The sequence below is a fragment of the Symphalangus syndactylus genome, chromosome 13 (assembly GCF_028878055.3).
Source record: "Symphalangus syndactylus isolate Jambi chromosome 13, NHGRI_mSymSyn1-v2.1_pri, whole genome shotgun sequence".
In the NCBI taxonomy this organism is placed as follows: domain Eukaryota; kingdom Metazoa; phylum Chordata; class Mammalia; order Primates; family Hylobatidae; genus Symphalangus; species Symphalangus syndactylus.
This window is the reverse complement of record NC_072435.2, coordinates 123,170,855-123,242,943: the sequence shown is the minus strand read 5'-3', so window position 1 is coordinate 123,242,943 and position 72,089 is coordinate 123,170,855. Positions and strand designations below refer to the sequence as shown.

Genomic DNA, 72,089 nt, shown 5'->3' with positions numbered 1-72,089 from the left:
ATGCAAGTGGCTTCTATCCAAATGACTTCTTAATTGATAGTCATTTGCAATGAATGAGCTGTTCTGCCACTAACACGAATGGACTGTGTCTCCTGCCTGTGATGGTGACAATTGCTGGGGCATGGTACTAAGATGAGCAAAGCCTTCCTAATAGAGGTCATTACCCTCCTCACCGAGAGGCAAAAAGACTACACAGGAAAGAGCTGGAACTCCAGCGGTACCAGCACTCTGGTCATTTACCTCCCGACTGGCTGAGTGATGATCAGCAAATGCTTTCGGAACTCCGGGAAGAGCCACATAAGGACCTGAACAAAATCTCTCTCCCTACCTGGGTCCCGGAGGTTAAGACGGACAAGGTGATCTACAAGGTCACCATCCAAATCAGACACAGTCTGTGAACTTTTATCCCATGAATTTCGGCTATTTGAGGGAGGGGTAAATGTAACGGAAAGGCAGGCAGGTGGGTAAACGACAGACGCCAGCCTGGTTGGGGTGGAGGGAGGTGTGCTACGGAGAAGAGGACAGTGGTCGAAGTGTGGATTCTGGCCAGCGCCACTCCTTTATTCTCGCAATGGTGTCATCTCTGCTTGGCGGACAGGAAAGTAGAGGCTCAGAGAGGCTCAGGGATTTGGCCAAGGTCAGACTGCCACTACCTTGATGTCTGACATTGGCAAGTTCTCCAAACTCTCTGCCTCAGTGTCCTTGCTTACGAAATGGAGACACAATAGCACCTATGCGGGAGACTTTTGCGAAGCCTCCATGAGAAAATACACGTGTAAGCGATTATCGTGGATAATCTCCATTACGATGGAGAGAGGGTCTGGGGTTTCTGTTTATTGTTACCAGTGGGTAATGTAAATCCACTTTTGCTAAATCTTTTAATTTTTTAAAATGTTAAACCATAATGCTTGACTTCAAGTAAAATTCCTAAAATCAAACCTTGAAAATTAATTCAAAAATAAACAAATATTTAGTGGGCCAAAAGATGTTGTGTCGAGCCCACAGGTTCACAGATTGCAATCACATAGGAATGTCATGTGGAATGAGGCAAGCTCGTAATTTTACAGCTCCAGTGTTAACCACATTGCTGCCACTTCTCCTCTATTGCTGACCAGGCGTTTACTAAGCTCAGGACTCTCTGATCAGCACCATCTTCTTCTCTCAGAAGTATCACAAACTTGGCAGATGAGGAAATAGAGGCTCAGAGAGGTTCAGGGATTTGGCCAACGTCACACAGCCAGTAAGTGGCGAAGCAGGGATTTGAACCTAGACCTAGCAGTGTCTGTATGAACTCTGCTCCAGAGCCTCTGCTCCTGCTCTTTCTCTGGACTATCCACTTTTTCAACCTGCCTGCCTGGGGGCAGATGATGGCCAAACTAAAACTGGACCAGATGTCTTCACTCAGTACTGAACAGCCTGGTGAGGTATGGACAGACATCACCCCAGGCAGGAGGGTAAGCTTCCCACCTTGGACCCTGCTGTCTTGAATGTGGGGAAACAGCCATTGATGAACTGGACTAAGCCCCAGGTAGCTCATTTTGTCAATGTTTCTGTTTAGGCATCATTAAGTAAAAGTTGTTGTTTGTCCTACAGACGAGGCTGTTTCGGCTTGCGTACGTCCTTGTCGATGTTTAGAAGTCCCATTCAATTTAAATGTTGCAAGGTGGCTCAAAATATTCTCAATGACTCTAAAGATATGATTTTTCATCTTCATCAGCCTTCCTGCTGCAAATTCTCAGGTAGGCATTGCCCGTATCAGAGTTTCCTCATCCTATCAGGTGATATTCAGTGTTCTAAAAAGTCAGGGACTTATTACAAGGTCTCCCCTTCTCTCATAATTGGAGTCAAGGTCATGGGCTGGATCAGGCAGGATGAAAGTGGTGGTTGGTCTATTTGTGACTTGAGCAGCCACAGAGCTGAGTCTTCTTGTCAATGATGACGCCCTTTCCTGGGGGCCATTTCAATGGCAGAATGTCTACCCTAGGATGTCTGGAATGCTCCCAGCCAGCAATAAAGCATTTGGGCTTATTAACGATGCAACATGAGGCAGTGACGATAATGATGACCTCAGTTCCAGGGAGACTTAGCTTCACATTATGTCTCAGCCTTGGTGTCGTCTTGGAAAAAGAAATTTTTATTGGGTTTGTTGGTTTGCTTTTGCTTTGAGGGACTTATTCTGTTATAATGTTGCTCCTTACTGAGATATATATATTTTTCCATTTCAAAGCATTTTCTGAATAGGTAATACATGTACATAATAAGACAAAGAATATTAAAGGGCCTGTGTATAGAGAAACAGACCATCTTATGCTGGTAATGCTTCATTTCTTAGGCATATGTTAATTACATGAATGCTCATTTGTTGTTATTTTTTCAACACTTATTTGGATTGTGTATATTCTTATGTGTATATATATATAAAAGATATATATATATACATAAATATGTATGTATATATATAAGTATACATAAGTGTGTGTGTGTATATATATATATACATAAAATCTATATATATATATATATGCATTTCTTTTTTTGCAGATTCTTACTGCCAATCTTGAATCTTAGGGCTCTAGTTTCCATCTTCCCTTTCTTTTTTATCTTTCCAGGAACAGTCTGTTCATATACAAATATACATACACTCACACACAGAGACATGTAAAACACACGTGTAGGTAAACGTAGCCTCTTTTACACAAACAGCAGCATATGAAACAAAGTGGTCTGCACCTTGATTTCCACTTTGAGCAAAATATATTGGTGGATGTTCCCTATCAATAGAGAGAATACTCTATCTCATTTTTAGTAACCATTGTACTGGTATATGATTACTTATTCCATATTTTACCCAAGATGTCTCATGAAGGTGGAAATTTTGCTTGTTTCCAAATTTGCTACAAAGAATAATGCTGTGACGTATATTCTTGGACACGCAAATCTTTGCCCTTGCAGGCTAAACTATCTGTGGGATAAAAGCCTAGGAGTGGAAATACACTCCTAGTGTCTATAGCACACTTCCTTTCAGCTCACTCCTGGGCGGGCTAGTTCAGCTCTCTTGCTGAATGTCTCGGTAACCAATTGAGCAGATCCTCACTGTCTCCACCCACACCTGACAGAATCTATTAGGTTGGTGCAAATATAGTAACTTAGCAGATTAAGGTAGCCTGGTTCACACATCAGCAAAAACATCCCCTTTTTCGCTTTCCATAAAACTCTCACCACTTCCAAGAATACCAAGAAAACACCTTAAAACTGTTCTAATGGGAAGACATTAACAAGTGTTGTCAAGGGTGTGGAAAAACAGAAACTCTTATCATTGCTGTGGGGAGCTTAACAGGTGGTAGCCTCTTTGCAAAATAGTTTATCTGTTTCTGAAAACATTACACGGGAATTTACCAAATGACCCAGCAGTTCCACTCATAGGTATCTACCCAAGACAAATAAAAACCAGTGCACACATTTGCACAGGAATGCTCATTGTTTCATTTTTCATCAAAGCCAAAAAGTGAAAACAATTAAATGTTCACCAACTAATGAATAGATTTAAAAACCTGTTGTGTATCCCCACAATGGAATGTTATTTGGCCATGTAAAGGAATGAAGCGCTGACACATGCTACATACAACACAGATGACGACATGGGTGAAACTTGAAAACATGATGTGAAAGAAGACACAAGAGAACACACGTGATTCCACCGATACGACACATTTATAAAAGGGAATTCTAGAGAGAGAAAATAGGTTAGTGATTGGCAGGTGCTGGGAATGAGAGCAGAAACTAATTCCAAATGAGTATGAGGGACTATTATTGAGGGACAAAAATGTTGTAAAATTGGATTAAGATGATGATTTCATACCTTGGAAAGTTTGCTAAAAATTCTTGCGTTGCACACTCATTTATGCCAGACAGTCTGGAGGCTACACAGATGAAAAAGATACGATGATCTCTTCCCTCCCACTGCTTTGGATCCAATAAGGACCTGAATAGCAATGATTCTTCCACAGTTCTTTATTATTTATGGACTTGGGCTGATATGTTAAAGAATAAAGATTTCACAATGAAGAAAATGGAGCTTTCAGGCTGGTCTTGCAATCTTGGTAAGTCTCCCGCACTATTTGCACACACCCACATGACAGGAGCTGGGTAGGGTTGAGTCGTGGTGCCCTTGTTAGTTGGAAAGCAGCCTTCCAGTTCTCCAGGCTCCCTTCCCTCTCCCCTCTCCTCCCCAGCCTCTGCACACATCTACTTTAGAAACCTAGGTCCCTGGAGACATTTTCAGGACCTTTGACCTGTGTGTCCTTGGCTCTGTGCCAGGCATCATGGGAGTTGTGTGACCTTAGAACCCCATGGCTGGCATTGGGAGGCAAATGACACCACAGGTGACCATGGGTAAAGACGCAGATGGGCGTTCTTTCCACTCAAGCTTTCCATTTTGAAATTCAAATTTCTATTTTTCTTCCAGGCGATGTCTTCTCTTCATTTATAACAGTTTCATTTTAGCTTTATCGCACTTCTGTCTTTATCAGTTTGGTGTCATCTTGCAATGAAGAAGCATGCAGATACGGCCTCAGTGTGGGGGACTATGTTCAAAACACCCTGTGCCTTCACCCCTTGGTACGTCAGAGGGACAGCACAGTCAGGGCAAAGCTGACCTCTGACAAACAGATAACAAAGGCAGCCTTACATGGCCAGATGCAGCCCCTCTCCCTGCAGAAGTGAACCTGCTTCACAAAGCTGCCTCTTAAACGGGAGTTCTCAACAGCCCACAGGGGACACCCAAATGGGAACTCTGATCGGATGTGAAAATCACGAGGTGGCTGCATAGCTCTCTCAGAAATTAGACTATGTTCTGTCCCATTAGGTTTTCTACTGCCTGGGCAGCTCATTGTGCTGAGTAACTGCCTCCATCTGCAAGCTCCCGTCCCCTGGAGAGAGATCAGGACCTTATCATCATCAGCTATGAATGAGCTGCCTCATCGGCCAAAGGTAAATATTTTCCAGAGGTAGTGACAATTCTGGGGAGATCAGGAAAGTTTACCAAGTCAGTCCCAAGGTCCACAGAGGCCCCTTTCATGGTCTCTTCCAATTTTTCTTGCTCCTTTTCTGCTGTCAGTTAAAAACTCTGGTTTTCTTCATGTAATTTTGAATAGGTTATTTTTTCCCAAGGGTCTCAGTGTCTTAAGCTTGCTATTTAATTGTGGAGTAAAACCTATGGTAGATTGTATTTACCAAAAAAAGCTGTGAAGACACATTTTATATTATCTTAATGTGACATTAACACTCTTCCCATCCCAAAGTGAGGTCTACATTTCATTTCTCTTGAACTTGGCAGATCTGGGACCATAGTACAAATTATTCTATGTAACGTGTGAGGTGAGATCACAAGAGGAAATACAGCTTCCACTGGGTCCCATTTGGGACCCTCACTCTTATGGTATGGCCGCCATTCTGTGAGGGACCCCACACTACATGAGGAAGCCACAGGTGGGCATCTGGCCAGTGGTACTGGCTGGCAACCAACTGCCAGACATGCGAGCAAACAACCTTTCAGATGACTTCAGCCCTGGCTATGAGGTCATTCCCACCTCCCAAAACTGTCCCATGTTCTTAGCTGCGGCCTCACGTCTTATAAAGCAGAAAAACTTCCATGCCCATCATTCACCTCAAATCAAAGTTGCATGAACTAAATAAATGCTTGTCCTTGTTTTAAGCTACTAAGCTTTGTGATGGTTTATTATGCAGCCATAGATATCCAGAACGAAATCCCTCATTCCCTGTTAAAGCTTAAGTCCTTAGGAAAGTAGGAAAAGTCTGTGACTGGGCAGAACACACTTCCTGAAGCACTGTTGAGCTCACAGATGCTGAGCTCTGGACACTGTTCGTTGGCCAGATCCAGCCAGAATCCCAGAGACTGGGACACAGGTCTCAGTCAACACTTGCTGAGCGAATGACTGACTTCCTTAGAGTTGCACAGCAGCTTGCAGTTTAGAAGGCAGAGTAGGACTTCTCTGTTAAATGCTGCAAACCGATCACAGGGTAAAGTCCCTTCTTCTCCTCCATGATTACATTTAAATGATGGAAAATAATAAGAAAGGTAAAAACCAACCATCAGCAGATCAACACCACCAATGCATTTGGGAAGAAGAAAAGCAGAAGCAGATGAATCTGTGACAAGGTGAGTGATATGGTTTGGCTGTTTCCCCACCCAAATATCATCTTGAATTGTAGTTCCCATAATCCCCACGTGTTGTGGGAGGAACCAGGTGGAGATAATTAAATCACGGGGTTGGTTCCCCCCATGCTGTTCTAGTGATAGTGAGTGAGTTCTCACGAGATCTGATGGTTTTATAATGGGCTTCCTCCTTCAGTTGATACTCATCCTCTCTCCTGCTACCCTGTAAAGGGGTTCCTACTGCCATGATTGTACATTTTCTGAGGCCTCCCCAGCCCTGAGGAACTGAGTCAATTAAATCTCGTTCCTTTATAAATTACCTAGTCTGAGGCATTTCTTCATAGCAGCATGAGAATAAACTAATACCATGAGCTTTGTATAAGATAAATATAGACATAAGACTAAATGACTGCAAAAGCTGGGATTCCACCACAGCAGGCAAATATTCCAAATCTTAAACAATTAATGCAGCTAATGAAGACATAGGGTAAAAGAAGTGGGAAGACTGCCAACTCCTTCATCTTCTAAAAAAGAGAGCCTATCCATATTGTAACTAAAATTAAATCATGGAATTTTAAACAATAATAGCATCCATAACAATTATAACAATGGCTCTAGAAATTGAATTATTTTTGGCATAAACACTTTTTGTAACCTCAACATATTATTTTTCTTTTTTTTTTAAAGTTCTTCATAGTATTCTGTTTTATTTATGCTGTCTTTCATTTTTTTTTTTTTTTGAGACGTTGTCTTGCTCTGTCACCCAGGCTGGAGTGCAGTGGCTCAATCTCGGCTCACTGCAAGCTCCGCCTCCCGGGTTCACGCCATTTTCCTGCCTCAGCCTCCCGAGTAGCTGGGACTACAGGTGCCCGCCACCACGCCCGGCTAATTTTTTTTTGTATTTTTAGTAGAGACAGGGTTTCACCGTGTTAGCCAGGATGGTCTGGATCTCCTGACCTCATGATCCGCCCGCCTTGGCCTCCCAAAGTGCCAGGATTACAGGCGTGAGCCACTGCGCCCAGCCCTAACATAATATTTTTCAAAACCAATATCTATTGTAGTCAGCTAGACTTTGTTTGAAGTTGAGTAATGTCACTTCAGATTCTTGGTCTCCTGTTAAGCGTTAAGTAAAAATAAATTTAGCGCATTTTCATCAAAAAGTGCATTCAGGTACAAGTTCCATTTTTATAATATACTATTCTCATTCATTTGATGGTTTGTTCATACACATCATGCCTAGAATGACGCCTGGAATGATGAAGGTCGTCTGATCTTTAAAATAAAAAAATTTAAGTCTTATGATTTGAGATTTTTTTTTGTTCTCATGCTTCTACACAGCTTGAAATTTTTATAATCAGCATTATTTTTAATAAAAACTGAAGTTATTACCAAAACACATAGGGCCTTATATCTCCAAGCAGTTGGCAATGGTGTCGGCTGATGGAGGCTAATGCACCTTTAAGGCTGCAAGCCTCCATGTGACCATCACATGCTAGTGGACAGGGAGGCTCCGGCAAGGAGTCTGAATTTATTCACACGCTGCTGGTGGGCTGGGGAGGTGGGGAAAGTGGAGGGGAGTAGAGAGTGTAATCCAGCAGGAAATCCATAAGCTGGGAGGGTCAGATGAGCCGCAGACTGCTGGGGAGCAGAGCAGACATCACTGCAAGGTTGACGACAGTAAGTGTCCATCAGCTAACAAGTGAATACATAAAATGTGCATCCCACAGTGGAAGAGGATTTATCCATGAACAGGAAGGAAGCACCGATACATGCCGCAATATGGATGAACTCTGAAAACATTAGGCTGAGTCAGACATAAGACATTATGCAAGAAGTCAGACAAACAAGCCACAGATGGTTTGATTCCATTGATGTGAAATGTCTGGAACTGGCAAATTTACAGAGACAGAAAATAGATCAGTGGTTTCCTGGGCCTAGCAATAGTGGAGGAGGGAGGGTTGGGGGGAAATAGGTACAAGGTTTCGCAATGATGAAAATGTCGTAAAATTGGTAGCAGTGATGATTGTACAACTCTGTAAATGTAACAAAAATCACTGAATCACACATTTAAAATAGGTGAATTGTATGGCACGCCATTAATAAGTGTATATATACACATATTTATATAACAAATATGACTATTTGCCAGAGATTTGCAGTAGAGAGAAAGAGCTTAACATAATTTTAAATATCTCCTTGAGAGTAGGTTTTAATAAAAGCCACTAACGAATGCTAGAATCAGGAATACACTGTGCCAGGTATGAACCCCGAATATCTGAGACAGGTCTCAGTTAATTTAGAAAGTTTATTTTGCCAAAGTTGAAGGCACACCCATGATACAGGCTCAGGAGGTCCCCACAACACGTGCCCAAAGTGGTCAGAGCACAGTTTGGTTTTGTACATTTTAGGGAGACATGAGACATCAATCAACATATGTAAGATGAACATTCGCTCATTCTGGAAAAGGCAGGACAACTCAAAGCGAGGAGGAGGCTTCCGGGTCTTAGGCAGGTAAGAGACAAACGGTTGCATTCTTTTGAGTTTCCGATGAGCCTCTCCGAAGAAGGCAATTAGATATCCATTTATTTCAGTAAGCAGAGGGGTGACTCTGAATAGAATGGGAGGCACGTTTGCCCTCTGCAGTTCCCAGCTTGACTTTTCCCTTTAGCTTACTGATTTTGGGGCCTCAAGATTTATTTTCCTTTCACAAAGGAAGTGTGTAGCAACTTGTTCCTCCACCTCTTGGAGGCAGGCTGATGCAGACACAGCAGCTATACTCAGCCTGGGCCATGCGCTTAGAGCTGGTGTCTGCTCTGATTGGTCGGTGCTTGAGACATTCTTCTCTTAATCATTTTGAATATCAATTTTCTTAAATGTCTCCTTCTCTCTGTCTCTTTTAAAACATATAGGCCTAAAATGTAGGGAATCATTCATTTCCATTCTCTTACTGTGCACCCAGTATTTTGTGAATTAAATATGTTTACTCTTCCAAAATACCCTGGTGAAGGTGTTTGGGGTAGGATTTATTTTACCCATTATAGATAAAGAGCCTAAGGTCACATAATCCTAAGAAAATTGTCTAGGTTTTACTGCCAGTCAAAAGAGAGCTGGAAGTTGAACTCAGGCAGTCTGAACACATTATATTATTACACTTCTAAGGAAATTGAAGAATAGCAAGATGAATGCGTAGCTACATTTATCACCTGTGTCAGCAGCAGAGAAGCCAATAAAGTATGCTCTGGCATTTCCAAGCAGGTGTCCCAGAATTGGAGGGGTGGGGGGGTGGGGGTAGAAATTTGGAAGCAATCCTTTGTCGTGTCTCTCACAGACAACTTGGTATTCATGACTTCGTGTTGTGATAAATAACCAGTTCACCCAACAACAGTGATGGTGCTTATTTTTTCAGAGGACTTTATTGTCTGAGAACACAGCAAGCTGGGGATGTTACCACCTGCAAGGGCTGTAAAACAGGAGCCAAGCGCCCTCCCATCATCCCTCTCCCCCTCATTCAACACTCATCACTCAACAAAACAGAATGATTCCAGTTTACAAGTCTGCTGCGGAGGTGGCTGCAATAGCTGCTTTTGAAGTGTATCATAAATATTAATGGTGTTGACACATCTCTAAAAATTTGTTATGACCCATTCTTGCCACAGAAACACCCAGAATTCTATTCATGGCTGGTAAACAACAGTTTCATTCTTGAACTTTGACGAGATGCAGGTCAATTGAATGAAATACCTTTATCTTTTATTTCTCCCTCTTATTTTACGTTTAGTAGTGAAAGTCAGCTGTCTGGGATCAATCCTTTTGTACTTCTATATTTCTGAATGTGTGCTAGAAGATGGCATAACATATAAACCCTGTTATCTGGCAATCGTAGTAATAGGTTAACTGAAGATGCTTGTTAGTGTCATTGGTTATAATAACACTCAGTTGTGGGTGGCTGCCTTGCATCAGGCACCTTGGAAGGGTGGCCACTCTCTCAGCAGCAAGTGCATACAGCCTCATTTACAAAGTGTCTGGCTTTAATCTTATCCAAGAAAGATGGTGATTTCTGGTCATTTTGCACAGTGTATTCACTGGGCATGCATTCTCCTAGAAATTTGCAATTGCTTCTTTCAGGTGGGGACATGATGATCAACTAGTTAGAACAATTCGTACATAACTGTGAGGACAGCTGTTTGCAAAATACCTTGCTTCTTCTACTTTATGCAAAAGCATGCAGCATCTACTTGCCTCAAGTTCATTCTGAAAACTAATGGCTTTCAAGCAGACTGCCCTGGTGTGCAGAGCTTCAAACAATACTGACAATGTTGCTTTGGGAGGAAGACTATAAAATCTTACGTAGTAAGAGATAATTAAAGATAACTTTTGAAGATATGGAAACCGATTTCCTGTTCTAATAAATAAAAACTAATCACACTACGTAACATGAAACTGTACTGTTCTTAATCACGATGAAGATTTATTAACCCATGGGAGTCAAGGTTCTATATTTCAGAGGTCACTGGAAATTTGAAAGGTGTAGGAAATTTGGCTAATCTCATCATACAATTCAGATCCAAGAAAGGAAGACCAGGACACATCTGCTATCCACTCAATGCCTGCACTCAAGGCAGACATTGCTAATCAATCACACACACTTTCCGTCAGAAGCCAAATTTGTCTTCTGAATTTTGTTTTAACTTTTCGTTTAGGTTCAGAGATAGGTGTGCAGGTTTGTTAGGCAAATTGTATGTCATGGGGGTTTGGTGTACAGATTATTCTGCCACCTACATAAAAAGCATAGTACCCAATAGGTAGTTTTTCTATCTTCACCCTCCTCCTGCCCTCCACCCTCACGTAGGTCCTACTGTCCATATTGTTCCCGTCTCTGTGCCCATGTGTTCTCATTATTTAGCTCCCAGTTATAAGTGAGAGCATGCAGTATTTGGTTTTCTGTTCCTGCCTTAGTTCACTTAGGATAATGGCATCCAGCTCCATCCATGTTCCTGTAAAGAACACAATATCATTCTTTTTTATGCCTGCATAGTATCTCATAGTGTATATTTACCACACATTTTCTTTATCCAGTCTACCGTTGATGGCATTTAGGTTGATTGCATGTCTCTGCTACTGTGACTAGTGCTGCAATGAACGTACCCATGCATGTGTCTTTATGGTAGAAGAATTTATATTCCTTTGGGTATATACTCAATAATGAAATAATGGATATTCTGTTTAGATTCTTTGAGAAATTGCCAAACTGCTTTCCACAGTGGCTGAACTAATTTACATTACCACCAGCAGTGTATAAATGTTCTCTATTCTCTGCAACCTCACTAGCGTCTGGTAAACAACTTCAGCAAAATTTCAGGATACAAAATCAATGTACAAAAGTCAGCAGCATTCCTATACACCAGCAAGGTCCAAGCTGAGAGCCAAATCAAGAATACAATCCCATTCACAGTAGCTACAAAAAGAATACAATTCTTAGGAATGCAGCTAACCAGGGAGGTAAAAGATCTTTACAATAATAATTACAAAACACTGTTCAGAGATGACACAAACAAGTGGAAAAACATTCCACGCTCATGGATAGAAAGAATCAATATTGTTAAAATGGCTATACTGCCCAAAGCAATTTACAGATTCAATGCTATTCTCATCAAACTACCAATGATGTTCTTCACAGAAGTAGAAAAAAAAACTTTCAAAATTACTATAGAACCACAAAAGAGCCTGAATATCCAAGGCAATCCTAAGCAAAAAGAACAAAGCTGAAGGCATCATACTACCAAACTTCTAACTATACTACAAGGCTACAGTAATCAAAACAGCATGGTACATGTACAAAAACAGACACATAGACCAATGGAACAGAATAGAGATCCCAGAAATAATGCTGCACACCTGCAACCATACGGTCTTCAACAAAGTCAACAAAAACAAGCAGTGGAGAAGGGACTTCCCATTCAATAAATGGTTCTGGGATAATTGGCTAGCCATATGCAGAAGATTGAAATTGGACCCCTTCCTTATACCACAGCAGTCCCTAATCTTTTTGGCACCAGGGAACAGTTTCGTGGAAGACAGTTTTTCCATGGACCAGGAATGGTAGTTGTTTTGGGATGATTCAAGAGTATTACATTTATTGTGCACTTTATTTCTATTATTATTACATTGTAATATATAATGAAATAATTGTACAAGTCATCATAATGTAGAATCAGTGGGAGCCCTGAGCTTGTTTTCCTGCAATTAGATGGTCCCATGTCGGGGTGGTGGGAGGCAGTGACAGATTGTAAGGCATTAGACTCTCATAAGGAGTGCACAACCTAGATCCCTCAAGTGTGCAGCCCACAATAGAGTTTGTGCTCCTAAAAGAATCTAATGCTGCCATCAATCTGACAGGAAGATGAGCTCAGGCAGTAATGTGAGCAATGGGGAGTGGCTGTAAATACACATGAAGCTTTGCTCACTCACCTGCCACTCACCTCCTGCTGTGTGGCCCCATTTCGTAACAGAGACTGGTACTGGCCCATGACCTGGGGATTGGGGAGCCCTGTTACACCATATACAAAAATCAACTCAAGAGGGATTAACAACTTAAATATAAAACCTATACCTATAAAAACCCTGGAAGATAACATAGGAGTACCATTCTGGACATAGGCACTAGCAAATATTTCATAACGAAGACACCAAAAGCAATTGCAACAAAAACAAAAATTGACAAATGGAACCTAATTAAACTAAAGGGTTTCTGCACAGCAAAAGAAACTACAACAGAGTAAACAGACAACCTACAAATGGAAGAAAATATTCACAAACTATGCATTCAACAAAGGTCTAATATCCAGAATCTGTAAGAAACTTAAACAAATTAACAAGCCAAAACCAAACACCACCATTAAAAATTTATCAAAGGTGATAAATAGACACCCTTCAAAAGAAGACATACATGTGGTCAACAAACATTTCATATGTTCATTCTAATCATTAGGGAAATGCAAACAAAACCACAGTGAGATACCATCTCACATCAGTCAGAATGGCCATTACTAAAGTCAAAAAATAACAGTTTTTAAAATCACAGTGCTCTTGTGATGAGTGCAACCAATTCATCGCAAAATGATGTGTTCTGGTTTCATCCTCAAACCAGAGCAGACTTGAAAGACTGCAGGGAGGGGGATAATTGGAAATGTAAATAACCTAAAAGTTCATCAATAGAAAAAGGCTTAATACCAATGACTAAATATCTAGAGTGAAGAAATATTTAGCTTCCTCATATTTTAATATAAGGAAGAACTACTATACTGTTTTGGAAAATTCTCTAAGACTTAATTTGGGTACACAAACCAATGCATGCAGTATAATGCCCTTTATCTTACAACACACACATATTCCAAATAATTCCATATTTTTTACAACTACATATATATGTATATAAATAGATAGATAAAATATTTTGACAAAAATGCTAAAATGAAAACAGTGGTTAATTTGGGGAATGGGACTAGATTGGAGAAGTATTTGTCGAGATTTTAGTCTTACCTGTAGTTATTTCACAAGAGAATGCAATTCATATACTATTTAGCTGATTAAATCTTTTACTTTTTTAAATTATGGTAAAATACACATAACATAAATTTTACCATTGTAGCCATTTTAAAGAGTACAATTCAGTGGCATTTAGTACATTCAAAATGTTGTGCAATCATCACCATTACCTAGTTTCAGAATTTTTCCATCACCTCAAAAGAAACTCTGTACCCATGAGTAGTCACTCCTCTCTGTGGATTTGCCTAGTCTAACATTTCATGTAAGTGGAATAATACAATATATGGCCTTTTGTATCTGGCTTCTTTGCAAATTTAAACACAACAACAAGAAGAGACTGAATCATGAGCCTTTAAAATTTTCAGCAACACCTCCTACCAAATCCAGATATCACATAAGATATTCTTTATATGTGAAATCTTAAAAAGTAGAATTCCTAAAAACAGGGAATAGCATGGTGGTTATCAGAAGCTGGGTGTGGGGAAATAAGAGGTGTTTTGCCAAAAGGTACAAATTTTCAGTTATAAGATGAATCAGTTCTGGAGACCCAATGTGCAGCAAGGTGACTACAGTTAACAATAATATAGTGTATGCTTGAAATTTGCTGAGACACTGAATCTGCTGGCACCTTGGTCTTGGACTTCCCAGCCTCCAGAAAAGTGCAGGAGTGGATAAAATGTTATTGATGTAAGCTAAAATATCTTATATATATAGCAGAATATTATTTTTGCTATATTAGCCAATGAGTCCCTCTCCACTATATTTCTCTTTTATTCAATTTAAACTGGACATTGACACCCAGGACCTCAGGACTGTTGGAATCCAGCAGAAACATAGAAGGTCACTTTTCAACTCTAGAATTTCAAGTGAAATATCTTTCCAGCTGTAGAAATTAAGGGCAGAAGTAACAGCTTGAGAAAAGCATACATCCTATATTTCTGTTCTATAATGCACACTAAAATGTGTAGTTATTAATCAGATCTATGAAAACAGCAACTCATATAATTTAATATGTTGGTTCCCATCCATTTGTGCTGCTATAGCAAAATACTACGAGTTGCATGGCTAATGTATCACACACAGTTGTGGAGGTTGCGAAGTACAAGAACAAAGCACTGGCAGTTTTGGTGTCTGGTAAGGGCTTGTTTTCTGCTTCATAGATGGTGATTTGTTGCTGTAGCCTCACGTGGTAGAAGGTACAAGTAGCTCCTTCAAGCATCTTCCATAAGTGCGCTAATCCCATTCATGAGGATAAAGTAGTATGACCTAATCAGCTCTCCAAGATGTCACTTCCTAATATCACCACATCGAAGATTAGATTTCGACATATGATTTTGGAGAGAAACGAACATTCATATTACAGCAATGACTTAATTGTTTCTTGCTTGTCTCCTTTAATATAAACTTGGTGGGGTCAGGAACCATGCTTTTCTGCTATACTCAGTAATATAATTTAGATATTTACCCCTACCCAAATCTCATGTTGAATTGTAACCCCCGGTGCTGAAATTGGGGCCTAGCAGGAGGTGATTCGTTCATAGGGGTGGTTTCTAATGGCTTAGCATCATCCCCTTGGTGCTGTTCTGGCGATAGAGGTCTCAGGAGATCTGGTTGTTCAAAAGTGTATCGCACCTCCTGTTTTTTTCTCTTCCTCCTGCTCCAGCCATGTGAAGTGCTGGCTGTCCCTTCCCCTTCCACCATGATTGTAAGTTTCCTGAGGCCTCCCCAGAAGCAGAAGCCACCATGCTTCCTGTACAGCTTGAAGAACTGTGAACCAATTAAATCTCTTTTCTTTATAAATTACCCAGTCTCAGGTATTTCTTTAGAGCAATGCCTGAACTGACTAATACACTCAGTATACTATATTCAATATACTCGGTAATTAACTGTGTTCAACATAAACTAGGAGGGCTAAATGTAATCTTTAGAGTAAATTAAGGAATGGACAGATGAACAAATGGCTTTATCATTTCACAAGAAAGATGGAGAAACAGGCCTAAAAGAATGAATCCAACTTACAGAAGACCATACCCCTTTCTCAAACACGCAGACTCCTCCCTGCATCCATTCAGACATTCTCTTACAGAGTGTCTTAGTCTGTTTTAGTTGTTAACCCAAACCAAAATACTGGGTGACCTAAACACCAGGAATTTATTTATCACAGTTCTGAAGGTTAGAAATCCAAAATCAAGGTGACCACCAGTTCAGTTACTGGTGAGGGCTCTATTCTTGAATTGCAGACAGTTAGCTACTCACTGTGTCCTTACATGGAAAGAGAGAAAGAGCAAGAGAGGAAGACAATGAGAAAAAGAGAGAGAGAGACAGAGAGAGAGAGACTGAGTCTCTTCTCATAAGGACACTAATCCATCAGATCATCAGATCAGAGCCCCCAGCCTTTTGAACTCATTTAAATTTAATTACCTCCTGATAGGCCCTATCTCCAAACACAGTCCCATTGGGGGTTAGGAATTCAATGTATGAATTTGATGAGTGGGTGCTATTCAGCCCACAGCATTAAGAAAAGAGAAGTCATGACTGCAGTTTCCATAAAAAGCAGAATCACCAGCCAAATCACTTCCATCCTTCCTCTTCTCTCTCTGATTGCTTCAGCCAACATTTCAGGACAAGGAGGCCTCAAGACTGTCTCATCAATCACTGCTCCCCATGCTGGTGCAATAAATGTTACCTAATGGCTGAGGACATAGGAAAGTCCCTACAGGCTTAACCTGCACCCATAGTTCCTTGCCCACCAGTTCCCATTCCTATGCTGGACGCTGGAAGGAGAAAGGAGACAAAAACACAAAGTGAAATGTCAATTTCACAAATTCTCAATAAACAGAATTAGTGCATCAGGATATGGACAGAGAGCAGCCACATCGATGTGTAAAGCCAAACAAGCCTGCGCCAGGTTCTTGTCTCTCCATCTCCAGCCCTGGCTGGCATCACAAGATAGGAGGCAGGTCTGGGGAGAGGAATTCACACATATGCTGCCAGACATTGGATGTGTAATTCACTCTCTAAAAGGCAGGAAGCAACATTTAGAGGAGGCTGCACGGTACAGACAAATACAAATTTCAACAGAAGCCTTTGTCGGGGATGGCGGGAGACAGATGAAGGACGGAGCTGTCATCGCTGCGTCTTAACTGGAAGATCACAGTTCTGGTAAATGTGCCAAAGAAAACTGTTCAGTGCCCCCATTTCTGTAAGGGGTGTGGGGAGGGGAAGCAGGATGCTTTCATAAAATATGAATACCCAAATTCTCACAACTATAACCATTTTCAATCAAAAGGATTCTTGCTCTTCCTTGATTATATTTCCCCCTTCTCTTGTAACTTTCCTGCCATTCCAGGTTTTTAACTTGGATCGATTGTCATTTCGACAGCTGTCTTTAGAGTTCTCTTTTTATCTTGACCATGTGTCATAGAAAAAATATATATATTTTTCTTTCTATTCTGACTCCTTTAAAGTGGTCTGTGAAGTTTTGTGTTGTTTCATCCACTGTGGGCTCAGAAAAAAAAAAAAAAATCAAAAACTAAAACATCCACTCTTGGGCTCTGATGCAACCTACAGAGACAGGCTGGGTGGCTGAATCACCAAAACAAGTTGTTGATCCATCAAGTCAGCAGATAGGACACTTTACTAATGGCACTGAACTCAATTAGCTTCATTTGTGCCCAAAGCCCAATTGTAGAGCCCCCCTCTACTCCACTGAAGGTCTCTAAGGGCCATTGGCCCTGAGAGAGAAGGCTGTTGGCTACACTGTTCTTTTCCTCTGGAGAAGTAATCTGAGATTCCTGGTTTGGAATGGCATACTGACCTTACCATTACCACAGTATATAACAAACTAACTAACAAAACCTCTATTAGGATGAGAAAAGTCCCAGCAAGATTTTGGTTTGTTGTGTTTGGTATGTTGTGGCGACATATTTACAGGTGAACCTTACTTTTTACCAGCCCTACTAGCTTGAAGTTTATGATTATTTAAATGGACTTGGAAACTTTTAGCTAGATTTGTATTTGAATCCCACCTCTGCCGGGGAGTAGTTCTTTGACCTCTTCACACCTCAGTTATCCCATGTGTAAAGTGATTTTGAAGATTTAATTAGATAAGAGGTTCTCAAATTTCACTGTACATTGGAATTACTTGACATGACATAAAAGTTGCTGATAACTGGTTCTACTTTACCTGGTCTTGGCAACAGCCTAGATTTTGGTAGTTTATAATCTCCCCAGGTGGTTCTAATGTAAAGCTAAGCTTGAATGCCAGTTGATTATATAATACATGTACAGTACTGTTTTTCAGCCTTACATTAGAATCACCTAAAGAGCTTGTTAAACTGAATTGCCAGACCCACCCTCAGAGTTTCTGTTCTACAGGTCTGAATGCGCTTGTATCTAAAACTGTGCCCAGGTGATGGAGATGCTGCTGATCCAGCCATCACACTTTGAAAAGTGTGAAATATGATAAAAATAACTCCTCCAGAAAATATAAAAGGAAGAAACAACTTTCAATTCATGTTATGAAGCATGTAGTACCTTGATACCAACACTAGGTAAAGATAGTGAAAACAAAAATGAAACTAGACCAATATTAATCACCAATATACACGCAAAATATTTATTAAAAGACATGACAAAAACCACAATTACTTTTGTACCAACCTAATAATTAAATAATTGCAGATATATTTCAGTAATCTATATGTGATTATACACCTAGAGCAGGTGGGGTTTATTCCAGGCATGCAAGGCTGGTTCAATATTTGAAAATCAATCAGTGTGATCCAGTGATAAAGGGAGCCAGGTTTCTGCTAGCTTGAGAAGGGAGCTACAAATAAGAAAATAGAATGACTCCTGCCATGCTGGAGTGGAATTAGAGCTATCAATTTGAATTCATGATTTTATCATAGAGGGGTGATGATATAGAAATGGATCAAGTTGTATGTGTGCATACACATGCACTTGTACATATATGCATGTGTGTATGTACATAAATACCTCTATTTTGCACATATTCTCCCTGAGGAAGAATAACATTCAATATTCCAAACCCAGGAGACAGCATCTGATTGGCTGAGGATGGGTCACATCTTCACTCCCTAGCCAGTGGAGCATGAGAAACACTGACTTGCAACCCAACCAACATTGTCTATGATCAGAAGTAAGTGTCCAAAAGGAAAATGGTAAACTGCTTCCAAAGGAAGGGGATATGGATGCGGGGTTGGCTGAACCCAACAATATCCTGTTCACGAGGCATGTCACATGAGAAGACTTAAGGTATGAGGAAATATTTTTGGAGGGATGTCTTCAGAGTAAAAAACCACACTTTTTCTTTTTAAATTTCTTTTGAGATAGAGTCTCACTCTGTCACCCAGGCTGGAGTGCAGTGGCACAATCATAGCTCACTGTAGCCTTGATCTCCTCAGCTCAAGCGATCCTCCCACCCCAGCCTCCCAAGTACCTGGGACTATAGGTGCACACCACCACACAGGCTAATGTTTTTTTGTTTGTTTGTTATTGTAGAGATGGGGTCTCACTGCACTGCCGAGGCTGGTCTGTAACTCCTGGCCTTACATGATCCTCCCATCTTAGCCTCCCAAAGTGCTGGGATTACAGGCTCGAGCCACTGCACCTGGCCTGTAAAAACCATAGAAATAGACTCCAAAATGTTGATTATACTATATTAATCTACCTTATCGGTCTTAGGAAATTAGACCAAATGTGAACTACCAGCCCACTGAGAGACATCCACCAGCCAGCAAGAAGCCAATCAGATGCTTTGCCTCAAGAATTTGAATTGAGAAGTGCAAAGACTGATGTGGAAACACTGCGTCTTTATTAATGACAGAACATTAGTAAGAGACTCCAGGAATTATTTCTTCCCAGGATTTTAGAGCTACTCTTGGCTTTTGTCTGTTGATACCTAGTTATTCAATAACTTTTGATTTCTTGAGCTAATCCAAAATTTTTAATAAAGTCCACTTTTCTATGTACTAGTATGACTAGGCTCAATTCTCCAGGATTCACTCAGTTTTACTCATAAAACTGAGTAAAAGTTTTATGAAGATTCCCCCTATCAACATAAGTAGATGAGAGTAAATTACTCTCATCTTCATTTTAAAAGAAAGAAAATTAAAAGTCCAGAGTGCCCACATCATGTTTAAATTTTCCCCCAGTGCTCAAAAATTTACCCCAAAAGGGAAAAAGTAAATTTATGTGCTGGAAAAAAACTGTGTGTGTGTGTGTGTGTGTGTGTTTCACTGATAAACCAGGTGAAGGAAAGGGTTACCTACTTCAGTTCAATAATTCTTCTGAATTCTCTGTCATGAAGCAAGAGAGTGGATTGAGTGAGAAAGCAAGAATATGTACCACAAATCAGAATAATTGCATTATTTCACTATCTCTTTGGCTCAGTTTTCTTTTTTTTAATTACGGGATTGTTTTTTGCATTTAAAAACCTTTTATAATACACTCAGCCACCTCTAAAAGACAGTAAAATATATATCATTCTAAAAAGAGGGATACGAATTCAAGTTTGATTCAAAACTCAATGAGAAATATGGAGTTGAGGCCATTACCATATAAATTATCATTTGTGTGAGGTTGAAGAGAGACTGGTTCTGAAAGGAGTGGTAGTAAATCATAATTAGAATGGCCTCCTGAGTCTGATTGTAAGTGAGCAGGCATCCTCTTCTGAAATATACTCAGCGTTCCACATGGAATAAATTCCTCTCCACCACAACTATAAATTTGGGTGAAGATTAAGTTTTATTATATTCCACACACATCATTTCCAAATCCTAAAATGATTCAGATAATTAGGTTGAATTCTCAGACTCTTCCCAATCAACTGGGGCTATGTTTGTCAGAAAATCAAGTTTTCAACATCAGTGGATCTTAGAAGGTATGTGTTTCAGCAGGTATCTAGACCTGTGTATTAGGTTGTTAATTTTTACAACTTTTTCAAACATGCTTTCTTTGTTTTTAAAAACTTTTCTTTTACATTTTTTAACTAAATAGGTTCCTATTATAGTTTCTCTTTTTACTCCATTTTTATTACCCATTCTTCAAATCTTAAATGAATTATGGTTGACTTACAAAGATATAGAATATATGACATTTTTACATTGCCAATCTATAAATCAGACCTAAGTCAGTTTATAGGTACTTCATATTCAAGATTTATGAAAGTGATATTGAAAAAAGTTTTAATTAATGACACAAATAAAACCATAATGTTCTGGAGATATTTGACTCCAACCATCTGCTTGGCACAAGGAGAAATAATTTCTTCTCACTGTCATAAAGAAACGTACAGAGAAAATTAAGATATTTTTCAATCTTTCTTCTTGGTCTGGCATCTATATAGAGACAATCAGCAACTTTGACCATGGAAGTTGTTAAAATAAAGAGAACTAATGTTTATTAATTGCTAACTATGGGTCAAACATTGTGGTGAGTGCTCTGGATACTTAACCTCCTCTGCTGCACCTTTCTTCTGTACATATGGAAGACAGGTGTGGTGGACACCTCTACAGCATCCCAACCAGGTCCCTCTCTCCACACATGGGGATTACAATTCCAGATGTGATTTGGGTGGGGATTAAAAGCCAAACCATATCAGCCTCTTTGCTTTGTATTCAAGCACATGTCTTGCTTAGGCCAGTAGAAAAACAGAGAAGTGTTGGAGTTCCCCTTTGTACCCATAAGTGTTCTAATTGCTCTCATGGGCCTCTCCCACCTCCTTGGGAATGTGCTGCTGGGCTGGCCAGCTGGTGCCAGAAGGAGTTGAGGGACACTTGAATCAGAGCCACCCCTAGCAGGAGCACAGCCTACGCCAGTGGGGACCCACAATCACAGATGATTGTGGGGTAATGCATTAACAATATAAATATATTCTTAATTTGAAATAGTCACAAAATAACCAACAGTAGTAAGTATAGTACAAGGAACTTTCCCCCCTGAACCAAGTGAGAATAAATTGTCAATCTGATGCCCAATCACCCCAAATTACTTAAGTATTTCCTACAATAAGAACAAAACCTACAAAACTTCCAGACAACCATTACAATTGGGAAATTCGCATTGATATGTTACTGATATATAAAAATCAAACTTCATTCTAATTTCACCAAAATTCTCAATAATGTCCTTTACAGCAAAGGAGCTAACTCTGCATTACAGGCTGTTGATAGAAACCTTTCAGTTGTACTCTTTCTATTAGGGTTTTTAGGCTGGTGGAATACAAACCCAGTGACACTGGTCATCATGTCTCTCAATGCATGAGGGAAGCTTGACAAGGAAGAAGCTGGCACACAGAATAGCAGAGCTCAGAGGTGGAAAAGAAGAAGCTTCCTAGCTCTGAGCCCGTGAGGTAGTAACTTCACCTCTCAGCACCTCTGTTTACTCAACTGTAAAATGGGTGCATGAAGGACTGAATGGTTGGTCATATGAAGCCCTTAGCAAAATGCCCAATTCAAAATAATGTTGTACGTGTTACTAGTTATTGATCCTTAATGTTCCTCATGTAATCTAAGTAACCCACAAAACCATGGAGCCCCCATGCACACAGAAAAGGAGAAAAGAAAATCAACCTCACAATATTCTCATATTTACTGTAAATTAAAATGATTAAACCAGACATTTCTCAAATCCAAAAGCTAAATGTGAACTTTAATTATCTAGAAGGACAGTCTCCTGTGACTTATTCTGTGTTGCTAGATGAGAAAGTTTTCTGATTAAATCAGTTTTCCATTGAAACAAAAATATCAGTCTGAGAGGGAACATTAAGCTTGTCACTTAATACTTTTGATTTACTTAACAGAAATAAATAAGTGCAAATGTGTTGGATCATATTCCTTTCGGTATCTCCATTAAAATATTTATTTCTAAGTTAAATTAATTTAGCTCATTTAATTTTTATTGCATTTTGATGAGTTCATTTATTTAAAAAAACACCTCACTTAAGCTTTATAAATCAGTATACTTCATGAGTTGAAATTTTTTTAAAAGGCTTTCAAGTTGGAATTCATGGCCAGGTCATCTTATAATTCATCAAATTGTTACTTTCTCAATGCTTGGAGTATTGACTAATATCTCTCTTGGAACCCAAATTAACAGTGTCCATGCCATGTGTTCCAACATCACCTTAAATACTGCTTCAATGTTCCACTACCTTTATTCCTTTCCATTTTCACAAATGATTTATCAGCACTTGATGGCATCAAAGATTTTAGATGTTTCTTAATTTCCCCTTATCATGGAAGAGAGAAGATTCATGATTCCACAAAACCTAGATCTCCCCTGCCTGTGTCTATTAGCATTTTTTGTTTAATCTGAGCTCTGCAGAGAACAAATGGTTGCATGAACCACTTTGCTGCACATGATTTGGGCAGGAAGCCCTGATGCCACACTACAACCATGTCACGTCTTATCACGTACTGAGCATACCAGAAGGATTCCATTTTACAGAGCTGACACTAGTCTTTGCCCATGAGATGGCAGTCTAAAAGAGAGACCCAGGCTGGGCGTGGTGGCTCACGCCTGTAATCTCAGCACTTTGGGAGGCCAAAGCAGGTGGATCACCTGAGGTCAGGAGTTTGAGACCAGCCTGGCCAACACGGTGAAACCCTGTCTCTACTAAAAGCAATAATAATAATAATAATAATAATAATACGAAAAATTAGCTGGGCATGGTGGTGGACACCTGTAATCCCAGCTATTCAGAGGCTGAAGCAGGAGAATCGTTTGAACTCAGGAAGCAGAGGTTGTAGTGAGCTGAGATCACGCCACTGCACTCCATCCTGGGCAACAAGAGTGAAACTCTGTCTCAAAAAAAAAAAAATTAAAAATTAAAATAAAAGAGAGATCCAAATTCTTTTTGAACTAATTCCACAACTGTGAACATTGAACATGCTGGAAGGAGATAAACATCCTTCCGGCATTTTTTATCCATCCCAGCCATTGACCTGCCCATATATGTCTACCTTAGCCACACAGCAGTGAATAGACTGTGAGAATACTGATTTGTTTAATTATCAAGCATTTATTGAGAACCAACAGTATGCCAAGCATGTATTTAGACACTAATAATGCAGCATTTAGGAAAACAAGACCCCTGAAATCATGGAATTTATTCTCTTTTGGAATGAGACAGACCACAACCAAATCAATGCATGTCATGTCAGGAAAAAATAAATGCAAAGAAGCCCAATCAAGCAGGATGAGGAAACAGGGGTGAAGGCAAGAGTTATTACTTTAATTAGGGTGGCCAGAGAAGACCTTATGGAAAAAGTGCCGTTTAAAGTAGAGAACTGACACTGATGGAGAGGAGGATGAAGACAGTCGCATTGACAACGACCACAGCTGTCCTTTATTGTATTCACCACTTGACATATACAGTCGAATTCTCACACAATCCTAACAAGTAGATTCTGTTATACTTCCTATTTCAAAGGGAACACAGAAGTAAAATTATTTTTTTCAAGGTCACCTAACTCGTCACTGGCTGATGATGCAGGAGACTAGAGCCATCATCCCTGTGGACAGTGGCCACTGCTGCATCCCTTTTGTGTCCTGTGACCCTGGAGAGGTGAGGCTGAATATGACCTTTTCCACTTAATAGAGAATTAAAGACCTGGACCTTCCCTGAAAGTTCTTACAAAGAGGCACAGAAGTTCTGTCATTCACAGGTGCTATTCTACTGACCACCTTTGCCTGCTCTCACCTTCTCCTGGGGCCCTGCATAAATGTAACCATGAAGGGCTTCCTGCCCTTGTCATGGTTACCTACTGAGCTGAGCCTACACAGAGAGCTAATAGTTACAAGCAGGTGGATCCAGGCTTTGTAAGGCCTGAAGAGTTTATAATTCAGGAAATCTGTTTTAAGAAAAAGAATACAAAACTATGAACACAAAATAAGGTGTACAAATAAATATTTATTTATAAATCATAAAATAATATCTTTATTAAAATATAAGAAACACCATAAGCATTGTCTATTTTTTTTATGTGCTAATACTTTAGTTATTAACTGTCTGGTCTACCTTAATAATTTTCTTACTTTTGACTGGACACTCTTTCATCTTCTTTCAGATTCAAAACATGTAAAGACATGCATGTTTTTAGAACTGTGGTTGAATTTTGGAACACTTCTAAAAAGTTTCTTTTATAGGTGTGCTGCAATATGAAAAAAATTTTCCATAGACCAGCAATGGCCAGATGAGCCAGTGAAGTGAAACCCATATGGTGGTCATGGTTTTGACAAAGCATTTGTGTGAATCATGGATCAAAACAGAAAGAGCTCATCAACTGGCACCAGGTATTGAAATGATGGCAACCAGACTCTGATGCTTCCTTATTGACTGTTTTGGAGTGGACTGAGTCAGACTGGACATTGTTATTGATTGGTACATTTCTAGACGCCAGTTAGACCCATCATTGCATAATAATTTCCTTCATAGAGTCAATGCCTTACCAGATGAATGTGTGAAATATACGTTAGCTGCATTGTTCTAGTTATCTTTATTAACATCAATCTTATCGGTATTAGACAGAAGTGTTGAAAATTTTCAACTTAATACTCTGTTGAAAATTCCATGTAAATGACAACACTTAAATTGGATATCTTTTCAAGAGAATTATTGATATCTGGGAAGGACCCTAGATACAAGAATCTTTAAGAAGGCTGGAGCAGAGATACCATCTCACACTAGTCAGAATGGTGGTTATTAAAAAGTCAAGAAATAACAGATGCTGGCAAGATTGTGGAGAAATAGGAATGCTTTTACACTGTTGGTGGAAGTGTAAATTAGTTCAACCATTGTGGAAGACAGTATGGTGATTCCTCAAGGATCTAGAACCAGAAATACCATTTGACACAGCAATCCCATTACTGGGTATATACCCAAAAGAATATAAATCATTATATTATAAAGATACATGCATGTGTGTGGTCACTGAAGCACTATTCACAATAGCGAAGACATAGAATCAACCCAAATGCCCATCAATGATGGACTGGATAAAGAAAATGTGGTACATAGACACCATGGAATACTACCTATGCAACCACAAAAAAAGAATGAGATCATGCCCTTTGCAGGGACATGAATGAAGTTGGAAACCATTATCTTCAACAAACCAACCCAGGACAGAAAACCAAGCACTGTATGTTCTCACTTATAAGTGGGATCTCAACAATGAGAACACATGGACACAGGGAGGGAAACAACACACACTGGGGCCTGTTAGTGGGTGGGGTCAGGGGAGGGACCACATTAGGAAGAATAGCTAATGCATCCTGGGCTTAATATCTAGGTGATGGGTTGACAGGTGCAGCAAACCACCATGGCACATGTTTACCTATGTAACAAACCTGCATGTCCTGCACATGTACCCCGGAACTTAAAATGAAAATTAAAATGAAAGAACGCTGGAGCAGCTGAGTTTTCTTATTCCTCTATGTGTTCATAGCCACTGGATGGTTACACTGGGAAACCAACAAGGAAGAGGGGTGTGCTAGACTGGCAATGATGGAAACAAATCCCAGAAATCTGTTGGGGAAGAGGGTCATAGAAACATTAATTAATTAGAATTGGCCTCTGAACAGCATGAGGCTGAACTGTATGGGTCCACAGATAACATGGATTTTCTTCTACCTCTGCTACCCCTGAGACAGCAAGACCAACCCCTCCTTTTCCTCAGCCTCCTTAATGTGAAGACGATGAGGATCAAGACCTTTATGATGATCCACTTCCACTTAATGAATAGCATCATAAATATATTGTCTTTTCCTTATGATTGTCTTTATAACATTTTCTTTTCTCTGGCTTACTTTATTTTCTTTTATTCTCTAGCTTACAGAATACAGTGTATAATATATAACATTAAAATATGTGTTAATTGACTGTGTTAGTGGTAAGGCTTCTAGTCAACAGTAGGCTATTAGTGGTTAAGTTTTTAGGAAGTTAAAAGTTACATGTGGATTTTTTGACTGTGCAGGGGACAGAAAGTTTGGTGCCCCTAACCCCCAAGTTGTTCAGGGGTCGACTGTATATACATTGAATTAATGACAAGATAGTATGAAAGAAAGCTAAGCCTATATAAAAAAAATCAAGTCTAAACCCTGACAACTAGTAAGTGGCACACTTCTGAAGCGGCGAATACAGAAATCACTGAAATTTACAGCTGAAGATACTTTGAGAAATCAGTCAGTTCCCACCTCAGCGAACTCTCTGCCATTCCCTCTGCCTGAAATGTATTTACTCCAAGGTTTCTGCAGCTGAACCTTTCTCATTATTTCAATTGTCATTCAAATGGTTTACCATCCTCAGAGAGGTGTTTCTCCCAAAGCCACTCCCCCAACGCGATCTGAATTATATGACTGGATTGCATTTGCATCACCAGTGTATTCCTAGTTTATACTGCTCATTTATTTATTTATCTACGTGTTTGTTGTCCTTTCCACTGGGATAGAAGCTCCTAGAAATTGTCACTGTTTTCCTAATGCCTAGAATAATGTTTCGCACATAGTAGATATTCAGTAATAGGGTGAATCCACTTATTCTGTAGATGAATAAGCTGAAGGAGAGGAATGTTATCTAACTTGTCTAAGGTTATTTGAATACCCCAGGGTCAGAACTAGGCCTCAGAATTTAGAGGCTTCGCTCCTGGTAAATTCAGCTTTCCAGATCCCAATGAAACAACTCAATATCTGAATGTATAGCGGTGGATATTATTCTGATGTTTTCGAGACATACAAATATGAGAAAAAATATAATTATGTTTGTTTTGCATGTGTAGTCAAGTCTTGTCACCTGGGGAAATCTAGCATTTAGACTTTTCTGAAGCACACACATTTCAACTCCAGAAGAAAAGCTGGAAATGTTTTTCTTACAAAGATGAAATTAGCAATTTAGAAAATGATTTGAAATGTAAAGACATTTCACAGTATTGCCAAGAATAGTTTGCAAACCTCATTAATGAGATATACTAACTTGGAAACTACCACCATCTACTCAACAGTAAAACTATTGTAATTAAGTTAGAGCGTGTCTATGTTACTTAGGAAAATAAGTAATTGCACTATGCCCTTGAGAGATATTGCTAATTTGGCTCATTGAGCTAATACTCTTGCAGTCTTATCTGAAGCTAAATTTGATAATCAGATGCCCATGCTTAGGACAACTGACTGCCTTCTATAAAAACATATTATTGCTTCAGCCACATTGCCCAGTGAGCTGAAGGCAGCACAGAAAACTAATATCTGACATATGCTCAGGTTGTCTTTAATTACAAAAGCAAAATGCCAATTTCTTGAGGCCAGGAGTTTGAGACCAGCCTGGGCAACATAGTGAGAGCCCCAGCTCTCCAAAAAATAAAAAATTAGCTGGGTTTGGTGGTGCATGCCTGTAGTCCCAGCTACTTGGGAGGGTGAGGCAGGAGAATAGCTGAAGCTCAGGAGTTTAAGGTTGTAGTGAGTGATGATTGTACCAGGGCACTCTAGCCTGGGCTACAGAGCAAGACACCATCTCTCAAAAAGAAAAGAAAGAAAGAAAAAAAAAAAAACAAAGAAAAAACAATATCAACAAACAGTGACTAAGCAACTCTTACATACCAACTCTGTGAGAAACACTGGGACTCCAAGTTCCTCACTGCAGAGCTTACTAAATATGAGTATCACAAAAACTGAAAATATCGGCTCAGAACCACAGTGATATCACAAAATATGGTATCTGAGAGCGTGAAAGAGTAATTTATTTCAATATTTAAACTAGCTATGGCACGCACAAGGGAAGTCAAATCTAGCCTTCTGCCGAGTTAGAGGTTAAAGAGGTAGGTGACCGGCCAAGGATCTAGATGATGTTTGACTTTCTAGACTGGTCAAAAAAACAACTTCCAGGCCAACTCTGGTCTTGCTTCTGCCCAAGGCTTTCTGATGTCCTGTGTCCTGGTGAAGATGATTTTTGTGAGTAGAAGGAGTTCAACCAGTTTCTGATAGATATATTTTACCATTAACATTGGAACAAATTCTCAATGAATGGGTTTTAAGAGTATTTATCTGGGAGGAAAGAAGAACGATATAAATAGCCCTGCATTCACCACCCCCCTTCTAATTAGATTTCTCCCAGCAAAGGAAAGCTTAAGGAAGGTCATGACTCAGAATCTCCTTTTCCACAAAGGAGCAGTTGAGACTTCAGTGATCCTGCCTACATGGAAGTGGACTTTCTCAGCTACTAATTTTCCTGTGAATGCACAGTTAAGGTTTCTCAAGACTAGGCAATCACAATTACGTACAGAGGAAACTGTTTTCATAAAGAAATATGAAACGTGCTCAGATAGAAGGGAATATGTATAAACAATCGAGTGTCTTTATCTTTAAAAAGTGAGAGGAATGTGATTCTGAAATGCCCATCGTACTGTAAACACGTCCCATTACCATCTATTTCTATTATGATAATATCGATGAGGGGGTGTAACAGCTCAGAATATATTGTGAGTTCTCTTTTCAGTATCATGAATTTTGGCAGATTATAAATATACATTGAAAATTCATCCACTAACAAAAACCTACTTGTTACCCAAGAGAAATGTGGCAACCATTCTAGGTCCCGAGATGATTGAAGGAGCTATCGGATGGAAGCTGTATTTAGCTCATAACAATAGCTCAGTTACTTTTCGCTATACTTGGTATTTAAAAGCTAAATTCTTACTTTACTATCTTTAAGACACGTCTAGCATGACACACCTGAGAACAAGGTTTAAAACTGCTGTCTCCACCAGGAGCATTTAGCTTTGCAGAAGAAAACTCAATCCTGCAACACCAATTCTTTTCTTAGCCCTGGCTAGTTAGTTCATTAAAATGGAACTCTGAGCCTTGTGCAAGAAGACTTAGATGGCTCCACAAAAGGAATCACCACCATCATTGGAAGCCTGATGCACAGAAGACTGGCTGCTAACAGTGAGACGTGCAAGCCCTTCTTGCAGAGAAGAAAGCATAGTTTTCTCAGTGAAAACCATATTTAGGGAGTTCTCTAGGGTCATCTAGTTTCTTCACTTCCTGGAATGGTGCTAAAGTTAATATATGCTCATAGCTGTGTCAACGTCCATTCTGAGCTCAATGAATACACAGAGATGATGCTCAGTCTCCCTCGTTTATACATGCTTCACAGGGTGATCCTTGCTGGTACTTCAGTTCTGAGGTATATCAGCTATTCAGGGAAATGGTTGACATCTTCCCATACTACATCATGTTTTTCTGTTTTACATTCTGGAGTAATCTTTTGTTACACTTCTCAGCCCTTATCATAATTCAATGTTATTTTAGTTTAGTTTAGTTTTTATTTTATGTTTTTGAGACGGAGTCTCGCTCTGTCCCCCAGGATGGAGTGCAGTGACGTGATCTTGGCTGACCGTAACCTGTCTCCTGAGTTCAAGAGATTCTCCTGCCTCAGTCTCCCGAATAGCTGGAATTACAGGCACCCACTACCCAGCTAATTTTGGTATTTTTAGCAGCGATGGGGTTTCACCATGTTGGCCAGGCTGGTCATGGACTCCTGATCTCAAGTGATCCGCCCACCTTGGCCTCTCAAAGTGCTGGGATTACAGGTGTGAGCCACTGCACCCAGCCAATGTTTTAAAATAATTTTTTACTTGTAGAAAAGCTGTGAAAAAATAGCACATGTCCCTATATTCCTCATCCAGTTCTCCATTAAAGTTAACCTCATACACAACCACGGTACAATGATCAAAACCAGAAAATTACATTGGCACATTACTATAAATTATCAACCTTAATTGATTATCACCAGTTTTTCTGACTAAAGTCCTTAGCCTGTCCCAGAACTCAATCCAGGGTCCCATACCACATCCAGTGGCTGTGTTTCCTAAATCCTCTCTAATCTGTGACAGTTCCTCATTTTGTCATCTTCCATGACTTCAGCATAACTCAAGAGAACTTTGCAGTTATTTTATAAAACATCTCTTCAGTTTGGTTTAGCTGATGTTCCACCATGATTAGATTAGAGTTCTGCGCTGTTGGCGGGAAGGTCATCAAGGTGATCCTGTATCCCGTTCAGTGCATTGGTGCATTGCGTCAGGAGGTACATGCTTTCAGTACAACTTATTAATGCTGGTGCTATTCTTGTTCCTTTGCTTAAGGGTCTAGCTTCATGTTCTCTCCACTCCAAAGTCACTATTTTTCCCTTTGCAAATTAATACATGTGTTGGGGGAGATTTGAGACTATGGCAATATATTACAGAATAAATGATTTATCTTTTAAAGAGATTCAGATTCGACCAGGTGCAGTGGCTCACTCCTATAATCCAAGCACTTTGGGAGGCCAAGGCTGGAGAATCACAAGGTCAGGAGTTCGAGACCAGCCTGGTCGATATGGTGAAACCCTGTCTCCACTAAAAATACAAAAATTAGCTGGCGTGGTGGCAGGCACCTGTAATCCCAGCTACTCAGGAGGCTGAGGCAGGAGAATTGCTTGAACCCGGGAGGCGGAGGTTGCAGTGAGCAGAGATCATGCCACTATACTCTAGCCTGGGTGACAGAGGAAGACTCCATCTAGAAAATAAATAAATAAATAAAGAGATCCAGATTCATATGTAAAATATATATAATAATTTTTTTTTTTTTTGAGTCAGGCTCTCACTTTGTTGCCCAGGCTGGAGGGCAGTGGCGCGATCTCAGCTCGCTGCAACCTCCGCCTCCCAGGATCAAGCGATTCTCATCCCTCAGCCCCCCGAATAGCTGGGAATACAGGCACACACCACCATCCCCGCTAATTTTTGTATTTTTTGGTAGAGATGGGGTTCACCATGTTGGCCCGGCTGGTCTTAAACTCCTGACCTCAGGTGATCCACCTCCCTTGGCCTCCCAAAGTGATGGGAATACAGAAGTGAGCCACTGTGCCCGACTGAATCTGGATCTTATTACAAATTTATTATATATATCTTACATATGAATCTGGATTTTATTACAATATAATGTGTGTGTGTGTGTGTGTGTGTGTGTACAACCACCCTTGGAGTTATCATTTCTGCTTCCCTTCATTTTTTTGTGCAAGTCCACACCACTTTTCTTCTCACTGAAAGATGACCTTTACAATCTCTTGTAGTGCATTTCTCCTGATGATAAATTTATTCAGGGTTTGTATGCCTGAAAAACAGCTTATGTTGTCATAATTATTGAAAGACGTTCACTGGGTAGAATTCTAAGTTGACAGTTTATTTCGTTTGTTTTTTAACCCTTTTAACCTTCAGTGCTGTAAGGATAATGTTCCCTGCCTTCTCACATGCAACGTTCCCAACGAGAAATCAGTTGCCTTCCTTGTCTTTGTTTCTCTGATTCTAATGTGTCCTTGTTCTCTGGTTACCTTAGTGATTGTTTTTATCATTGGTTTCAACAATCGGATCACTATGTGTCTTCCAGTGATTTTCTTCACATTTCTTGTGCTTGAAGCTCATCGAGCTTCTTGGATCTGTGAGTTTATGGTTCTTATTAGGTTTGGGAAAGTTTTGGCCATTATTCCTTCAATTACCCAACACTCCCTTTCATTCTAATTGCATTATTGAAGATTTTATACAACTCATTTAAGTGCTAATCATATATATCATATATATACACAATCATATAATCATATGCACATATGTGTGTATATACATACATGCAAATAGTATATATGTGTATGTTTATATATATATTTATATATAATTTTATTTTGGATCATTTCCATTGCTTTGTGTTCAGGTTTACTGATCTTTAATTCCGCAATATCTAAGCTACCATTAACCTCTACAAGTATATTTTCATCCCATTGTAATTTTCATTTTTAGACATTTGAATGGAGACTTTTAAAATATCTTCTATGGCTTTATTAGCTTTCAAATATTTGGAATACACTTATAACTATTTTAATAGTAATAAGTAATAGTAATAAGTAATAATATACTAGTAGCAGTAATAAGTAACAATATAATCATTGTCTGCTGATTCTAAAGTTCTGTGTCCATTTTGGCTTTGAGTGGATTGGCCACTTTTTCTCAGCATGTCAGGTTGTATTTTCTTGCTTCTTTGCATGTCTGGTAATTTTTCAACGAATGCCAAACATTGTGTATTTTATCTTGCTGGGTGATAATTTTTTTTTATTTCTACAAATGTTCCTGGGCATTGTTTTGCAAAAAGTTGAGTTACTTTGAAATAGTTTTATTATTTTATGTCTGGTTTTTATACTTACTAGGCAGTTGCTGGCAGTTGGTGTGATGCTCAGCCTAGAACTAATTATTCCCCAGTGCCGGGACAAGACATTTATGTATCACTATTCGGTCTCCGTGACTCCTTAGGGTTTCCATGGTATCTGGCGGGAACAGGGACTATTCTCAGCCACGTGTGAGTGTCACCTCTGTACTCACTAGTCCTTTCCGGTATAATTTCTGTATTCCCTGGTGGCTTTCTCACATCTTTGCATTGGTCCCCACTGCTGAATAATCAGGGGGTCCTGCTACATATCTCTGGAGATTTCTCCCTAATCTTCTCTCCCATACTCTGTGAACTGTAGTCCTTTTTGTCCTGGACTCCATCTGTACCTCTTCAATTCACGGCATCCACTGGCTTTCCCCTCTATAAACTGGGATCTTGAAACTCCCTATAGGCAATAATCTGGGACCATCGTAGGACTCACTTGTCCTGTTTCCCTTTCCTTAGGGATTACTATAATATATTAACTGATGTCCAGTGTCTTGGAAATTACTGTTTTTTATATATTTTGTTTCTGTGTGCTTCAGGTGAAGGGTAAATTCTGTCCATATTATTCCATTCTGGCTAGAAGGATGTCTTCTTATCATAATTGTAATTAATTACTTATGTCCTTAAGAACAATATTTGCTGCTGGAATTATAATGTCTTGAACACAAGAATAATACCTGAATTCGCTCAGCAATACACACTATAACTCAGCAGAGGGTGTGGTGCACAGAGATACTCGTTAAACAAACCGAATGAATAATCGACAAGAGAATACGTGATTGCATATCTGTTTAGGAATTTACGGTTCCTGATTAAACATAGTCATTTATCGAATCGAACCTAGCACTTCTAATTTAGGTGATGATTTAAGTCGATGAACATCTCTTGTTTTAGCCAACCTGGTATCTACTTTCTCTTCTTCTAATAAAAGTGCACTGATTTTCCTGTAGCAAATAACCTCATCTTCATTCTCTGTCCATGGGGGCGGACATTCTCCGAAATGGGGATGATACCACTGCCAGCTCCAGGTATAGACTTGAAACTCAGGACGAGCTAGTCAGCGCATCCCATTCCATAATCTCAGTGAAAAGAGAGACAAAGAACTCAACCGGGCCAGTGAAACTAAAGCTTATACTTTCATAGTTATATTTTAAAAGAAGAGCTGTTTTTGCTGAGTATACGGAACAAGTTGATGGGCATCCTGGAGCTTCTAGGGGCCTAACTTGCTGCAGCAAGGAAAAATAATAAACCCAGGTATCTGGGCATGTAGGCATCATAACAGTACTATTTCAACCTCTGGAACCATGTGGACTGCTTGTCATGTGAGCTGATAAATTTTCCTTGTGTATTAAGAAATTTTACTTGGGCTTTTTTCACTTGCCATCTGAAATAATACACCAAATGAAGCTAGAGAATATTTTGAGATGATATATAAACTGTTTCTAAACCATGCTGTACACATAATGAAGGGTAAGGTGATGTAAGAGGAGTTAGAGATCACCACGGGCAATGCATCAGTCAGCTACTGCTGAATAACAAATCACCCCAGCATGGAGGGCATCCATACTAAGCAACTGCTGTCAGGCTCACTGGCATTCACACCAGTCAGGGCAGCTTTTTAGGCTGCAGGTCTATGCATCTGTGGGGCAGCTCTATGTTATCTATCTCCTTACTCTGTAACAAGCACCTTACCTGGGATAGCAAAAGAAAAAGCCAATCAGACAATATTTCATCCCTCTATCCACCATGTTTGCAAATCCAATTAGCCAACACAAGTGATACGGCTAAACTCAAAGAAGTATTCTTCACCCATCAGATGATGAAACATAGACAGATGAACAAACCCAACATTAACAGAGTGAGAATATGTCTCCTCCCATACAGATATAATAGAAGAGAAGAAGAAATGCTTGAATATTTCAACGTAATCTAACCTGTCAGAAACCTTCTCAAAGGAAGTGAGGCTGCATTTTAGAGAAAGGGCGCCATATTCAGATGGGTGAAAAGAGGCAAATGTGAGTGGTGTGTGTGTGTGTGTGTGTGTGTTTGCATGCCCACATGTACGCATTACAGAAAAGGAGCTATGATCACAAATGCAAACTGTAAAATGAATGAACTGAGAAGTTTAACACAATCACAACAGAATGAGATGGTTTCTGCCTCTTTTATGTATGTTTTCATAAGATGTAAATAAGCACACTTCTGTCTGACCAAAATATTTTCTCTCCTACATTCAAAGCAAGATGTTTTCTATTAACATTTCTTTACTGAAAATGACTATATGGAAAAAAAAAAACTTTAAATAATTGACATAACAAGCTTGCTGCTGGCACATGTTTGCTGACACAGAGAGGACCTTTGCTTCGTGATCTGATCACCAGGGAAAGTTGGGATGATTCAGCAACCACATATTCCTGTCTGTAGTTTTGCCCACACATCTTTTACTGCTTATTTATACGGTGGCTCACAATGAACCAGTGAGGCCAGAAAGAAGAGTTGCAGGGACTTCATTGAAATGTTCTTGTTATTTTATTTCAGATGTCAGATCAAAATTACATTTCTTATCACCATCTCATAATGATTCCTGCACTTTCTGATCTTAAAGTCCGCATTCTTAGCACCCACTTGGGGGGTGCTCTGAGCTGGAGCTGAAATGTCCTTGTGACCCAAGAAAATGGACTCACTTAAGAGCTGCACTCAGCTCTCCCCAGCCATGTGCGGTAGGCAAACCCATGAGCAAGAACAGGCAGTGCTTTCTGCTGGGTCTGGCCTGCTCCTGGGATGACCAGTTAAGAGAAGCTACCCCACAGACACTAACAGGGCAGCGTGAGTGATGAGGACACTGTAACTGTGAGAGTCCCTGCCTACCATGCTGAGCGTTCATGCTTCTCCTGAGGCCTGATGTCAATTACCTCATGAAACACATAGATTTCCTACTTCAGCATTTGTTGGAGTCTTAAAAATTTACTTTATTTATGTTTCATGGACACATAATAATTGTACACCTTCATGGGGGTAAACAGGGATATTTTAATACATATGTTTTACAGTGATCAGATCAGGGTGATTCGCGTCTCCATCATCTCAAATACTTATTATTTCCTTGTCAATATCCTCCCTCTAGCTATTTAAAACTATATATTATTGTTAACTGTAGTCATCCTACGGTGGTATAGAACACTAGAAATTATTCCTCCTGTCTAGCTGTAATTTTGTATTCTTAAACAAATCTCTCCCTATCTCTCCCTTTCGCCGAAGCTTCCCAGCCTCTAGGATCTTCTGTTCTACCTTTTACTTCTATGAGATCAGCATTTTTAAGCTTCCACAAATAAGTGAGAACATGAGGCATTTAACTTTGTGTTCCTGGCTCGTTTTACCGAACACAGAGTCCTCCAGTTCCAACCATTTTGCCGTGAATGACAGGATTTCATTCTTTTTATGGCTGAATAGTATTCCATTGTGTATACACAAATTTTAAAGAGTTTGTGTATATACATTTTCAATTCCTGTATCTCCCTGGATACTTCATCCATTCATGTATTATTGGACACCTGGACTGATTCTATATCTCAGCTGTTAGAACTAGTTCTAGCAGGCTCTTCAATAACCCAAAGTTCCAGGCTCCACCCAAGCATGCTCCAGGGTCTGTTCACATCATGATGCTGAAAATTTATATCACTCTTTTCATCCACATAAAAAGTTATTATGACAAATACTTTAAAAAGATGCTTATAAATTATAATGGTAATGAACATTGGACGAGGACCTATGATATTCCAGCCAGTGTTCTCAGTGATTTTATCTGTACCAATCCTCTCGCAAGCTCTATGAGGTAGGCCCTACCATCCTCCTACCCATCTTACAGGTTCAGAAAGTAAAGCGGAGAGAGGCCAGGTGCCCGTGGGGAGGGAGTTGCCTAGGCAATGACTGGGCCGGGGCACAAGCCCAGAGACTCACAGCCACGTCTGTCTGCTCAACACAGCACTGCACTTTCAAACACAGGAAGGGACGATTGCTCCATGAGAAACGGAAGACAGCTAGAGACTCACAGCCATGTCCGTCTGCTCAACACAGCACTGCACTTCTAAACACAGGAAGGGACGATTGCTCCATAAGAAAGAGAAGATGGTCAGTCAAGATTTGAAAAATGATTCAGTCTCCAAGGAGAGAAGAGTAAACTTGGTCATATACCATTTTCAATGTGTAAAATTAGAAAACAAAACAATAACAAGAAAAATAGAAAACGGACACACAACAAAACTGCTCTGCTGGAGTTCACAAGGAGAGAGGTCATTCCGCAACCCCTTCCCCGCTGCAGATAAGTGCAATGCAAGCTTCAGAGAAAGTCCCCTCATTGTTCCCACTCACAGGCCTGGACATCTGAGCCAGCCACTTTCTCTGCACCACAGGTGACTACCTGGAGTTCAGCCATGATGAACGTGACCTGAGCTTCATCTTCCTGAAAAAAAAAAAAAAATTGTTTACTGAATTCTTCCGTCCTTATCCTTTTGCTTACTGATAGGAAAAAAAAAAAAAAAAAAGCTTAATAATCTCTATATTTTCTCATGGCTCCCATAAGACTCACAGGTGATTCTTTTTTTTTTTTTTGAGATGGAGTCTCGCTCTGTCACCCAGGCTGGAGTGCAGTGGTGCAATCTCAGCTCACTGAAAGCTCTGCTTCCTGGATTCACACCATTCTTCTGCCTCAGCCTCCTAAGTAGCTGGGACTACGACTGCAGGTGCCTGCCACCACTCCCGGCTTATTTTTATTTTTTATTTTTTGTATTTTTAGTAGACCTCGTGATCCGCCCACCTCAGCCTCCCAAAGTGCTGGGATTACAGGCATGAGCCACCGCGCCAGGCCATGGTGACTCTTTTATTTACCTGTGACAGGGCCAAACACAAACAGTCCAATGTCTCTCTCTTTCCTGAGTGACTGGCTGAGACCAGAATTGTTTCCCTGAAACTCTAAAACTAGGTAGACACCGAGGTAAACGTTGCCTCTTCAGCTAAATGACTGAGACTTGCCATGATTGGAAAATATTCTCAGCTGTTAGTCACTCTCTTTGTAGCTTATCTCCTCTTCCCTACAAAAGGCTAAGGCAAAACCAACCTGCTAAGGGCTCTGATCTTTGGACGAGGGATGCTGTCTCTAGTGCACTTCCCCACATAAAATCAATTTCCTTGCATGTTTGCTTGTTTTTTTTCTTTGACAAGTTTTTTTTTAACCATAAAGTGATCCTTCACCCTACATCTTCTTCTCCTGTTATTTATGGTTAAATCAAATAGTAACTGCTGCAAGCTGCTTTCTGTCCTCTGCTGAAGTTGGAGTGCTAATGGATTGGTCCGCTCACACTTGCCATCACGTTCCTCCCCACCCTCAACTCTAGTTTGTACTCCGGCATGTTGCGCGAGGTGTCTTAAAGTGTTTGTGGCAGGATGGAGACCCTGTGTTTGCAGAGTAATCATGCACAGATATTCTTCGTCTCCAAGCACACACACAAAAGCGTTCTCTCATTTTTTAAATGCATGGCTCTTTTGGCCTCCCTTTTGAAGTTACGTTTAAAAAATATGACTATAATAGTTAGCACTTAGAGAGCCCTTACTCTGTGCCAGGCATAATAAGAAGTCCAGGCATGGATACTTCTCTCACTGGCACACAGAGCATCATCACAGGACACTGGAAGGGACACAGACTCCTCTTACAGAGAGAGGGAGCAAACAGTCTGGAACTGTAATAAAGTCTACCACACAGCTCAAGCTGTGCTGTTGATCAATGCTGCCCAACAGTGATACTCACTCCTATTTCTATCCTGGGCCTCTTTGCTTCTGCAAGCTACCATGGATTCTTAGCCACAGACTGAACAAATGTATGTACCATCACAGGCCACCTGTAACACCACGACATTCTTTAAAAAAAAAAACAACCAGCAAGTCTGCATGACTCAATAGGTTGAAACATTCACTGCATACGTAATATGTTGCTAATAAGCTTGCTAAGCACATATTTGAGGCATTAGTGGAGAGGGCCCCCATCATTACCTGGGGAGGGAGGGAGGGAGGGAGGGAAGGAAGGAAGGAAGGAAGGAAGAAAGGAAAGGAAAGGAAGGAAGAAAGGAAAGGAAAGGAAGGAAGGAAGGAAGGAAGGAAGGAAGGAAGGAAGGAAGGAAGGAAGAAAGGAAAGGAAGGAAGGAAGGAAGGGAAGGAAGGAAGGAAAGGAAGGAAGGAAGGAGGGAAGGAAGGAAGAAAGGAAATGAAGGAAGGAAAGAAGGAAGGAAATGAAGGAAGGAAGGAAGAAAGGAAATGAAGGAAGGAAGGAAGGAAGGAAAGGAAGGAAGGAAGAAAGGAAATGAAGGAAGGAAGGAAGGAAGGAAGGAAAGGAAGGAAGGAGGGAAGGAAGGAAGGGAGGGAGGGAGGAAGGGAAGGATATGAAGGAGGAGAGAGAAGAAAAGGAGAGAAAAGTTAGAAGAAAGAAAGGAAACAGAAAAAAAGGGGAAAAGTTGAAATTTAATTTTTCAATCTTCAATATAAAATATATATTATGAAGGGAAAATCAGAATTTATATGACTCTGAGGTTTACGTTAGTGTTCTGATTTTTTTTTGTTTTGAATTACATGTAAGAGTGGAGCTGTGGGGAAATGCTATACTTTTTTTTTCTCGTGCTTAGCTGTTCATTTCATCTAAATGGAGACAATATATCCATTCTACCCTAAATACTTATTTATTTTTTTCCAAATTATTCACAGGCCAGGAGAAGCCTCAGTGGCAGTTACTGGTTCCAAAACAAACAGAGTGAAGTGGGGCCGAATGACCCCAACAGAAAAGGTGGTGGCCACCTTGGCAGAAACACCTGTAATGGCCGTCTTGTCCCCGCGGAGTCCTTCTCCCGTAAAGGGGAGAAGCGTCATTTCAGATGTCAGCTCCAGCATAGTACTGGACAGAAACACTGGATAAAGATAGAAACGTTGGAATAACACGCATGTGTCACTCAATTAAAACAAAACAAGACAAGACCTGGAGCCAATCACCTCTGAAATGCTTGTTATGCAATATTATAAGCTCCTACAATCCCAGCCACTTTTACATCATATTCTATGTATGGGCAGGAGGGAGCTCTGGACGCTGAGCAGACCCTTGAGCTGTCATCTCCTCGCTCCCTGGAAATCCTATCACTTCCCTTCCCATAACCTTCTCTTGGCTGAATTGTGCCAGTCAGACTTCCTAGAAATTAAACTTTGCCAATGAGCAGGTTGGGATTCACATGCTGACATAATAAATTAAAAAATGAAGCAGATTAGGTCGAGTTAAAATAAAAATCATGCAGATATCATCAACCTAAAAGTTTAGAAAATTCTGCAGGGATAGATGACCTTCGGCCTAGGTAAATTAAAATAATGCAGTTTAGCTTCCTGGTCATCACTCATTTCAATCAACGTCATCACCTTATACAGAGGCATGTAAGTGGGAATTGGAGAAATATTCACCATCACTCTTTCATGACTAATAAGCAGGATATGGGCCAAAGATCTCAGCGTTCTGGGCTCCCCTCTGCAGATGCACTCTCATATCTCTCTCAGAGTCTCCTGCGGGCCCCACCTGTCCAGCAGGTCCTACAGGTCAAGGCTCTCCTATATTTGGGTGGGTCACAGTCGTGTGAAGAATGGGGAATGGCTTTCTTTTCAATGTGTTATTCACAGAAAACACAAAATGGCCAGTAAAGGTGTAAGACAATTCCCAACGTCACCAGTAGTCAGATAAACACAAATTTAAATGAGATTGCATTCCATGCCTATCAGATTGTTCAAAATAACCAAGGCTGAAATCAGGAATTGAGGATGAGAGCATAACTGCTGAAAGTTTGGCCAGGCAAGGTGACTCACACCTGTAATCCAGCCTTTGGGAGGCGGAAGTGGGCAGATCACTTGAGGTCAGGAGTTCGAGAACAGCCTGGCCAACATGGTGAAACCCTGTCTCTACTAAAAATACAAAAATTGACCAGGGGTGGTGGTGTGTGCCTGTAGTCCAGCTACTCGGGAGGCTGATGCAGGAGACTCCAGGAGCTGGAAGTTGCAGCGAGCCGAGATGGCACTACTGCACACCAGCCTGGGCAACAGAGAGAGACTCTGCCTCAAAAAAAAAAAAAAAAAAGGAACTGAAAATTCTCCACTTTGTCACTTTGCTGAATCACTTATAAGAAGCACTTGGCAATGTTTAACCATGCTGAAGACGCACGTACACGTTGACCCAGTAATTTTATTCCTAGGTATATTTAAGTGCACATAAGAAAACATGTCTGACAATGTCCACTTAGGAAAGGGCCTGAGCGCTGAGCTATGTGGGTGTATCCAGCTCAAGGGGTCTCTCAGCTAACTTCTGTTTCCTGTGGCTTGGCATTAGCTGTACGGACACTTCCAAGCTTGCTTCTTTTCCAGTGTCTTCTTTCCTTCTTATAACCACGTGATTCTCACCTTCAGTCCTCACACTTCCTCACAATAAGCGTTCGCTAAAATATTTTACATTAAGACCTTCTCTGCCTTTCTCATCCAGTGCATTGGGTCTTTGCGTGCATCAGCTTTTAAAATTCTTATCACAATATTTCAGGCCTTTTGTACATTATATTCTAGTAAAACGATTCCACCCAAGGTTGTCACAATTCAGAGATTACAGCTCTGTGCGATGTTTTGTTAGAAATATATTCATATATTCACTTTGTTAGCTGTCAAACACACCCCATGAGCCTGCATTTAACATCTCATTTGATAGCATAATTCAACAAAAAGGATAAAAAGAAACGCTATGTATTTATATTATGGAATGGATTTTTACAGGCATATTAGCTAGGCACACGCCGCCATGCCAAGGCAAAGCTTTCTGCACCTCTAACACCATAATCAAGGTCAAATAGGAAAAGGGCAGGAATAGAGGCAAGGAGAAAGAGGCAGTGGAATATGAGAATTTCTCCTAATTATGTAATCCTGATTATGTAATTACTTTTACTTTTTTTTATATTTTTATTTTTTGAGATGGAGTCTTGCTCTGCCACCCAGGCTGGAGTGCAGTGGCGTGATCTTGGCTCACTGCAACCTCTGCCTCCCACGTTTAAGCAATTCTCCTGCCTCGGCCTCCCAAATAGCTGGGAGTACAGGCACACACCGCCATGCTCTGCTAATTTTTTTATTTTAATGGAGACAGGGTTTCACCGTGTTGCCCATGCTGGTCTCGACCTCCTGAGCTCAGGCAATCTGCCTGCCTCAGCCTCCCAAAGTGCTGGGATTACAGGTGTGAGCCACCGCACCTGGCCCATAATTACTTTTTCTTAAGCAATCTCTCTTGTACATTCTAAAAATAATGTGGAAGTTATTCTTACAAAACAAAGGTGATAACCACCATCTGTGTTGGTTTGTCAACTCGAAAACAGCAACCCTTGACCAAATAGTTTAAGAAAAGATGTGCCCCATGCCAAATCCACAGATATTACCGTGATGTACCCAGACAGTGATTTCTGAGGGCAGGGAGCTGGAAAATCTCCTTCGGACTCCTATGGCACAATAGCAGGACCCGTGAGACTATGGTAACCGGATTGGTGCCGTCTCCAGTTCCTGTCCCCATCCGCATTTGCTGCCCATCTAGAACCTCTCTCCCACTATCTACCCAAGCCATTCAGGCGGCACTGGTCTGAGCCCTGGTTCTGGGTCTAGCTAGAGTGATTGGTTCAGGGTGGATGCGTAATCCAAGTTATGCCACACAAAGGCAGTGATCACCCACCCTGGGACTTGTGCTGGGCCTGTCTGGGGAGAGCAGCTTTCTCCCTGCAGTGGCCAAGTCAGTAGATGGATGCTGGGAGCTGCTAGCAGGGCTATCTTGCCTCCGGGAGGGAAAGGCGTGCCTGAGAAAGAGCCAGGACAGGGAGACAAGATGTTAAAAACACTGCCTGAGCACCTGACCCCAGATTCCTAGTACTGGGCCACCCCTGAACTTCTCTACGTGCATGAGGAACTTCATTAGTGTGGCACCTAATTACATCAATCGGAGAAAGCCACCCAATAAGCCCAGCAACCAAGAGGAAGTCTTCCACTGGGGCTGCAAACACACAGGGCCCCACACAATGCAGAGAATCCAACAGATGCCACCTGCAAAGAGAAGGCCTGACTCGCGGCTGCCTGCCAATCAGTCATTCTCTCGCGCCTCTTCTTTAACCGCAAGACCTGCTCCCATCTATGCAGCTTAATAATTTCAAATATGCACATCCCCAGAGTCTCTCAATCTAGGACCCACTGTGTACCAGTGGGATCTAAAGAGAAGACTGGCGACAGGATTTGTGGAAAGGTTTTATTCTTTGGTAAAATGCCATAAATGAGGAGATACATGCCTTTTCTTGCCTTTGGATATAAATGGGTGAGTTTGTGATGTCTGGAAGAGCTGCAGCTATATTGTGACCATGAGAAAACAGGCTGAACTATGACAGCCAACGCACTGGGCATAATGGAAGGGAAAGATAGAAACATTGGCGTAATGCTGGTGTGTCAATGAATTAGAAAGAACCTGGAGATGACCACTTTTGAAATGTTTGTTATGCAATACAACAAACTCCTGTAATCTCAGCCACTTTTACATAATATTCCACTAACTGCAATTGAAATCATTCTAAATAACACACAAATCTCACATCCTCTCCATGTATTTGCAACTGAGATTTAGAGGATGCAAGTGTATGCAGGTTTCCAAAAGCTCTGTGGGCATAAAAAGTCACCTCAAGAAATTCTTTCTGGTAGCTGTAATGGAGTGTAACCAAGAGAATGAGATTGGAATTACCTAGTTTCGTACCTTCATCAACTGCTGTCTGCCTAGAAGGCTTTGACCATTCAACCACAGTAACTTTATATCCATTGGAAGAGATCTTCAAAAGTGGGCAGAAAACAATTCCAGACAAGATTTTCTGGGGTCACCAAAAATGGGGCCCTCCCTGTCCAATTCCATTGCAAAAGGAAGTTCCAACCCAACCCACCTGCTCTCACTCACTCACTTATACTTTCATTAGACAGAGGCTTTGTGCCTAACACTGTAAAGCTCAACTTTTTAAAGAAGAAAAAGAGAACAGGTGATAAAAACACAAGGTGATCAGTACTAGTCCCCAAAGGGCCTCAGAAGGAAAGCTAAGTTTGGGTCTCACGGACAGCTATAAGGTGTCAATCTAAATAACAAACAAAGAGAGGCACTGAAGATTTTGAGTTTAATCAGGAATAGCAGGGCCTTGCAATGCAAAACATGCCTGGCAAGGCAACCATGGGTGCATTCAGGAAGGCAAAGGGTGACAAGGGATTTTAAAAGTAAAATGAGGAGGATTACATAAGTTGTTTAAAAATAATCATCCTTGGCTACAAGAATTAATCACAAGGGTGGCGACAGCCCGAGGCTGCTGGGCAGATGTCCCTGCAGGAGCACGTTGTGTGCAAGGTTGCAGTGGCCTTGGTCCAGGGCTGTGGTTTCTGGTGGTCTCCTGAGATGGTTCTCATTATCAGGCAAATATGTATGAGGGACTCCTCTCATGGTTTTCCCTGGCTCCATTTTGTCCGAGTTTGACAGAGTGAGTATTTTAAATCTGACAGCTTTCCCAAAAGCAAGGGAGGGACACGTCCGGAGTTGTGCATTATACAGATCCCTTAAACAGCCCCATGCAAGATGCATGCCACTCAAAGGAAAGGTGACAGGGAGTAAGAAGAGGGAAGAGAAGCAGAGACTGTCTAGATCGGGCTGTTGCCATAGGAAGGAGGGTTCCTTCTGCAAGTTGCATGTCTTCATGGAAGACTGCTCAAAATGAACCCTCTCCGCTTCCCACAGAAGTTCAACCCCCAAAATTCTAAGTGGCTTCTAAGCTGGAGAAACGCAGACTGCTTGCCAGACATACAAAGCTCATCGGGCTTAATACTGTGAGATATGAGATGTGTTCCACCTTATCCATAATCTATACCTCAGCTGTGGTGTTTACAAAACAATTGCAAGTAAGTACTAAGGGGCCATAACTCAATAGATACCCAGGCCCTGGTTTGACACATTAAAAAGCACATCCACCTAGGAACGGCTGAGGAGGGCTGGCAGAGGAAAAGAACAAGATGAGCCTGAAAACTTTCAGGGGAATAAAAAAGTAGGGAAAGACTAAAAAATGATGGAGATTTGTCAATAGGACACAAAAGCCAGCTTGAGGGCACCGCCAATGGGCAAATGCAGAACCAGTTAAGCATAAAATAATGATAATCAAGGAATATAACCTGCCGAATAGAGCAAGAATCTATGAGTCCATTCTGATATCAATGGATCGACTAACGATGTCTTAGTCAGCCCGGACTGCTATAGACTGAGTTGTTTAACAACAAACCCTTATTTCTCATGGTTCTGGAGATGGGAAGTCCTCGATTAAGGGGGCAGCTGATCACTTTCAGGTGAAGCCCCACTCCCTGTCCTGCAGAAGGCCAGCTTCTCACTGTGCCCTCACAAGGCAGAGAGAAGGAGCAATCTTTCTGGTGTTTCTCCTTATAAGGACATTGATCCCCTCATGAGGGCTCTGTCCTCAGGACCTCCCCTAAACCTGACAGCCTTTTAAAGGCCCCAACTCCAAATACCATTGCACTGGGCATGAGGCCTTCAACATACGAATTTGGGAGGAACAGAAACATTCAGCCCATTATAGAGAGATAAACGGTAAATAAATACATGGAGAGAAGGGAAAGATTTTCCCTGTTGTAGAAGTCAAGTAACATTATTCTGATGAATGCTGAAGCAATGGTGGAGTTAGAAGTCACCATGTATTGAGCATTAAAATTCGGTCCAAAAGATTCAGCTGTGGATTTGAAAATGATTTAACTTTCAAATTCACTCTTGTGACTCTTCACAGGATGTTTATTTTTTTGTTTGGGAACAGGGTCTCATTCTGTGTCACCCAGGCTGGAGTGCAGTGGTGTGACCATGGCTCACTCCAGTTTCAACCTCCTGGGCTCCAGGGATCCTCTCACCTCAGCCACCCAAGTAGCTGGGGCCACAGGCATGTGCCCCCCATTGGATAATTTGTAGATTTTTGTAGAGATAGGACCTCACCATGTTGCCTAAGCTGGTCTCAGACTCCTGGGATCAAGCAATCCTCCCATCTTGGCATCCCAAAGTGCTAGGATTACAGGTATGAGCCACCACGCTTGGCCATAGATGTTGAAATGGTCTGAAAGCATTTCCTCAAAAGATACATACTGATGACAAAGAATACATGCTAACCTGATAGTGGATAAACCTGCACTCACTGCCTTAACCAAATGACCAAGGTGAACATCTCTGGAGACGGGACTGTTTACAGCATTCACAAATGGAAAAATACTGTAAGCATTGTTTTATACTTCACTATTTTTTTTTTGAGACAGGGTCTCACTCTGTCACCCAGGCTGGAGTGCAGTGGCACAATCATAGCTCATTGCAGCCTTCATCTCCCGGGCTCAAGTGATCCTCCCAGCTCAGCCTCCCAAGTAGCTGGGACGACAGGTGCACACCACCAGAGTAGTGATCCTCCAGCCTTGGCCTGGAGTAGATATGGGGTCTCCCTGTGTTACCCAGGCTGGCCTCAAACTCCTGGGCTCCAGTGATCCTCCCACCTTTGCCTCCCAAAGTGCTGCGATTGCAGGCATGAGCCACAATGCCCAGTCTTACTTTGCTTTTTTAACTTGGCAATACACCTTAATTATTGCTAGATAATTGTTCCTTGGAGATTGCTGTATCTCAGCAAATGCAGAGCTACTTCATTCTTTCTAGTGGCTGTATACTACCCCCTAGCATGGATGGTACACAATTTTTGTTTGATTTTTTTAATAAAAATTACATTTATTTAACTTGAACAATGTAATGTTTACACACACACACACACACACACACGTTGTGAAATAATTACTCCACTCAAACTAAATAACATATTGACATATTCATTGCCTTATGAAGTTACCATTTTTTCTTTGTTGTGAGAACACTTAAGATGCACTCTTTTAGCAAATTTCAAGTTTGCAAATAGAGTATAACTACCTATACATAGTTGCCATACTGTACATTAGATCTCTAGAATGTATTCATCATACAGACTTGAAATCTTTCATCCTTTAACCAAATCGACCCAGTTCTTCCCTGCACTTGTCCTAGTAGCAATCATTCTACTCTTACTATGAGTTAGACTTTCATAGGCGCCACCTATAAGTGAGCTTACACAATGTCTTTCTGTTTCTGACTTATCTCACTTGGCAAAATGTCCTGCAGCTTCCACGTTTTATAAATGGCAGAATTTTCTTCTTTTTAAAGGCGGAATAATATTCTGTGTGCATGTCGGCGGGGGGTGGTGGTTGTGTGTGTGTAAACAGAGAGAGAGAAGGGGGGATTTGATTGTAATAAGAGTTACATTTGTGGAATATGGGTGAAGAGAAACAGAATTATTTGTACTATTCTGATAACATTTGTAGGTCTCTAACTGTATCAATAAGTTGTATATAATATATAATATCTATGTAAATAGATATTATATTTAATATATATTAATATATAACATCTATGTAAATAGATATTATATTTAATATATATTAATATATAACATCTATGTAAATAGATATTATATAAAAACTATACATTAATAATATATATCTATGTAACTAGATATTACATATAACTGATATATATATACATATATATGAGACTTTCTCCTGCCTTTTACAGCATTTCTGTTTTTCCCCATGTTAACTCTCAGCTGTTTCCTGTGGAAAATAAAAAGCAATATAATGACATAATAATACTGGTGGTGCATAGGAAGAAGCTGTGTGGCTGAAGCTTGCCCAAGAGCAGAGGGCCTGCATCTCCTATTACACCAGAAGCACCGATTTCCCAGAACAGACACCTGGTGTTAACAGGGATCTTGCATCCCACACCCACTCCCAGCACCTGAGGCTCTTCCTGCTCACCTGCTTGGTGTCTGGGTGACGGTCCCCAGAGGTGAGGGTGGCACTTGTCCCATGCCACCTTTATCTCTTTCTGGCTGGACTGACCACTGGTCTTGAGTGCTGATTCTCAGGATCATTATCTTCTTACTTGCTGCTGCCATAATTCTGTTGGATGGAAAAATACACACACATGTATGTTTATATGTACGGGTGTATGTATATATATACACACACACCTCTGAGTTTACTTTCATTTTTATTTTGTTCCTTCTACTCTCAAAATATTATAGCATCATATATAAAAAGTATATATACACATACACACACCATACACACATACATATGAGGCCACATGGACATACATACACACAACTAGGTAATACAAATATTTTTATATTTGTTTGTATATGTATGCATATATGTATGTATATATGTGTGTATGTGCACACACACATGCACACACATTTTATATATTTTATATATTATATATACGTATATATACATATATTATATAGCTCATATATTATATATACGTATATATATGTTTATATATACGTATATACGTATATATATGTTTATATATACGTATATACGTATATATATGTTTATATATACGTATATACGTATATATACATGTATATATATATACATGTAGATATGGGGTCTCCCTGTGTTATGTATATATATACATATATTCATGTATATATACGTATATATACATGTATATATGTATATATGTGTATATATATACACATATGTATATACATATGTGTATATATACACATATACATATATATATGAAATGAGATAGAGAGAGTGTATGCACTGTTGAGCCAGTCCCCAAGGAAAAAGATAGAAACCGCTACCCTTCCCTTTGGGGAGTTATGGTAAGGATTTTGTCAGTGCTTTTCCTTTAAAAAGCATCTTGTAGCCCCATCATTTTTCCAAGGCCATGAATTTTCTATTTACAAATATTGATTGGGAAGAAGATCACTTTCTGCTTCAGGGGCTCCGGCGTGACATAAAACTCAAACTCAACCCATCTAGGATGCATTGGTGTGACTTGAGCCCCGGTGGGGAGTCCCTGGGTGCTGCAAGGCAGAGCTGGGGACGCCACACATGCTTTGTCAGTTCAGGGGCTATGACAGTCAGAGGAAGCAGGCACATGCTGAGCACACAGGTAAGGAAGATGATGGTGACCACACACTTGAAAGAAACACAAACAGCGTTGTGGGATAATGTGGACAGTTGATGCTTGGGTATAAAGTATGCAGACCTCCCTCCTGTGAGGAAGAGCCAAGAAGGTAGGTCCTTCTGCCATAAAAGGTGACACTGCCAGAGCTCAAAGTCTGTGCACGTGGCACTTAGTACCTGATTCTAAAAATATGGCCCCTGGGTTATGACAGAGACCTCCTAGTTACTGCGGGGATTCCACGGGCAGCCTGAGGACCTGCCCCAATGCTGTGAACGTGTCTGGAGAACCATCGGGATGATGGCAGGGCCGTGGAGCGCCCACAGCTTGCTGTGCCTTAATTACATGGAAGTCATACCCCAGTGACATGCCTGGGCTTTCAGGGACATAAAGAAAAACCACAGAGGTCGGCGTGGTTTTGGCTGCGAAGGTGATCAATTCCCTTCTGCTTCCCAGAGGCCTGTGTACCAGTGAGAAATGTCCTGTGAGGCTCTGGGCACCTCTGCATTTATTTTAATTATTATTTTGTTCCTTTTACTACCAAAATATAATAGCATCATTCTCTGTGTACTTGCAGACAGAGTCCACTGAAGGCAGGTGGCGATGCCTCCCTACAAGCTGCCCTTCTGTGCTGTATTTTTCAAATCCACACAGAGAGCACTGAGATGGGTGAAATGCTCTTTGGAGCTTGCAAAGGTAGAAAGTTTCCGCCTAGGGATGATTTTCAAAGTATTTAACAAATGGCATGGCGGGCACAGAGCTGAGAGCTGGTTCTAGATCCACCTGCTGTGCTAGCCACTGACACTTCTGCTGATGGCCTTGCAGAGTTGGGTGCAGGTATCCCAGAAGTGGAGCCACACAAGGAGACGGGAGATGATTGGATGACACGGCAGGGCACCTGGGGCAGCAGCTGCCACCCATCATCCACGTGCCATAAAGAAGTGACACTGCCAGAACTCAAAGTCTGTACACACGGCACTTGGTACCTAATTCTAAAAATATGGCCCCTGGGTTATGACAGAGGCGTCTGGTTACTGTGGGGATTCCACGGGCAGCCTGAGGACCTGCCCCAGTGCTGTGGATGTGTCTGGAGAACCATCAGATCGTCCACGTGCGCTTCCGGGCTGTGTCACCTGAGGGAGGTTGCTGCATTTGAGTAGAGGCGGGGGACAGCCCAGGATGATTTCTAGGTGATTTTTCTTGGCAGGGTTGTTGTCCACATCATGCCAAATATGCCTTCCAGCTATCTGCTGCTCAAGTCTCAATTCTGCACCTGCCTCTTTACTCTTCCTAGATCCCAAATGAAAGTCCATCCCAGTAGCCACCCCGGGGCTTGCCTTCCTGGGGCATCTTGCTTTTCTCTCCTGAAACTTCACTGGCTCTTGTTCTCCATCCCCACCTTTAACACCCACCCCTCAACACAAACCCTAGCACCTTACTTAGAGCTAAAAGCTCAAGCACAACTGCTCTTTTCTTCCATCTTCACAACAAACCTTTCTGCTTCTTATGCTTTCCTAGAGAACAGTCACCCCTCCCTGCCCCAGGAAACTCCAAGGCAAGAGACAGATGAATCTCAGGAAGAAAAATTGGCTGCTGTAGCAACTTGGAACATATGGAATTCTGACACTTTGGCTGGGTAAATTTTCCAGGAAAGAGGGACACTCCAGAAATCAGACCCTTTTTCCTTGTGGCTGGTTGCATCTAGAATTCCAAGGATAAATTCCTCCCAAAGAGTGATGTGATAGGAACATCATTTGGAAAGAGCACAGCGTGGACAGACCTTCGTGTGTACCAAGGAGCCCACGTCTACGCGGGAGGGTCATTCATCAGCTACCGCAGCACTGACCCACTTTTGGATTTTTTGAAAAATAACTTTTCTATGTTTTCTTCTTATTATTAATCCATTCCAGCAAGTCTCAACATCAAGTTATTTTTTAATAAAATGCAGCATTATTTCATCACTCACCACTCAATAGTATAAAAATCAAACAGACACATATCCATTAGAATGGCTGAAAAGAAACTAAAAAAGCAGAAAATACTGAGCGCTCTTAGGATCTGTGTCACTCAAGCTAGCCAGAGTCCTCCGCAGGGATGTTCTGCAGGGCAGGCTTAAGCCACCTAAGGGGCTGCCTCAACCATCCATCAACCACCTCACTTCTCAGTCAGGAAACCAAGAAATGTAGCAGAATGAGCTGCAGACAAAACCCCTCAGATACCAGGTTAAAGAAGGAAGAGGCTTTATTCAGCCGGGAGGTCAGCAGACTTGCGTCTCAAGAACTGAGCTCCCTGAAGAAAGAATTCCTGGCCCTTTTAAAAGCTTACAACCCTGAGGGGTCCACGTGAAAGGGTTGTGATAGAGTGAGCAAGCATGGGGTACATGACTATGTCCACATACATTAGCGGTGGGGATAAGCAATGCAAGTACTTCTCCATACCACTGTCTGTGATCTATAGATAGCATAAGCGATTAGGGTGGGGGTTAATCTTTAACCTACAGGCCTGGCCAGTGGTGCCGATCAGTCTGTTGTTTTTCAGCTTTTACTTCCTCCTTGTCTTTGGAGACAGAGGATAGTAAGAGAAATGGCCTCTCTCCTCATTATCATATATATAATATATAATTATATCCTATTATATATAAATATATATAACATATATTTATATATAATATATAACATATATTTTATATATAATATATAACATATATTTTATATATAATATATAACATATATTTTATATATAATATATAACATATATTTATATATAATATATAACATATATTTTATATATAATATATAACATATATTATATATAATATATAACATATATTTTATATATAATATATAACATATATTTTATATATAATATATAACATATTTATATATAACATATGTTATATATAATATATGTTATATATATATATAATGCAAGTGATATATATACACACATTTATTAAGTATTAACAGTCCCAGGGTCCCACAATAGGCTGTTTTCAAGCCGAGGAGCAAGGAGAGCAAGTCCAAGTTCCAAAACTGAAGAACTTGGAGTCCAGTGTTTGAGGGTGGGAGGCATATAGCACGGGCTGGGAGGCCAGGCCAGTCTAGCCTTTTCACGTTTTTCTGGCTGTTTTACATTCTAGCCATGCTGGCAGCAGATTGCATGGTGGCCACCCAGATGGAGGGTGTGTTTTCCTTTCCCAGGTGACTGACTCTAATGTCAACCCTGTTTGGCAACACCCTCACAGACACATCCAGGATCAATACTTTACAACCTTGAATGCTATCAAGTTGACACTCAGTATTAACCATCACACTGGTCAATCATACAGATTTCTGGACTCAATTTCCCCAAGATTCTGATTCAGATTTTCTGGGACAGGGTCCCAGAATTGGTATTAATATATAAATCAACAGCTCCTCAGTGGGTAGTCTGAACAGGCCTTCAGACTACTCCTAAAGAAATTCTACTCGGGACCAAGCCCTTCACCAGACACAGTCCATAAAATCGCATTTTGCCAAGGAGACCAAGACAAAGCAGCATCTGAAATTCAGCAGGCATTCTGAGACAGCCCCAGCCCCGGGAAGTGAAGCACTTTCAGGACGTGATTAATGACACCAGCAGAGACACTTTTAATTTGGATTCTTCAGCAAACCGCATTCTCTGTGATAAATTAATCACAAGGAGAGAGAGGCATGCAACTCCCCCCAGGGGGCCAAGAGGCTGGCAAGGCACTCTTCACAGAAAGCTTATTCCAGAACAAGACGCACAGCGTGGGGGAAGGTTCCAGAGAGCCACCCAGAGGACAGGAGGCCCACGGCGCCGGACTCACCTGCACGCCTGCAGAGCAAAGGGGATGTCTCCACATCTCACACTGCCAAGGTAGCACCCTTTTCTAATTACACAAGCACCTGGCTCTTGGAGATGCCTAATTTTGGTTTCTGAAGGATGAAGTGAACTAGAATCATCTTAAAAAATATTAATGCTAGGAAAGCATATCCACTAGGAAGACGTGTGATAAAGTACTCATTTTAATTCTGAATATTCAACCTGTGAAAGAGAAACTGTGTACCTGCGAACTTTTCCAAATGAACGCACGGTGACATCTCTGAGATTTCTTGCCCTTTCCTTGTTCATTCACTTGCCTTTTTTTTCTTCTAAGAAAGCTGAACTCTAAGCAAATTTGTACCTTGAGATATATATATATTATATATAATGTTAAATTTTTAGATGTAATAGAAAATATAATAAATATATGTTAATTTATATGGTTTTTCTGTCAAAGGTATATGTATGTGTGAGTGTATATGTATATGTGTGTGTATATATACATACATACATATCAATTTAATATTATTGATGTGTGTATGTACATATGTGTATATATACATACATAAATACCAATTTAATATTATTGTATGAAATAATTATTTCAGTTTTTCTACTAGTAGAGCTGCCACGGAGTTTCTATTGTTGTTGTCGTTTAATATATATCCTTTTTTAGAGGCAGGGTCTCGCTCTGTCACCCAGGTTGAAGTGTAGTGGAATGACCTTGACTCACTGCAACCTCTGCCTGCCAGGTTCAAGTGATCCTCCCACCTCAGCCTCCTGAGTAGCTGGGACTACAAGTGTTAACCACCACACCCAGCTAATTTTTGTATTTTTGTAGAGACAGGGTTTCCCCATGTTGCCCAGGCTGGTCTCAAACTTGTGAGCTCAAGCGATCATCCCACATTGGCCTCCCAAAGTGCTGGGATTACAGAAGTGAGTCACCATGCCCGGCCAGATCTCTGCCATTTTTTAATTTGGTTGTTTCTTGTTGAGTTGTAAGAGTTTCTTTCTGTATGTTTGGATACAAATCCTTTACCAGATGTGTTTGCAAATATTTTCTCTCAGTATTTGACTTTTAAAAAATTCTGTTAACTTTCTGAAAGCAGAAGTTTTGATTCTTAATAAAGTCAAACTTATCTTTTTTTATGAATCATGCTTTTGAAATGTTATCTAAAAACTCATCATCAAAGGAAAGTTTGTCTAGACTTTTTCCTATGTTATCTTTTAGAAGTTTTATGGTACTCTATTTTGTATTAGAGCTAAGACCCACTGTACATTATTTTTTGTGACAGTGATAAGTACTGTGTGCGTCTGAATTCTTTTCTCCAGCCCCCACACCACTTTCTTTTATGCATAGAATTGTTCCAATACCATTTGTTGAAATGACTCTTCTCCTGCATTTGTTCCTCTATCAAAAGTCAGTTGATTATATTTATGAGAGTCTATTGCTGAGTCCCTCTTCTGTTCCATCCGTCCATTTGTCTTTTCTTTCTCCAGCACCACACAGTCTACATGACTTGGGCTTCACAATGCCAGCAGCGTCAGTCACCTCACTTTGTTCTTCCTGGGCATTGTGTGGCTACTCTTGCTTCCTGGCTTTGTGGCTCCAGATGCTTCTGCCCCACGTAGTCACATTGGACATTAATTGTGATTATCTATATTTCCCTGTATCTCCAGATTTGGGGGTAACTATGCAGTTACCTAAAGCTTCTGATGTGCGTAATAAAAGTTGTGGGTTTTCAGTTTGTTGAGCTCCTTTCTTGTTTTATGAGTGGGAGTGGTGATTTTTAAATGATTCACATGTTGGAGGTGAAACCAGCAGTCTTGGATGTTGCATTCATAACTGAGCAAGCTCACTGGGATTGGACAGCAGATTCTGAAGATGAAACCTAGTTGTTGGCCTTTTTAAAAAGCATGTCAGGCTAGATTAATCATATGCAAATGGTATTCTGCCATTTTATCTTAGTTCATAATATATTTTATGCTTTTTGTTGGCAATAACATTTCTGAAATAATTTTTATAATATGTAAAATTTATATACAGAAGAGAAATAAATGAAATCTTCTCTTGGTGGTTTTTAGGGTCAGAAAATTCTATTAGGTCTTGTATTAATCTGTTCCATGAGAGAAATGTCTCATCTGCTACCCTGAATTTTAAACCATGCTACATATTGTAATTTAACCCCTGGTTTTTTTCTGAAACGTGAAGCCATTGTAAAATAAGATTCTTCCACTGGAAAACATTAAACATAACAACTCATTTTCATTTATAATTTTAGATACAATTCTTTCTTTTTTCTTTTCTTGCTATCTTTAGCAGCCCATAATTACAATAAATTATTGAGCACCGAAAAATTATAGATTGATAGCACAATTTCACATACTTGGCAAGCAGGGAAAAGTCCAGGCTGAAATGAAAGGGCAGGGGGCACAAGACTGATAAGAACTGGAACCATCAATTGAACGTATTTTAGTAAATTATTCTGACCTTTTGAAATCTTCCAATTAGTGATCAAATATCTCTGTATCTATCTGTGTATCCACACACATAAATGTCATAAAAAGAAGGAGGGGGATGAGGGATTCTGACCTTAGAATTAACAAGAAACTTCTGAACGAAGAGATACAAGTTGTAATGGTCATCTGTTGCTTCATAAAAAATTACCAAACAATGAATGCCTCAAAGCAACACACACTTAACATCTCAGCGTTTCTGTTGGTCAGGAGTCTGGGTCTGGACTAACTGGATCCTCAGCTCAGGGTCTTGCTGGATTGCAGTCAAAGTTGCAGGACTGCATTTTCATTTGAGGCTCAAGGTGACCCTCCACGCTCATATGGCTGTAGGCAGAACTTAGTTCCTGTGATTGCAGGACTGAGGCTCTCAGCTCCTAGAGGATGCGGACAGTTCCCCATCACGTGGCTTCCTCTACAGGCAGTTCGCAATACAGCAAACACAGCAGCATGCTTCCTCAAGACCAGCAGGGGAGTGGGTCTGCTTATGTATATACGTGTGTGTGTATGATTATATGAATTTACATATGTAATATATAATGACATGCTTATATGCATTGTAGAGATGGATAGATATAAATATAGATTTCCCTCTACATAAGTGACATATGTATGTGTGTGATATCATAAAAGTAGTAACCCATCATCTTTGCCATATTATATTAGTTACAGCAATTAATAACTCCCAAGGCCCACACCCACTCAGGGATAATATCATTTAAAGGCATGAAAAGGAGGCAGGAGTCACTGGTGGTCACCCCCCTAGGCTTATGCCATCACATGTATAAAATAGCCTGTTATCACTTCCTAAAACAGGGTATCAGCCTATACCCTTGATCCATGAATTCACCGTTGGATCTAGCCTCTAAAGGCAAGATCATTCGACAACACCACATGCACCGTCCTGGGTGCTAAAAATCCAGGGGTGCCTCCTCTGGCCTGTTCTTTGTTCTCCTGATGCTGATAGTCTAATGGGGACCTCAGCTAATAGATGCATAAGTAAATTTAAAAAATAAACACAACTGAGATTATTTCAGACGGACAATAGTGCTCTGAAGACGATAACAATGGATAATGACTCAAAAAGGAGCTGAGGTGGGCTGTTCTCAGAATGATGAGGGAAATGGTCCCAGGAAAGGAAGTGCTTAAGTTGAGACCCGAGGAAAAAGGAGAAGCTGCAGGGTGTGGTGGCTCACGCCTGTAATCCCAGCACTTTGGGAGGCCCAAGTGGGTGGATGGCTTGGGCTCAGGAGTTTGAGACCAGATTGGGCAATATGGCGAAACCCTATCTCTATAAAAAAAAAAAAATATATATATATATAGATAGATAGATATATAAAAATCAGCCATGCCTGGTGGTGCACACCTCTAGTCCCAGCTACTCGGGAGGTTGAGGTGGGAGGATCACCTGAGCCCAGGAGGAGGAGGTTGCAGTGAGTTGAGATCACTCCACTGCACTCCAGCCCTCGGCGACAGAGTGGGACCCTGTCTCAAAAAAGAAAAGTAAAAAAGAAAGAAAAATAAAATTAAGCGATGAGGAGAGGCCAGCCATGAAATATTGGAAGAAAGAGGCTTAAAGCCTGATAGCATAAAGAAAACAGTGGTGATATGGAAGTAAGTCCGGTTTTTCAAGAAACCAACAGAAGTCCCTTGTGACTGTAAAACAGTGAGAAGGGATAAAGGCCTAGGAGGAGGGAAGAAGAGGAGGCGATGGTTTGGAAGAAATTCTTGTCTTTGGGAGTATTCAGCTTGACATTTTACTCATAGAAAGAGCAGGTCCTTTAATTCACAGGCAAAATTTCTGCAAATTTTCAGAGAAAAATAGTGGCTTTCTATATTTTCACTCAATGAAAGCTATAAATAGCATCTATAAATCATCACCAATTTCCAAACCCAAGAAATCTAAAATGACCAGTTTCACTGGCTGATCGTTTAACTTTTCACCTCTGGATAAAGTGCTTCTAATATTGATCCTGACATTCAAACCTCAGGGCAGGAAGGAAGCTCTTCTGTCAAAACCCAATAAAGCACAATTACTGTGTAAAGGTGTGATTTTCTATTTGGATAAAACACTCAGATACATTTATTAAGTAGCACATGCAACCGCATTGCCACGGGGGAACAAAAATCATAGCTAGAGACTCTGGAGGTGGCTGGCAAATTTTCTTATACTGTGTTACAAACTTACTTCAAGTCAACAGACACTTAATGAGTGCTTACAAGCTGACAGTCCTGTGCTAGGTGCTGTGGACACAGACAGTCCCACGTCAGAATCCTGTCTGCAGAGAGCTCACCATGGGAGAGAGGGGACATGCATGTGTGAGGTGTAATATATTGGCTTAAGGGCTAGACTAGAAGTTTACATAAAATAAGAACAAAAAAAGAAAAGTTATTAATTCTCTGCAAAGAGAATTGTGGATTTATAAAACTGAGATAGAAAGGATCCCAATTTTGTATAAATAGAAAAGAGAGTATACCTAGGTTTGCAATTTTAGAGTGTACAAATGACACCATTCCATAACTCATTATCCCCCTGCTTCTTGCTAAGGAAGTTTTAAAATCCTTCATCTATAATAAATGACAGTGATAGTCATTTTAAAACACAATAGAGGCAGAACCTTTTTTTCCTAATAGATCTTACATGGAAATACATGGCATGTTCTACATTCGGAATAGATTTGATGAAATAGTCTTAGATCGATGCCCTCCAGACAGGAAAGTAATATGACAATGCGTCCCCTGCCTCTCTGTTTAGCCCCGTCTCTTCGAATTTCCTGAAAACCATTTATAACACAACTCATTATAAAGCAATTACAAAATATTAAAGAGGCAAATTGAGCCAGTTCCGCATAATCCACTGACACACAGCAGATACATTTTACACACTGTCACACATACACACACACAGCTATAAAATCCACACAAAGTGATGAGAAAAGGAGGCGGCTATTCAAGGGTTTCTTGGAAATCCGTGAAGTACAAAGAGGAATTCTTTCAGACTCACAAGGAAGAGCCTTACGTTTGCCACCTTCGTCACCTAAAACTCTCTCCTGAGTTTCCCAGAGCCATTGCCTCACTCCTCGGCCAAATCAAGCACCTCGTCCTCAGCCTTCTAGAGGCCACTCTGGGATCTGCCAGTCAACTCATCACTTTCTAAAACTAAAGACTGGTGTCCTTGATGTAACTTTTCATTGCTGTTAGGACAAAGGTCAAACTATTTAACAAGGCCTCTGAGGCCTCAGCTCCTCCAGCCACTCCCACCCTTCCAATCTCCTGCAACACTCCCCTTCGTTCTCTGCATCCAGCCGTACTTTCCCCCTTTTTTCCACCCCCACCCACCTGTCACCCTTTCACTGGTTGGCTCCGTCCAGTCCTTCTGCTCTTAGCTGATGTCACCTCCCTGAAGAAGCCTTCTACACCTTTCAGACAAGGCTACTGTATTAGTCAGGGTTCTCTACAGGGACAGAACTAATAGGATACAGGGAACTAATAAGATAAAGGTAAGTTTATTAAGTATTAATTCACATGATCACAAGGTCCCACAATAGGCTGTCTGCAAGCTGAGGAGCAAGGAGAGCCAGTCTGAGTCCCAAAACTGAAGAACTTGGAGTGTGATGTTCAAGGGCAGGATGCATCCAGCATGGGAGAAAGATGCAGGCTGGGAGGCCGGGCCAGTCTAGTCTTTTCATGTTTTTCTGTCTGCTTTATATTCTAGCCATGCCGGCAGCTGATTAGATGGTCCCTTCCAGATTAAGGGTGGGTCTGCCTTTCCCAGCCCACTGACTCAAGCATTAACCTCCTTTGGCAACACCCTCACAGACACACCAATATTTTGCATCAGGATCAATAGTTTGCATCCTTCAATCCAATCAAGTTGACACTCAGTATTAACTATCACAGCTACTATGGCCTTCTTGAATACTCCCTGTCTTAGAAACATGAAGCCCATTCAAATTTTTGTGTTCAATGCCTGTCTTAACAACCAGAAGTGACTTCCATAAGGGCAGAGACTACAGCTGACTCACTCCATTCATACCATCTAACAATGCCTGGCATGGCCGGGCACGGTGACTCACGCCTGTAATCCCAGCACTTTGGGAAGCTAAGGTGGGCAGATCACAAAGTCAGGAGATCGAGACCATTCTGGCTAACACAGTGAAACCCCACCTCTACTAAAAAAAAAAAAAAAAAAAAAAAAAAAAATACAAAAAATTAGCCAGGCGTGGTGGTGGGCGCCTGTAGTCCTAGCTACTTGGGGGCCTGAGGCAGGAGCATGGCGTGAACCCCAGAGGCGAAGCTTGCAGTGAGCCAAGATTGTGCCACTGCACTGCAGCCTGGGTGACAGAGCGAGACTCTGTCTCAAAACAAAACAAAACAAAACAAACAAAACAAACAAAAAAAAAACCATGTCTAGCGCATGGTAAGTGCTTCATCAAACTTAGGCTGGAGAAATGAAAGACAGTAGAGGGGAAGATGCAGACAAGACTGAAAATGGTAACAAGATCTCTGGACAGAGATGTAAATTTAGTGTCTTATGTATACAATGTCTATAACTAGGAATTACTCTATACAATAATTAAAGAATTTCTGCTAATCATTGAGTGAAAGAAGGAACACTTAAACAAAACATCCAGTGAATATGAGTAAGCAATTGCAGAAGAGGAAACATATAAAGCTAACGCCCACATGACAAGGTTTTCAAACTCATCAGTATTTATAAAGTGTAAATTATAAAAAAACAAGATGTTATATGACAATTTTTGTTTGTTTTTTGTTTTTTTTTAATTATACTTTAAGTTTTAGGGTACATGTGCACAATGTACAGGTTTGTTACATATGTATACATGTGCCATGTTGGTGTGCTGTACCCATTAACTCTTTATTTAACATTAGGTATATCTCCTAATGCTATCCCTCCCCCCTCCCCCCACCCCACAACAGGCAAGACACATGCACACGTATGTTTATTGCGGCACTATTCACAATAGCAAAGACTTGGAACCAACCCAAATGTCCAACAATGATAGACTGGATTAAGAAAATGTAGCACATATACACCATGGAATACTATGCAGCCATAAAAAATGATGATTTCATGTCCTTTGTAGGGACATGGATGAAGCTGGAAGCCATCATTCTCAGCAAACTATCACAAGGACAAAAAACCAAAGACTGCATGTTCTCACTCATAGGTGGGAATTAAACAATGAGAACACATGGACACAGGAAGGGGAACATCACACACCAGGGCCTGTCATATGACAATTTTTAATTGGGACAACTTACGAAGATGAATAATGTCAAGTATTTCCAGGGATGGGTGGATTTCAGCACCCACATTTGTTGTTGACTTGAACATGGACTGGCTCAGCTGTCTGGAGAGAAGTCAGATAGTTCTTACTCTATTGAGTGCACAAAAGGCCTATTAAATAGAAGCCCCCACACAAGTATATGTACCAAAGCAACCCTCCAAGTGAAGTGCCTTTCCCAAGAGCATGGAGCTGGTGAGTAATAAAACTTGGGTTTGACTCCAGCCACCTGGCTCTAGAGTCCATGTTCTTAGCCACTGTGCTATGCAGACAGGGAAAAGGTTAGCAAAAATCAATATCTAATACTCTAAGCAAAGCCTAAAGAACACCAAGTTTGCCTCTGAAACGTTCAGCTCTCAAATCACAATATGATATGAGACTGATACTTTCTATAAGACGAATGACAATAGTTTTTCATGGCTACAGGGAATAAGAGAAATTATGCTAATGGGTGTCTCAGAAGAAAATCTTTAGAGACACAAAGGCAGTTACACACACAGACAAGATGAACTTTATCCAGATGCTTCCTACCCAACTTTTAAAAGAAAGGGAGGAGGGTACACCACAAAAGGGCATTCCAATAAAAGCGATTCCACAGGGAACAAAGTAGTGTAGTTCCAGAGAAGCCAATTGCTGCTGGATGGTAAGACTTCACAGAGAGAGAACCTAGAACATGACTATAGAGAATAGATTGTACAGTTGGCCCATCATATCCTTGGGTTCTGCATCCATGGATTCAACCAACTGCAGGTGGAAAATACAGTATTACCGAAATGCAGAACTCACAAATGTGCAAGGTTGACTCTAATTCCTACCCTTAAGAACATTATTTTGTGGCAAAACCTCTTCCTAAGAGCAGCTGAATTCTTAATAAGAGTTAAGAAGCATAGTTTGAGATTATATATTTCTGACAAGCTTCTATTTACATGCGTATTCTATAGTGAAGGCAAAAGCACAAACCTTAAGACACAGTAGGAAGTACTAATCATTTCTTTCATGATTTCTACAATGGCATTTATGATGAGAAAATCCTTCCCCTAGGCAAGATAGTGAAGTTTAATTTCATGTGTCAATTTGACTGGGTCACAGGGTGCCCAGATATTTGGCCAGATGTTATATTGGGTGTGTCTTCAAGGGCATTTCCGGATGAATGAACATTTGAGTGGCTGAACTTTGAGAAAAGCAGATTGCCCTCTCCGATTTGAGTGGACATGCTCCAATCAGTTGAAGAGCTGAAAAGAATAAAAATGTTGAATAAGAAGCAACTCTCTCGGCCTGACTAAGATGAGATATTGGCCTTTTCTGTGCTTCAGTTTTGGACTGAAACCTCAGCTCTTCTTGGTTTTCAGGGCTGCCAACATTCAGACTGAAATTTATACTGTCAACTCTCCTATTTATCAGGCCTTTGAACTTGGACTGAAACTACACATCCACTCTCCTGGGTCTCCAGTTTGTTGACTGTAGATCTTGGGACTTCTCAGTCTTCATAACCATATGAGCCAATGTCTTTGTCATATATATATATATATTTGTATATAATATATAATATATACAAATATTATATATTGTATATAATAATATATATAATATATATACAATATATAGTAATAATATATACAAATATATATAGTATATATTTATATTCATATATATGAATATATATGAACATACATAAAATATATATTCATATATATAAGAATATATGTTTATATATGAATATATATTTATACATGAAAATACATATATATGTATTTTATGTATGTGTGTATATATATACACACATAAAATTGCATAACATTGTATATATTATATATAAAATAAGGAGATGGCTCAAATTATTGGCTCTGTTTCTCTGGATAATTCTAATAAAGATCAGATATTCACATTCACATATGTGAAAAATGTATACATGTATAATATATTCTTCTAGTGCTATCTCTTTGTGTGTATGTCTAGCTAGCTGCAGATTTTAAATTTAGCTCGGGAATTCCTTTAAAATTTATTTTGGCATATGATGTGAAATGGGAACATGATCATAAATCACAGACTGACATCTGCTGAATTTTTTCTAAATTCAACAAGCAGAGGAATGATTCCTTCCTGTAAAAATTTTCAAAATTAAATTGAAATATTTAGTTTTTGGCAGAGCAGTTGCACTCTAATTAACATGCATCTCTCAATCTCCATTTTAAACCCAGATTTCACTCAATTATCATACTGGCCTAAGGAGTGACCCTAACAGTGTTTTCCCAAATTGCCAGTTATTTTCTCCATACCATGTTCAAATAACTTGTTGCTTTCTCCTTAAATCATATTAGATTTTATAAATACTAGTGTCTGCTTTTGAGTGGTGTATTCTGTTGCATTGATTTGCGCCTCTAAGTGCTAGTACCAAGACAGTTTGATTCATGTAGTCTTACAATATATTTTATTATATGGGAGTATTATTGTCTTCTCAACAACCTTCTTTATCACCATTTTATTGATGATAAAATTCCTTCTTCTTAAAAATTAACTGTAGAACTTTTGGTTAAGCTGCTTCTGCCAACAATAAATTTAGATTTTGATCACAGATATGAGTGTGAACAGTATGATGATGACTGTCTTTGGTTATATTTTAATGCATTTACAAACACAAAAGTTACATAATATGTGACTTAAAATATCAGACGTTCTCTTTTCTGAAGAATCCATGGCCATGAATCCATGCATTCAGCTCACATGTCCACAGATACCCCACATTAAATACCACTGAAGTATCAAAACAAATACTTTTCAGCAAACAGTGTAAGGTGCAAACCATCAGCAAGAGAAAGTGTTTATCTAAAACAGTGGAAGATGGAGAGTGGATAAAACTGTTAAAGTGTAAGATGGAACAGAAACAAAAGACACCACAGTCTGGAGTATAGTGAAGATGCCAAAAGGATCCTCTTTGGAATCCCACAGGCGCCCTTGATTCCGCGTTGGCAAATATAGTGGTAGATGGGACAGAAAAGTGCAGTTGAATGCAAGAAAACTGATTAACATTTTGTGTATGGAATATTCATCTCCATTTCCCTACCTCCCCTCACTGAGTAGAAGTTAGAATGCTTTGTATTTACCTCAGTGGAAAAGAAAGCAAAGGAATCTTCCCTAAATAAATTTAGCTAACCTCCAAATGCCAAGCTTTCCAGTGTCGTTGCTGATGCTGGCATCTTGAGAAGAAATGGAGGTGGAGCAGGAATTCTGCAATCATTGTGACCCGAAGTTATACATTCAGCATGGTGGCGTACAAAGCCAGAAAGGACCTAGATCCTTGATGGCTCTCTTGAATAGCCCTGGAGCACTCACCTCTGGATTCTTCATTATGTTGAGAATTAAACAAATCTCTGTGTAGCTAAGCAACTGTAGAGATGTTTTCTGTTACTTGCAGCTCAAGACAATTCTCAATGATATACTGGAAAGTAAGAGGCAGAAAAAGTATGCTAAATCCTTAGCTTCTATAAATATATTTAAAGAAGACATAGATGTGTTAACATTATTTAGTGTTACAGAAGTAATTACAAAAATAAATAAAAGCAGGAGAGGTTAGGTGTGCCTGCCTCTGGACAGGGAGCAAAGTGTAGAGAGGGACTGATGGTCATCTGAATTTATTTATTTTGTAATTGACAGATAAAAATTAAATATATTTATTGTGTACAGAATAATGTGTTAACTATATACATTATATATGTTTTAACTATGTATTGTGTACAGAATATTGTGTTGTGTACTATGTACATATATATGTTTTATATATATGTATATGTCATCTGAATTTATATATATAATATTATTATATATTATACATATAATATATAATAATATTATACATATATATGTCATCTGAATTTATTTATTTTGTAATTGACAGATAAAAATTAAATATATTTATTGTGTACAGAATGTTTTAACTATATACATATATATGTTTTAACTATGTATTGTGTACGGAATATTCTGTTGTGTACTATATACATATATATGTTTTATATATATATGTTTTAACTATGTATTGTGTACAGAATAATGTATTGTGTACAGAATTATTATTGTGTACAGAATGTTTTAACTATATACATATATATGTTTTAACTATATACATATATATGTTTTAACTATATACATATATATATATATATGTATCTTATGGAATGGCCAAATAGAGCCAATTAACCTATGCATCACCTCACATTTCATTTTTTATAGTGAGAAGACTTGAAATCAACTCTCAGCAATTTTTGAGAATACATCGTTATTAACTATCGTCACCATGTTGTACAAGAGTTCTCTTGAACTTATTCTTCCTGCTCTATTTTCACTGTATGTGTGTTTCACTTTAACAACAGTAGCAAAAATATTTTTTGTTATATACAAACTTGCATTCTAGATCTATATTTTAAGCAATCAATATATTTGAATTATGAAAAGTGAAGAGGCTAGCCAAGATGCTCACCTTAAGAACTAACACCTTCAGCCTCTACACAATGACAAAAGTCACAAGCCCCTGCAGAGAGGTCCAAGATGTCCCTTAGAAAGCAGTTCTTTAATGAGATTGAAATGCAATGTGATTAAGCGCTATAATAAAATAATTCCAAGTGTTATGAAAGCAACCAGCTGGATCAACTAATAACCTAGAGAATTTTTTTTTTTTTTTTTTGAGACGGAGTCTCGCTCTGACGCCCAGGCTGGAGTGCAGTGGCGCAATCTTGGCTCACTGCAAGCTCTGCCTCCTGGGTTCACGCCATTCTCCTGCCTCAGCCTCTCCAAGTAGCTGGGACTACAGGCGCCCGCCACCACGCTCGGCTAATTTTTTTGTATTTTTAGTAGAGACGGGGTTTCACTGTGGTCTCGATCTCCTGACCTCGTGATCCGCCCGCCTCGGCCTCTCAAAGTGCTGGGATTAAAAGCGTGAGCCACTGCGCCTGGCCGACCTAGAGAATTTTTAGGGAACACTTCATGGAAGAGATAACATTTGCACTGAATCTTGAGGATTAAGGAAGTGTTTGCCAGTCAGAGCAAGGACCGGCAGAAGATGTTGCAGAAAACTTGGGCCAGTCTGACAAAAGCACACAAATGTAAAAGGCCATGGGGCACTGCAGAAAAGACATTGAGTACCTGACAGGAAATTTGAAGGAGGTGGCATCAGCTATAAACTTGGGTAGGAAATAGGTTGAGGCCAGCTTATACATAATAATAACAGATCCACCTGGAAGCCACCAGCACTCTCTTCTCTTGCTCGCTCCTCAGTTGGTGTCCACGCTCTGATATTTGTTTCAGATGTACAGTTACTCCCAGTACCTGCCCAGTATGTCATCACGTGCCTCTTCCTTCTGTCTTAGAACTCCTCCAGAAACACAAATAAAGTAAGGACAATGAACCTGGCTTTCACTTTTGGGGTCAGACAAATGTCCCGGACACTAGAGGGATCTCCTTTAGGCTTGTTATTCCAGACATCAAACATTGAAAGCCAATAATTTGTTTCTAATTTATATCTCAGGAGGAGAGGAGACTTCCTTAAACTGAGTAGAGTTCAGCTCTATAAACATAAAAAGTAGCCACACAGGTAAGTTTATCACTGGACAGCAGGTTGCAATTAGAAATGTGGTGAAATGGCAGAGTGAGGCATTGTTTTTGTGGCAGAAATAGTTTGCTGTATACCCAATTACCATGTATGTTTCTGCAAATTATTACGAGGGGCAGTTAGGGCCACGGTCTCTAGGGACTGTTTCACAGCCACCCTAGCTTTGCCTCCAGATGTGGTTCTAGTTGTAACCAACGGGACGTGAGCAAAAGAAATGAGTATCGCTTTCAAGTTAAATGGTTTAGATGTGTCTACACATCTCTCTCTTTCCCTCCATCGGCTGGAGAAGATAATTTCAAGGCCCTAGGCCATGGCAGAAATAAAGACAGGGAAGTAAACCACGTGCCAACCATCATCAGTGATGTTAGATCATTGTGTGTGTAAGAAATACAACTTTGAATATGGAAAGCCACTGAAACGCTGAGGTTCATGTGTTACAGCAGCAAGAATTACTTACTCAACACAGTTTTTAATTGGTAACTTTTTATCAACCTGATAAAAAGTTGAAATAAATCACATAGCTCTTTCTTAATCAACATTGCAGTTTCATGGGCTAAGTGGAGATGAAAAGGCGTAACGTGAAACCAGAGTGAAGGGCTGTGAAGTCTATGTGTTAGATGCCCACAAGCATCCAGACGTGAAACTAGCATACATTACTAAAAATATTAAGTAGAAAAATTAGACCTTAATCTAATAGGAATTTTAATCATTTATAGGCAATATCAGCTGTCGAGCAGTAGAAAATTGTGTACACCTTGTTCCAATTTCCATTTGTATTTATTCCAAATTGGACATTTCAGAGATTGTTTAAATAATATCAGAAATGTGCTAATAATTCAGGAAACTCTGTTATTAACTGATTAGGGGCAGCTGAGGCTTATAACAGAGACCAAAAAAAAAAAAAAAAATCCATGTTGGAAATCTAAGTCTGTCATCAACTCATATTATCTAGTGAGACAAATCACTTCATCTCTCTGAAATTCAATTCTCCCCCCGTCACATGGGATCTACTTCCTAATATCCACCAGGAACACCATAAAGTAACTCAATTGTGTGCCCCATAAACATATGAGTCAGCTCAGATAAATGTCACACTCGAGTTCATTTGCTTAGGGATTCGAATTCAAACTGGCCTTCATTCACTCACTCTTTCCATCCATCTACAAGGATTCTTCCCATTGTGATGAAACAAAAAATTCAATTCAAATGAGCTTAAACAAAAGTTAATGACAGTCATAAATGGAATGTCTAGGGATAGAGTGACTTCCAATCACAGCTGAAAATCAAAGTTCAGAAAATGTCATTTAGACATTTTTACTCAACTCGCAGCTCTGATTTCGATGGTGTCAGACCCTTATTCAATCTCCTTTTCATGGGAAGAAAAAGATCCTTCCATTTCATGTTTGATTTCCTTCAAGTTCAGCAAGAACTAGTAAGAACTGATTTCCAAGAAGTACCCAAAGAAGAATTTTGCGAATCTCCTTTTATCATCAGATGGGTTATGTGCCCATCTTTAAACCAATCACTTTAATTAGGAGAATAGAATTTGCTGATGACCCCAGCCATGGTCATGTAACCCACCCTGGGCACCTAAAGTATATCAGTTTTCCCCGATCCACAGGCTGGGCGAGAAGTGGATCCCCCAAAGTACTCATCAGTATTTTTGTTACCGGAGAGCAAGCGATATTAGGTAGAAAGATCAAAACCAACATAAATGCCTACTCAATGCATTGCTCAAAGCAACAAAATGCATCTAAAAATATAATTATTCAATGGCAATCCTATTTACAACCTGATAAAACTGTTGATGTTGAAAAAGAAACACTAAGAGTATACCCTTGATGGTACAGGCACAAAGGTAATTGCCTCAGAGAAAAAACTTACAGTTGGGATTCAACAGGATATTTTCGAATCATAAGATGGAGAGTTTGAGCTCAGTACCCACAATAAATCAATGCCCAATTGCAATCGAGTACCCCTATTTTCATAATAGTTTAATTATTTTTAAATTATTTTCTCTTCTTTTTCTCCTTTCCCCTTTTCCCACTTGCTGCTTCCCACTTAGTCCTTCAGAAATGAAAATACAGCCTTTTACCTCTTCCTTCACCACATACTTCTTAGAGGGCAAGAAGTATCATCTAATTCCTGAAGAGCTAACAATCGATTTACAGACCCAATCATTCCCGCTATGGAATATTCACTTCCAGGGGTTGCCTCGGAACTTCCAGCCTCCGGGAGGGTATATCAAAAGTATGCCTGCTTAACCATTTTTACATCTTACTTCTGCCCAGGAAGGTGCCAACTCCACTGTCAGGTAGATAAGGCACTGAGATAGCAGGAGAAACCTGTCCCTTGCTCACTTACCCTCACTGCCTTATGGAAGTGTTTGCTTTCTGCTCCAAAAGGGAAACGGCACATTTATTAACTCATTTCATCCTTAAAGATGCTTTGTGCCCCTTCCCCCAAGCTAGCTTCAGAATAAATTTACTTTTTTTATACCAGACCTCACTCTGGTTAATTGGACTCTGCATGCGACAAGCAACTGACCTGCTTTTTAGTTACACATTGAATGTCCAATATGCTTACTTTAGATACTGAGTCTTCATCAATGACGTCAGTAAGACAGGGATGTTGTAGGAAGTATCCATAAGTTACCCAACCAGGAATATGGCCCTGCCCCTGCCCCTGCCCCTGCCCCAGCTCCCTCCACTTAGCTGGCACGCATGTCCACCCAGACATGCAGCTGGATCTGCGTGGTTACTGTTATCTTTGGTGGGTGCCTACATTCTAAGGTTCCCCACAGTTCCCACCATTCCCTGTTGTCCACCTCTTCCCCTGGCCCAGCCCGCTTCCCTCATTTATATCCTGTTCTAGCCCTTTCATCATACTGAGGAGTTTGCCTTAGATGTGACCAACGCTGAAAAAAGTAGGGCTGGGAAATAGATGTGGGTTCCTCATAGTTCACTTGAGCAGAACCAGGATCAGTTTATAGCCCCAGACCTGACCTTTCTTCCTCTGTAAATAGTAACATACCAGTAATCCTAACTAGATTGAGGGGGTCAACATCATGTATGGAATATTGCGCATCCTTTTCCCAATGCAGACCATTGTTTTCAAGCACATGAAGGAAGATGAAACACATGGTGCCTGGTGATGTGACATATTCCTAGAGAACATGCTTTCATGATTCATTGAAAGTATGTTATCATGGTCATATCAATGGCATGCATGTGAATGGGTATTTCTCAAATGCCCAAACAGCACAATTTCAAGTACCATCAACATCCCTTCAGCATTTATGCTTACACGACTAAATTGCTTGGTCAACGCTTTTCTTCAATGTACAAACATAACTTTCTTACAAAGCACAAACTTAAGTGTAGGTCTCTATGTGAATTAACTTATCAAGGCAATCAAAAGTCAAGGTTGGGAAAAAACAACAACAAAAAAAAGTGAAAGACAAACATAGCCATGGCCTTGAGGGACTTATGATTTAGAAAAAGAAAAAGTTATTGTTGGAAATATATATAGATAGATAGATGAAATATAAACTAACAAACAGTAAAAGAAAATCCAAATTAAACTGTTTGATTAAAGTTTTACACATTGCCAGAGTTCAGAGAAAAGAAGAGATCAATATTGTCTGGAGATTATCATGAATGTATCATCAACAGAAGCCAATAAGTGAAATGTCATTGCAATAACTAAGAATTATTTATTATATGCTAGGCGTTGTGGAAACACTTTGCATTTATTAATTCAATTCATCCTTAAAGAATCCTGCAAAGTAGATACTATTTTACAGAAAAGGAGACTGAGGTAAAAAGAGTTAAGTCACTTGTTTAAAATACAAGGCTAGTAAGTGATGGGGACACAATTTCAACCACCTGGTTCTAAACAAAGTCCATTCAATGAACTAACACTCTACTGCCTCCTTTTACCTGTGAGAGATCCTATCCACTGTCTTGTTTGTCCTGACATCCTGAAGTCATTGATTTATCTTTCTTCCTTTAAGACCTTATTTACAGCAGCTGGTTCTGGATTTTACCCAAATCTGGATGCAGTAATTGCTTTCTATAAAAAGTGAGAAGCAGAAAATCTCTATAGATTTATATATAATTACAGGGGTCTATATACGGGACATTGTCACAGGGGATGTGACAAGCAAAGTGAAGAGAGATGTGAAGATGTGAGGCTGCTGGCTTTAAAGAGAACATAAGTAAAGCAATTAAAAAGGAAAAGTAAACTCTAGAAGCTGGACAAGGCAAGAAAAGGAAACATCCCCTAAAGCCTTCAAAAGGAACCAGTCTTGCCAACATCTTGGTTTTAACCTTGTGAGATGCATTTCACACTTCTGACCTCCAGAATTGTAAAGAATAAACTTACATTGTTTTAAAGCAGGAAGTGTGTAGTTATGTGTTAGAGCAGCAGTGGGAAACTAATACATTATGTTGCTTTCATCTTTTTTTTTTGGTTCAATTGCTGGCCAACCCTTTTCTATTAGTACAGAATTTAGAGGGACTTGCTTGTGTATATGTGCATCCACATGACTGTCTCCCTGTGGTTGGAAATGCTTTGTCTCTTCTTAAATACACATCTTCAAAACACCAAGCAGGGTCTCACCCACCTCATGCTCTCATACCAGTAGTTGACTGTGCAGGTAAGTAACTCAGGATGAAGAAAAAATGATAGAACTGCAGGTGAGGTCACATCAGCATTGACAATACCTCCTTGTTTGACTGGTTTGGAAGGCTGCCAGATGACAACACTACATCCAACCAGAATTCACTGAGCTAAGAATTTTCGTGAGCCCATTAAAAGCCAATGGCACCCTATTCATCCAGCCTGTCCTCTACTTTCTCATTCTCTTGCCAAATAGCATAATAGAGCCCCTTGTGGGTCCCTTCTGACTGGTCCATTGACTTTCATCCCAGCAATCCCATCAGAAAATGAACTATCTGAACAGAAGCTCCAGTTCTTTTGTTATTGTTGTTGTTTTTGAGTCAGAGTCTCACTCTGTCACCTAGGCTGGAGTGCAGTGGCAGTATCTTGGCTCACTGCAACCTCTGTGGATTCAAGCAGTTGAGACTACTGGCACGTGCCATCATGCCCGGCTAATTTCTGTATTTTTAGTAGAGACAGGGTTTCGCCATGTTGCCCAGGCTGGTCTCGAACTCCTGACCTCAAGTGATCCTCCTGCTTGGGCCTCCCAAAGCGCTGAGATTACAGGTGTGAGCCACCAAGACCTTCCCACAAGCTCCAGTTCTGAGGCACACAGGGCAAGATCCCCTGAAGCCAGCAGCTGCATTCTTACCTCTCAGGGTTCTGCTAAGAGCATGGTGACTTTTTTTCATGGTGCTGTGATAATTCCTTCCATAATGTAAAATAAAACTGCACTTTGGGTCAGCTCAGGTAGATTTTCTCACCTGGAAAATGTAGGCTTTTAGCTTCCATTTACAAGTAAACTTAATGGTTTGTCCTAAATATTTTGAGGTTGCCATAAGTCCAGAGGCACAACATTTTCCATGATAAAGGTCTGTAGTTAACATGTAATATTGAAAACCACTTAGCTTTGTATGTAAAAAATGATTTAGTTCCTGATGGTTTCCTTATGGAAAAAGGGGGTTTCTGAATTTCTCATACAACAGATCCCAGGTAGGTAAGGTATTGGTGAGAAGAGTCTATTCTGATGGTGAGCCCTTGGGGCTCCAATGCTAAAGTAAA

The 72,089-nt window shown here is 40.2% G+C and overlaps 1 long non-coding RNA gene across 1 annotated transcript; it reads right to left on the bottom strand.

Annotated features, from left to right (window-relative positions):
• Nucleotides 1-35,016: 35,016 nt before the first annotated feature.
• On the bottom strand, nt 35,017-64,536 carry LOC129459894 (uncharacterized). Its single transcript, XR_008650092.2, has 3 exons — nt 64,094-64,536; nt 47,945-48,088; nt 35,017-37,430 (listed from the first exon to the last, which is right to left on the bottom strand). It is a non-coding gene; the product is annotated as an uncharacterized lncRNA (long non-coding RNA).
• Nucleotides 64,537-72,089: the final 7,553 nt, after the last annotated feature.